This window comes from Triticum aestivum, chromosome 5B (genome assembly GCF_018294505.1).
Source record: "Triticum aestivum cultivar Chinese Spring chromosome 5B, IWGSC CS RefSeq v2.1, whole genome shotgun sequence".
Classification (NCBI taxonomy): Eukaryota; Viridiplantae; Streptophyta; class Magnoliopsida; order Poales; family Poaceae; genus Triticum; species Triticum aestivum.
Window position 1 is genome coordinate 211,624,878 of NC_057807.1, and position 72,089 is coordinate 211,696,966.

The 72,089-nt window shown below is 43.8% G+C and overlaps 3 protein-coding genes across 3 annotated transcripts; 2 read left to right on the top strand and 1 right to left on the bottom strand.

Annotated features, from left to right (window-relative positions):
* Positions 1–6,513: 6,513 nt before the first annotated feature.
* On the top strand, positions 6,514–27,300 carry LOC123111040 (chaperone protein dnaJ GFA2, mitochondrial). The gene is made up of 18 exons (XM_044531719.1): positions 6,514–6,772; positions 6,884–6,956; positions 7,039–7,089; positions 9,911–10,002; positions 16,743–16,826; positions 16,920–16,958; positions 17,174–17,284; positions 17,688–17,717; positions 17,797–17,884; positions 18,000–18,064; positions 18,153–18,227; positions 18,535–18,607; positions 25,607–25,698; positions 25,993–26,064; positions 26,420–26,476; positions 26,609–26,657; positions 26,771–26,837; positions 26,936–27,300. The coding sequence occupies exons 1-18, from the start codon at positions 6,716–6,718 to the stop codon at positions 27,024–27,026; spliced, it is 1,266 nt and encodes a 421-aa protein (XP_044387654.1). The 5' UTR covers positions 6,514–6,715; the 3' UTR covers positions 27,027–27,300.
* On the top strand, positions 10,026–13,308 carry LOC123111041 (uncharacterized). The gene is made up of 2 exons (XM_044531720.1): positions 10,026–12,528; positions 13,037–13,308. The coding sequence occupies exons 1-2, from the start codon at positions 11,445–11,447 to the stop codon at positions 13,078–13,080; spliced, it is 1,128 nt and encodes a 375-aa protein (XP_044387655.1). The 5' UTR covers positions 10,026–11,444; the 3' UTR covers positions 13,081–13,308.
* On the bottom strand, positions 22,022–25,083 carry LOC123111039 (uncharacterized). Its single transcript, XM_044531717.1, has 4 exons — positions 24,639–25,083; positions 22,913–24,496; positions 22,479–22,838; positions 22,022–22,381 (listed from the first exon to the last, which is right to left on the bottom strand). Exons 2-4 carry the CDS (start codon positions 24,487–24,489, stop codon positions 22,150–22,152), a joined length of 2,169 nt encoding a protein of 722 aa, XP_044387652.1. The 5' UTR covers positions 24,490–24,496; positions 24,639–25,083; the 3' UTR covers positions 22,022–22,149.
* Positions 27,301–72,089: the final 44,789 nt, after the last annotated feature.

A 72,089-nucleotide genomic window follows, 5' to 3' on the forward strand; every position in this document is an offset into this window, starting at 1 on the left:
CCTAAGTTGGTCTAGTACCAAGGACCGCCGCTACTCTCCCCGTTGTACTGGGAGGTGTAGTCAGGATACCACTGGCTGGTCATCTCCGGATCCCACTGGATAGATGATCACGATAAGGGTCCAGATCAGGTTCCGGCTCAGGTTCAGGTTCTGGAGTAAAAGCTTGGGCTCGATGATTGTTCACCGCTTCCGGTGTGACAAGAAAATTTTCTGCAAGCAAATCAAACAACACAGGCGCAGGCAAAATAATAATCTCAATGTGTTTCTTATTAAATCTAAGTTTATACAAGAGCATCTTCTCTTCGTTGTCAACAATAAACTTGTGTGCTACCATGCTCTTGTAATCTAAAATGCGAGGAGGCAATTTTGTCTCCTCTTTCTCATGGTGCCTAATGGGTATCTGAAAATGTCTAGCAAGACGTGCAACATAGATACCTCCAAATATGGGGCCTTTTGTACGATTCAGGGCTAGCCGTTTAGCAACGACGGCACCCATACTAAAAGTATTGTCTCCAAGCAAGGCATGTTGAAGAATGATAATATCAGGAACACTAAAGCTTCCACTATTTCCATGACCAATCAAGCATCTACTAGCAAATATGGCAAAGTAGCGTAAAACAGGAAAGTGTATGCTAGAGATTTTTGCCTCAGAACCCTTCTTTGGCTCCTCTACAGCGATAGTATTAACAAAGCCATCCACATCTTTATGATGGGGTTCCTCTAATTCTCCCTCATAAGGTATCCTACACACCGCAAAAATTACGTAAAGACATTTCTCTAAATTCATCGTATAAATGAAATGATACTGCAGGCGGTGACTTCTTAGGATAATAATAAAAGTTTTGCACGAAAGTATTAGTGAGTAAGAGACACTGACTGATTCGGTCGTTGATGAAACCGGTGAGGCCCGCAGTCTCGATCAAAGAATAAAAATCTTCATGAATTCTAGCTTCTTTCAAGAAATCATTGCATGGCCATTCACACGACACACTTCCGCTAAGCGAGGAAGATTATACTTGGCTTTTTCCTTCTCTTTGGCTTGTTTTTCCTGAGAGCCTTGGCTAGAAGAGCCCCTCAAAAATTTCTTTAACATTTTCTGATTTTTTTTGAAATTTTAGTAACTTCAAAATAAAAGTGAATAAAACTAAACAAGATTGGTAGCAACTACTCCTACAAGTGCCTAGAGCCTATATCATGCATCAGAATTATTTGGGACCTCATAAATTCAACATGCAATCTCAAGAACATGGTCACCTATGCAGCAAAATTTTGCAATGAATAAAACACTAGAACAAAAACTAATTGGACCAATAGAGGAGTCACATACCAAGCAACAATCTCCCAAAGCAGTTTTGTAAATGGAGCTTTGAGCAAGGAGATCAAAAATCGCAGCAAAATGAGCTAGAACTCGTGCTTGAGCTGGACGGGGATTTTTTTGGGTAGAAGATGAAGTGTGTGGGTGCTGGCATAAGTGGAGGAGGGCCACCAGGGGCCCACGAGACAAGGGGCGCGCCCAGGTGGGGTGGGCGCGCCCTCCACTCTCGTGGCCTGGTGCTTGCCCCTCCTGCAGTGTTTTCAGTGCCTAAAATCCTCAAATATTCCATAAAAAATCGTACTAAATTTGCAGGGCATTTGGAGCACTTTTATTTTCAGGCTATTTTTTAATGCACGGATAAATAAGAAAACAGACAGATAATACTATTTTTGCTTTATTTATTCTAAATACGGGAAGTAAAAAGGTGGGTACAGAAGGTTGTGCCTTCTAGTTTCATCCATCTCGTGATCATCAAAATGAATCCACTAATAAGGTTGATCAAGTCTTGTTAACAAACTCATTCCGAATAACATGGAACTGGAGAAATTTTGAATAACACTAAGTTACCTCAATGGGGATATGAAAATCCACAACAATAAGAATATCATACTTTTTCTTGACAGTAGGGAGAGGAAATTCAAAACCTCAAATAATAATAGTTGGGACTTTTCCAATAGAATTGATGCTATGAACTTGAGATTGTTTCCTCAGAAATTGTACCGTATGCTCATTACCATTAACATGAAAAGTGACATTGCCTTTGTTGCAATCAATAACAGCCCCTGCAGTATTCAAAAAAGGTCTACCAAGAATAATAGACATACTATCGTCCTCGAGAATATCAAGAATAACAAAGTCCGTTAAGATAGTGACATTTGCAACCACAACAGGCACATCCTCACAAATACCGACAGGTATAGCAGTTGATTTATCAGCCATTCGCAAAGATATTTCAGTAGGTGTCAACTTATTCAAATCAAGTCTACGATATAAAGAGAGAGGCATAACAGTAACACCGGCTCCAAGATCACATAAAGCAGTTCTAACATAATTTCTTTTAATGGAGCATGGTATAGTTGGTACCCTGGGATCTCTAAGTTTCTTTGGTATTCCACCCTTAAAAGTGTAATTAGCAAGCATGGTGGAAATTTCAGCTTCCGGTATCTTTCTTTTATTTGTAATGATATCCTTCATATACTTAGCATAAGGATTTACTTTGAGCATATCAGTTAAGCGCATATGTAAGAAAATAGGTCTAATCATTTCAGCAAAGCGCTCAAAATCCTCATCATCCTTTGACTTGGATGGTTTAGGAGGAAAGGGCATGGGTTTCTGAACCCATGGTTCTCTTTCTCTATCGTGCTTCCTAGCAACAAAATCTCTCTTATCATAACGTTGATTCTTTGATTGTGGGTTATCAAGATCAACAGCAGGTTCAATCCCTACATCGTTGTTTTTGCTAGGTTGAGCATCAACATGAACATTATCATTAACATTATCACTAGGTTCATGTTCATCACCTGATTGTGTTTCAGCATCAGAAATAGAAATATCATTGGAATTCTCAGGTGTGTCTACAGTAGGTTCACTAGAAGCATGCAAAGTTCTATCGTTTTTCTTTTTCTCCTTTTTAGAAGAACTAGGTGCCTCTAAATTATTTCTCTGAGAATCTTGCTCGATTCTCTTAGGGTGGCCTTCAAGATACGAAGGTTCCTGAGTCATTCTACTAGTTCTAGTAGCCACTCTAACAACAAAGTCATTTTTATTATTTAATTCATCAAGCAAATCATTTTGAGCTTTAAGTACTTGCTCAGCTTGAGTAGCAACCATAGAAGTATATTTGCTAATGAGTTTAAGTTCACCTTTAACTCTAGCCATATTATCGCTCACGTGTCCTATCTTGAAAGCATTATTCTTTAACTCTCTATCAACATAAGCATTAAAACTTTCTTGTCTAGCCATAAAGTCATCAAATTCATCTAAGCATGGGCTATGAAATTTAGTAGAGGGGATTTCAACTTTATCATATCTATAGAGAGAATTTACCTTTACTACCTGTGTCGGGTTATCAAGACAATGTGATTCTTCGGCAGGCGGTATATTAAGACCATGTATTTCTTCAATAGGAGGTAAATTCTTAACATCTTCAACTTTAATACCTTTTTCTTTCATTGATTTCTTTGCCTCTTGCATATCTTCAGGACTGAGAAATAAAACACCTCTCTTTTTCTGAGTGGGTTTAGGAATAGGATCAGGAGTTGGCTCAATTGGTTCAGGTATTGCCTCAGGAATTGGCTCGGGAAGAGTCCAATTATTTTCATTAGTCAACGTATTATTCAATAGCAATTCAGCTTCGTCGATGGTTCTTTCCCTGAAAACACAACCAGCACAACTATCCAAGTAGTCCTTAGAAGCATCGGTTAGTCCATTATAAAAGATATCAAATATTTCATTTTTCTTGAGAGGATGATCAGGCAAAGCATTGAGCAACCGGAGAAGCCTCCCCCAAGCTTGTGGGAGACTCTCTTCTTTGATTTACACGAAATTATATATTTCCCGCAAGGCAGCTTGTTTCTTATGAGCAGGGAAATATTTAGCAAAGAAGTAATAAATCATATCCCGAGGACTACACACACAACCAGGAGCAAGAGAATTATACCAAGTCTTAGCATCACCCTTTAATGAGAACGGAAATATCTTAAGGATATAATAATAGCGAGACTTCTCATCATTAGTAAACAGGATAGATATATCATTCAACTTGGTAAGATGTGCCACAACAGTTTCAGATTCAAGGCCATAAAAAGGACCAGATTCAACTAAAGTAATAATCTTAGGATCAACAGAGAATTCATAATCCTTATCAGTAACACAAATAGGTGAAGTAGCAAAAGCAGGGTCGGGTTTCATTCTAGCATTAAGAGACTGCTGCTTCCATTTAGCTAATAATTTCTTAAGATCATATCTATCATTGCAAGCAAAGATAGCTCTAACAGCTTCTTCATTCATAACATAACCCTCAGGAACAACAAGCAATTCATAATCATTGGGAGAATTTTCATCATCACTATCATCAATAATAGCATCTTCAATAATTTCATTCCCCCTAACTCTAGCAAGTTGTTCATCAAGAAATTCACCTAATGGCAAAGTAGTATCACACACAGAAGTAGTTTCATCATAAGTATCATGCATAGCAGAAGTGACATCATCAATAACATGCGACATATCAGAGTTCATAGCAGTAGTAGGTTTAGGTGTCGCAAGCTTACTCAAAACAGAAGGAGAATCTAGTGCAGAGCTAGATGGCAGTTCCTTACCTCCCCTCGTAGTTGAGGGATAGATCGTAGTTTTCGCGTCTTTCAAATTCTTCATAGTGATCAACAGATATAAATCCCAAGTGACTCAGAGAATAGAGCTATGCTCCCCGGCAACGGCGCCAGAAATTAGTCTTGATAACCCACAAGTGTAGAGGATCGCAACAGCTTTCGAGGGTAAAGTATTCAACCCAAATTTATTGATTCGACACAAGGGGAGCCAAAGAATATTCTTGAGTATTAGCAGTTGAGTTGTCAATTCAACCACACCTGGATAACTTAGTATCTGCAGCAAAGTATTTAGTAGCAAAGTGGTATGATAATAAAGGTAACGGTGGCAAAAGTAAAGATAATAGTTCTTGGGTTTTTGTAGTAGATGTAACAGTACCAACGGAGAAGTAAATAAGCGAAGAACAATATGTGAAAAGCTCGTAGAGAATGGATCAGTGATGGATAATTATGCCGGATGCGATTCCTCATGTAATAGCTATAACATAGGGTGACATAGAACTAGCTCCAGTTCATCAATGTAATGTAGGCATATATTCCGTAAATAGTCATACGTGCTTATGGAAAAGAACTTGCATGACATCTTTTGTCCTACCCTCCCGTGGCAGCGGGGTCCTAGCGGAAACTAAGGGATATTAAGGCCTCCTTTTAATAGAGAACCGGAACAAAGCATTAGCAAATAGTGAATACATGAACTCCTCAAACTATGGTCATCACCGAGAAGTATCCCGATTATTATCACTTCGGGGTTGTCGGATCATAACACATAATAGGTGACTATGGACTTGCAAGATAGGATCAAGAACACACATATATTCATGAAAACATAATAGGTTCAGATCTGAAATCATGGCACTCGGGCCCTAGTGACAAGCATTAAGCATAGCAAAGTCATAGCAACATCAATCTCAGAACATAGTGGATACTAGGGATCAAACCCTAACAAAAACTAAAGTGATTACATGGTAAATCTCATCCAACCCATCACCGTCCAGCAAGCCTACGATGGAATTACTCACGCACGGCGGTGAGCATCATGAAATTGGTGATGGAGGATGATTGATGATGACGACGGCGACGAATCCCCCTCTCCGGAGCTCCGAACGGACTCCAGATCAGCCCTCTCGAGGGAGATTAGGGCTTGGCGGCGGCTCTGTGTTGTAAAACGCGATGAAACTTTCCCTCTGATTTTTTTCTCTCCGAACGTGAATACATGGAGTTGGAGTTGAGGTCGGTGGAGGTCCAGGGGGCCCACGAGATAGAGGGACGTGCCCAGGGGGAGGGGGCACGCCCCCTGTCTCGTGGACAGGGTGTGGGCCCCCTGGTCTTGATTTTTTCGCCAATATTTTTTATATTTTCCAAAAAGTCGCTCCGTGAATTTTCAGGACATTCCGAGAACTTTTCTTTTGTACACATAAAACAACATCATGGCAGTTCTACTGAAAATAGCGTCAGTCCGGATTAGTTTCATTCAAATCATGCAAGTTAGAGTCAAAAATAAGGGCAAAAGTGTTTGGAAAAGTAGATACGTTGGAGACGTATCATGGTTTGAGTCAGTCGGCTGCCACTCTGGGCGTGGGCCTCCTGGGCGCAATGTACGCCATCTCTGGTCCCCTCACGACGGTACCTTCCCTAGGTTCGCTCAGGCCTTGCCGTTCACTTGCCGACTTCCTCTTGGCGCAAATGGGTGGCGGTACGTTGGTATGTGTTAGCCTTGGATTTTGGTCTTGTTGTATAAGTCTCGGCGATGGTTGTGACGTGACTGGGTTGCTCTGTGGCTTTGCCTTGTTGTCATTGGCATGAGGTTGGACTAGGGAAACATGTATCATAGTAGGCAGGGTGGGTGTGCGTGGTGGATGTGGAGGCTAATTCTCGTGATTAGCGTTGGCTGAAAGATCTTGTATATACCCGGCTTCTTTGCTGCTTCTTCTTTAATGCGATGATACGCATGCCTGTGGCCTGTGGGTATTTGAGAAAAGAAACCCAGCTAAAACCCTTTACGGTTTTTTTTTGACGGTTCTGCCGTGTAGTTTCCGCCTCCTGCACAACGTAGGGTTTCCTCAGCTCCGCCCCCATGGCGCGCGTCGCCGCCTCTAGGCTCGCCGCCGTCGTGACCTCCTCGAAGTCGAAGGTGAGCTCATGTCCCCCCCCCCCCCCCCCCCCCCCCCCCCCTTCTCCCTCCCGCTTCTCTTCCCATCCAACCCTGGTTCCTCACGGCTAACCCATTTTACCTCCATGCCAGCTCGAGGTGTTCTCCCGCCATCTCCCCGCCGCCTCGTCGGCGTGGGGCACCCCGTCGCGGCTTCTCGATCCAGGTCAGGCCCCTCGCTTGAAGTTTAAATTTCGAGATTTTCGCGTGGATTGTCCGAGAAAAGCTGACCCGAGATCACTGAACAGCGAGGGAGAGAAGGAGCCCGAGTTGGTGGTGTCCGAGCAGGTCGTTCCATGGTAAGCCCTCCGGTAGATTTGATGTGTTCTGCTGTGCAATACCATTTCTTAGATAGCAATTTGTCTACCTAGGCGGGCGTACTTCAGTTCTATAACCACTGTCAGAGTTGAAAGTTGGAAACCAAGTGTTGGGCATTTTGTAATTAACGCGCTTCAGTTTGCTTATTTTTAAGCTGCTCTGAGAGTAGCTGTTCTGCGGTTAGTACATCAGATTGTAGTTGCATGAGTTCTGTTAATCAATGGTTTTCCTCAGCACATTGCATCTCTGCTTGAATGGAATAACATATCCCTTCCCTAATTGATTATTGGAAAATAAAAGAGCTAGCACGTATGCATATAAAAACATCTTAACCAGACAAGATTATCGTACTTCACTGCAATAGGAAAAAGAAGCAGGGACGGAGCCACGAAATTGTGAAGGGGGGGGGGGGAGGTCATAATAGACGCAATCACATAGCATGGTAAATATTGTAACACCTAGATGCTCAAAATATGTCTGTTTTTCTGCAATATAATTTACAACCATCATCATTGACACTTGACGGTCTAGATAATTTCTTTAGAATTAAAGTTGCCTACTAGTTCCGATTGGCTTGAAAATGTTCTAAACTGAGCTCTTCCTCTTCATATCTATAAATAACCATAATTGGACAATTAAATCTTGTATATGATCTATACGCCTGTTGTCAACCTGGCAATGATGTCCTGAGAACTCAACTTATTGGATTGATAAAATTATGAATTGATTGAGCATTTGAGCTCTCTTCCTTTCCATGTACGCATAAGCACACGGAGGCAATCAGAAATTTCATAGTTAAAATTTAACGTTTGAAGTTTCTACAATTCTATTTAGGTTTAAAGGCATGAAGTAATCTAATGACGAAAGTAAACCAATCCTTTTCCTTATGTCCTTGCCGCATTGTTGTGTGGCCTGCCAAATGGCAGTGCGCCAATGGATCGCTGCCCGGCCGCCCCCAAATGATAGTGCAATAGATCGCCGCTGTGACAGTAGGCAGCTGGCGTGAGGCGTTGATTTCATCGCCGCAGCAGCCAGGAAGCGGAGAGAACTGATCTGTGTGTCCGTTCGTGCCGATGCCAAGTACTACCTGGGCCTGCACCCTATTTCAAACACGATGGGCTCTCCTTTTCTTTTGCCGGCTTTTGGGCTTTTGGTACACAATATGTTATAAGTATGTCGGCTGTTAGGAAGGGAATCACGAATAATCTTGGAGGCTTTACGTTTCCTCACACAGCGATAGGAAGCTGCGTAATTCAGGGAAAAACTAAACGCTACTAAGGGGGAGATAAAATCATTTTTTGGGGGGGGGGGGGGGGGGGGGGGCCTCGCCCTCCCTTGCCCCCCCTTGAATCCGTCCCTGCTAATAAGTATCTCAACCAAACGAGATTATCATACTCTTGTAATAGTGAACAAATCCTCTGTGTTATTATGTCAATTTTTAAATGAAGTCAACATTTCATATCTGAATCCTTTCAGTCCAGGCAACCAGCATTTCTTCTATCAGTAAAAGTATGTGTCTGTGGGTGTCAACCATCTTGGCATATTGGTAATTTCCTTTGCATTAAACACAACACATCGGTGTTATGGTCACTCATATCGATGCTAGCTTGCTATGTCCAGTGTTGAACACTTTCCCTGATTCACCAACAGAGTGATTTGATGATTCAATATCCCCAAAAGGAGTCAACCATAATATATCTCTCACTGTCCTTGCCAGGGTTATATTATTCTGTGGATTATGTTGCCACTAGACACTTTATAATCTTCCAAGTGGCGCTAGTTGTGCTAATCTTCCAAGTGGCGCTAGTTGTATACAAACCCATAACATTGTCAAATTCCTAGTAACTTGTTGCTAACGTGTCAAACGTAAATCAGGTGTTCGTTTTCTTTTGCCTGTTTTCGAACTATGAAAGTATGAATAGAGCAATATGGTACACTCATCTGACTCTTGACTCTAGCTTCCTAGTGGGCCATTGGGCGTCTTGATTCAAATGAATTTTAGTAGGTTACGATCCTTAGAAAGAAATTCTTTCTGTAGTGTTAGTTTGATTGTTGGACTTTCGATCTTGGGAAATTTTATTATGTGCCACTTTGCACTTAATTCTAACGGAACCGCTTGGAAATTGCTATGGCTCATTACTTTCTATGTTTTTCGTATGATGTAAATGAAGACACTTTCGTGCAAATTCGTATGGTTTCTGGGCATGTAAGACTCAAGAGGGCGTTTGCAATCCTGCATTTTCCCTATTTTAGTGTTCCTGAAATTCTGCAAATTGGAGTGGCCCTGAAGCTGGGTTACTGCTGCTCGTCCTTAAAAGAACACGTCACCGCTATGAAGGTTAAAAGAAGTGTTCCTAGGTGGGCATACCTAACCGAAGTAAAGCAGCAGTTTACTGGGATAAATGGGCTTTTAGAAATGGTCGGACCCCCCCCCCCCCTCGATTTCTCCTTTCCAGAGCTGCCCAGCTTGTTGCTGCTGCGCAGTCGCTTAGGCGGGCTATACGCACAAAAGCCTAGTGCCTCGTTGAACCTTTACCATGACGGCTGTATGAAGTATAAAGAGACAATGTAAATTTATGCTTGATTCTATCATTTACCAGTACCCATATTGTCGTTGCCATTTGTCAGACACAGGCACTCAGCCTTGGACCATTTGTAATGCAAAAGTCTTACTTCAAACTTGCCTTTAATTTGAATTATGAGTGTGACTCCCTTTGTTATTTTTTGTTTGGTAACTAAATTCCATGTTCCTTTTGTTTATTTCTATGGTAAGAAGTTAAGAACTTATTTTTATGATTTTAGCCACAGTGAGGGTGAATGCAAGGGATTACTATGGTGTGCTCGGAGTGAGCTCGGATGCTTCTGCATCAGACATAAAGAAGGCATATTATGGGGTCTGTATTCACTTATTCTCAATTAAAGCTTACGATATTCATTATTGATCAGTTATAACTTGATTAACTTTCTGGAGGTTCCTGTTTATTCCAAGATGTTACTATACTATACCAGAATGGTTAAAATGAAACAGGGCCTGGACCAAATAAATAAAGAAATTTGACATGTTGGACATACCATCATATTCTCTTGTTAGCTCGTTATGTGCAGAAATGCACTATAATTGATCAATAATGCCTAGCTGGATCTTTCATCAGGACTGGTTAGCCAAGATCTGTTTGGGAATTTTTAAATTTTGGCTAAAGAAGGGAAAATCTCTACTCACCTAAGATTTTCTAAGAAGTTTATGCTCGCCACGGGTGGTTCAGGTCTAATTGTACACACCGCCACAAGCTTTGACGTGCTATCTTCCAGGGCTTCTGCAGAGTGGATTAGCATGCTGCCGGTAGCCTTGGCAGAAACCAGTTATACTGCCTTTGTAAGACCTATTGTCCTCCCAGAGTGTACTTTCTGAGGAGGCAGATGCAGGAACATCTTTTGTTGTCGCACGATGTCTTTCAGAAACTAGATACATTATTTGTATTTCACCTTTTTAGCCATGCCACCTCGCACTTGCCGATCTAGAGAACATGGCAAAATTCCAGAGAAACAATTAGATAATGCCAGGCCCTGCTCACTGGCAATGTTAGCCTACAGTTTCTTGTTTAAAAGAGATAAAGTGCCCTCACTTTTGTTACATTTTGTCATGAGAGGTTTCTTGTTGAACCGGTATGGGCCCTAGCCCATCAAGATCTGTCTCTTGGGCCCAAGCCCATGAGAGGTGCTGACCTAGAAGAGGAGCCCCTCTTCCCCCTGTCCCGTGTGAGCCGCCACATCTAAGACACACACTCACGCAGGCAACAAGACAGGAGGGGAGGCGCTGTGTGAAGGTACCCACCTCCCGATTCAACATGGTATCGAGCCAGGCGACGACGGTGGCGGCGTAGTCCCTCGCCGGAGGGGGCGGCCGAGGAGGGCTGTTGCGGGCTGTGCAGGCGGCTGCGGCGGGAAGAAGAGGAGGAGGAAGAAGGCGGCAGCGGATTTGGGCTGCGTGCGAGTCTGGCTGAGGCGGGGAGCTGCTGCTGTTGGTGCTGCTGAACAGAGGAGGAACTGCAGCAGCTGCTGCTGTCTTGTGCTGTTCCTGGGAGCTTGCTGAGCTGCTGGTGCTTTTCGGCTGCTTCTTGGTGCTGCGGCAGAGGAAGAAAGAGTGGTTGCCTGCTGGACAGCTCGTTCTGGAACAGGAAGAGCCTTGGCTGGACCGCTTGTGTGCTTTACAGAGATTTTTTTTTTCTCTATGGACTTGCTGTTGTGAGCTTGGTGTTGTGGTGGTGGTGGTGGTGCTCCTTGGGAAAGAAGACTCTCCGAGGCTGAGTTTTGCTGTTGCTGCTCATCCCGCCAAACGATGGCTGAACCAACTGGTCTTGCCGAGGCTTTGGAGAAGCTCGCTAAGATCCTCGCGGAGTCCAACTCTGGGGCCATCGTTCCTCGACAGGAAGTGGCTCAAAAGCTTGAAATGTCGCCCCTGGACATGAAGCTAGAGGGGGCAACAAATTATTTGAGCTGGTCCAGGAGGGCTTTGTGGGCTGTGGAGCAGAAGGAGCTTGATGGATATTTGTTGGGCACCGTTGTAGAACCAAGGGACAAGAGTAGTGCAGAGGGCAAGAGGTGGAAGGTCATCCACTCTGTACTTATGGTGTGGTTGTTGAACTCCGTGGTGCCCTCCATTGGACGCTCTGTGGAGGGGCTATCCTCACCTGCTGAGATATGGAAGATTCTATCCACTCAGTACTCTGGCAAGGGCAATGTCATGCTCATTGCTCAGATCGAGGACAAGATTAGGTTGCTGCGCCAAGATGATGGCATGTCAGTGATGACATACGTGGCAGAACTGCAGGCTCTGTGGGCTGACCAGGATAACTGTGATCCCCTGGAACTCTATGACGCGGCTTCAATCGAGTCAGGGCATAAGTGGATGGCACGCAGGCGTGTGCTGAAATTTTTGGCTGGCCTCAAAGGTTGCTTTGATGGCAGGAAGGCTTCCCTGTTGCACCAACCTAGTCTGCCTACCATTCCTGAGGCTATTGCAGCGATGACTCAAGAGGAGGTGCGCCTATCCCTTGAGCATGCAGACATGAAGGTTGTGCCAGCTTCGACATTTGCAGTCACTGAGCGCATGGAGTGGGGAGATCCCACCAAATGTCATATCTGTGGGGAGGTAGGTCACTGGAAGAGAGAATGTCCAACTCGTGGCAGAGGCAGGGGATATAACAGAGGGGGAACAGGCAGAGGTAGAAGTGCTAGAGGCAGAGGTGGATACTCAGAGACCTCATGGGGCCAGGCTTCTAGAGGTAGAGGTGGCTACTCAGGACACTCAGGGGGTCAGAGGGCTCACATGGCCGTTGCAGGAGACACTGGGACGTCCAAAGGCAAAGATGTAGATGATGTTGTCTATGGAGACTTTGCTCACTGGGCCTCCACTGATGAAGGTAATCCGGAAAGAGCATCTCTTGCTACTAATGAGAGTGCTCCAGAGTGGGTTCTTGACTCTGGAGCATCTAAGCATGTTGCTAGTAACTCTTGTGTGTTCGAATCTTACACTAAGCATCCTCCCTCTCACACGGGCACTATACAAACGGCCGATGGCACAAAACAACCAGTCATAGGGATTGGTACAGTAAAGTGTACTCCTATGTTTTAAAGGCGTCCCTAAGGCGACGCCTAGGCGACGAAGCGCTCCCCCTCCGCTTTGGAAAATCGACCGCTTTGGGCGCCTAGGCGTCCAAAGCGCCCGCCTAGGCGTCGCCTAGGCGCCAAAGCGCCCCCCCTCCCTAAGGCGGTAAGGCGTCGCCTTAAAAACATAGGTGTACTCCGACCATTTCCCTATCGTCAGTTTTACATGTGCCAGCCTTTCCTGTCAATCTGGTCTCTTTCAGTGCACTCATTGATCAAATGGACTGTCGTGTGATCCTTGACAAGTTCGGTTGCTTGATTCAGGTGCGACAGACGAGCCAGACGGTTGGGACTGGCACCAGGCGTAGGGGGCTCTGGTACATGGACCAGGAGGTGCAGCCGGACTTGGTGTGTGCTGCGACCATGGAGGATAAGGAGAAGCATGCGATGATCCATCACTGTAGGATGGGGCATGTATCTTTTGATAAGATGAGTAGAATATTTCCGGATGTTATGTGTGGAATAGGCAAAGGCAAGCTGACATGTGATGCTTGTGAATATGCAAAACACACACGGGCCTCATATGTGAGTAAGGGGCTCAGGAGCATATCTCCTTTTATGCTTATTCATTCAGATGTATGGACTAGCCTAGTGGTGTCAATGAATGGAAAGAAGTATTTTGCTACCTTTATTGACTGCTATTCTCGCATGACTTGGATTTACTTGATGCGTCACAAGGATGAGGTGTTTAGCTGTTTTCAGAACTTCCATGCTCTTGTAAAGAACCAGTTTCAGGTACAGGTCAAGGTGCTCAGGACGGACAATGGAACGGAGTATGTGAACACCATTTTTGGGGCTTTCATGGCTGACCATGGGATTCTTCATCAAACTTCATGTCCGGACACCCCCCCTCAGAATGGAGTGGCCGAACGGAAGAATCGTCATGTTCTTGAGGTTGCTCGGTCGTTGATGTTTACCATGAATGTGCCTAAGTTCTTGTGGGATGATGCAGTTATGACAGCCACATACTTGATCAACCGAACACCTTCCAGGATACTTGGCATGAAATCTCCGTCTGAGTTGATCGTTGGAGATAATAAGTTTGTTGTTCCCCCAAAGTTGTTTGGCAGTACCTGCTTTGTTCGTGATCACCGACCATATGTTGGCAAGCTTGATCCTCGGGCAGTGAAGTGTGTCTTTCTGGGATACTCATCTAGTCAGCAGGGGTATAAATGTTGGTGTCCCTCTGAAAAACGCAGGTTTGTAAGTATGGACGTTACATTCAGGGAGTCTGAGCCATTCTATGGTGAGCCGACTGATCTCAGTCTGCTGTTTGCAGAGCTTGACCACCTACACCCTGTGCATGATGGTCAAGAGGGGGAGAAGGATGTGTCTCATACTCACGGTGATTCTGTGGACATTAACACTGATAATGATGTGCAGGCTCAGGTTCAACCAATAGTGGGTACAATTCCGGTTAGTACCATCACTGATGATGATGTGCGGGCTCATGTCGAGCCAACTGTCGATACACTTAAGATTGGTGCTCTCCAGGTTCCTGTTCGGGATCGATGGCAGACGAATACCCTGGTGTACTCTCGGCGGCAACCACAAGTGCAAGGGGAGCAGCAAGGCAGGGAGGCAAGAGTGCAGGGGGAGCAGCAAGGCAGTGAGGCAAGAGTGCAGGGGGAGCAGCAAGGCAGTGAGGCAAGCTCATCTGACACAGTGGAGCTGCCCATTGCGTTGCGAAAACCTACACGTGAAGCGGCAAGGAAGGGTGAGGTAGCAAGGAAGGCTCTGCCAAAGGATGATGCTTGTGCTGACCTTGATATTGGCAATTTTGTGTCTTACAAGGCTTTGTCACCTTCATATAAGGCGTTTGTTGCCTCTCTGCAAACTGTGTCTATCCCTAAGGATTGGAAGGCTGCAAAGCAAGATCCGAAGTGGCGTGAATCGATGATAGAGGAGTTAGAAGCATTGAAGATAAACAAGACATGGGTGCTAACCACATTGCCGGCAGGAAAGAAAGCAGTGAGTTGTAAGTGGATTTTTACTGTGAAGCAGAATCCTGAGGGCAAGGTGGAACGGTATAAGGCTAGATTGGTCGCTAGAGGATATAGTCAAACTTATGGAATTGACTATGATGAGACATTTGCTCCAGTTGCAAAGATGAACACGGTACGGGTATTGGTCTCGTGTGCTGCAAACTTTGGGTGGAAATTGCACCAGTTAGATGTCAAGAATGCCTTCTTACATGGTGACTTGAAAGAAGAAGTATACATGGAGATACCTCCAGGTTTTGGCACAGAACAGACTACGGGGAAGGTATGCAGGCTGAAGAAATCCTTGTATGGTCTGAAGCAATCGCCGAGGGCATGGTTTGATAGGTTCAGACGAGCTGTTTGGAATATGGGGTATGGCCAATGTAATGGTGATCCCACGGTGTTCTATAGACACACTAATAAGAAGATCACCATTGTTGCAGTGTATGTTGATGATATCATCATCACCGGAGATGATGATGAGGAAATAAAGAGAGTGAAGGGGTGTCTGAGCAAGGAGTTTGAGGTAAAAGACTTGGGAAATCTAAAGTACTTCCTTGGAATAGAAGTGGCTCGGACAGAGAAGGGAATATCTTTGTGCCAACGAAAATACACCCTGGATCTTTTGAGTGACATGGGCATGATGGGATGTCGTGCAGCCCCTACTCCGATTGAACAAAATCATCAAGTAACAGCACAATCAGGTGAGCTAGTGAATAAGGAAGATTATCAGAAGCTGGTTGGGAGGTTATTGTACTTGTGTCATACCAGGCCTGACATTACGTATGCCGTGGGGGTGGTGAGCAGATACATGCATGAACCAAGGAGTGGGCATCTTAATATTGTTCACAGAATCCTGAGATACTTGAAGGGGACTCCGGGTAAAGGGTTGTGGTTTGCGAAGAGTGGACATCTTGAGGTGGATGGCTATAGTGACTCTGATTGGGCTAGCTGTCAAGATGATAGACGATCAACTTCAGGCTACTATGTGTTTGTGGGAGGAAATTTGGTGTCATGGAGAAGCAAGAATCAGAATGTTGTGTCTAAATCAACAGCAGAAGCTGAATATAGAGCATTATCTCAAGGGTTGTGTGATATGCTCTGGGTGAAGCACCTACTATGCGAGTTGAAACTCTTGAGGAAGGGACCCTTAAGGGTGTGGTGTGACAATCAGTCAGCTATAGCCATTGCTAATAACCCAGTTCAACATGATAGGACGAAGCATGTGGAAATTGATCGCTTCTTCATTAAAGAGAAACTTGATGCTGGGATCATCAGCCTTACTCATGTCAGCTCTAGGCAGCAGTTTGCAGATTGCTTGACAAAGGGACTGGGAACAAAGGACTGTAACTTGGCGTGTGACAAGATGGGGATGATAGATATCTACCACCCATCTTGAGGGGGAGTGTTGAACCGGTATGGGCCCTAGCCCATCAAGATCTGTCTCTTGGGCCCAAGCCCATGAGAGGTGCTGACCTAGAAGAGGAGCCCCTCTTCCCCCTGTCCCGTGTGAGCCGCCACATCTAAGACACACTCACGCAGGCAACAAGACAGGAGGGGAGGCGCTGTGTGAAGGTACCCATCTCCCGATTCAACATTTCTAAACTGAAATTACTAGTGCTAGTTTTAGAATCCAATGAGTATAGTTGGGTCATGGTGCACACATTCTTAAGTTCCAGACAGGCGATTGTTTACTTCTGCAACAAATAGTTTTTTTCCTACATGGAGCACTTTTTGGACCAGTAGAGAAGCTATTTCTTGTCAATGATGGCTTATGAGAGAGATAGTCCTGCCCCCTTGCAGAGACTGTACGCCTAAAGGATCAACTTCTCGTGATCTACCGTTGAGGATCAACTACATTGTATTTTTTATAGCTTCGGGCTGTTTGATCAACAATTCATGATCTTCATGTACTAGATGATCTTTCTGTCTCCTTTGTAACATTTGTTAGCTCATCAAATTTTAGCTTAACTGGCATGCTTCTCCAGCTTGCAAAGAAGTTCCACCCTGATACTAATAAAGATGATTCTGGCGCAGAAAAGAAATTCCAAGAAGTTAACCGGGCCTATGAGGTATGAAGTTTTCGTAGACACAATTTATTCTGTTTGGTGAGCCATGGCACATGTTTATCTAAAAGACTGCTATTGTTTGTGATTTTCTCTTAGGTTTTGAAGGATGATGATAAGCGCGAAACATATGATCAGGTTCTTACTTTGTTTTGTATGAAAATAAAATAATATTAATATATAAACTCAATGCCATCATAAATAAGAAACAAGTTTTTAATTTCATTTCTTTCTGTGTTAACTGTTTATCTAAACTTGCTTACATAATGATAACATTGATTTTCTAATCACTAAAATTAATTCTAAGATACACGAAATCTAGTGCTTATGTATTAACTATTACATGTTGACAGCTTGGAGTTGAAGCTTATGAGCGCCTAGCATCAGGGGGTGGCCCAGATGGTTCCCCTGATAGCGGTGGGGACTTTGCTGGTGATAATCCATTTAGTGATATTTTTACCGATGTAAGAGGTCCTTTGTTTTTATTTAGTATCAGTAAATTGGCCCTTGTACATTTTTTGGTTGTCACTGTAAGCTGTTGTATCCATGAGGCTGTGCTTTACAAACTCAAAATATGTGATTGCCTTCAATGCAGGGACTTCAAAACATAAGTGGACTTTTTTTGTTTGAACCATGCAGGAGAACTGCATGTGAAATATATAGATAGAAGAAAAGGGGCAAACAGCCCATACGTGACTTTTTTTTTGTACAAAGGTGTTCATGTAAACATTGTAGTGCACTTATGGTTTTTAACCTAATGCAGTTCCTTTATTCATTAGTGTAAGGCCTAGGCTTATGTATACTTAAATAAACATATTATATGAAGTAGTTCCTTGATTTTTTTTATTTTTTTGCCATGTCAACCAGATCTTTGACAGAGGAGGCCAAGATGTCCAGGTTACTCTTCTTCATTGCAACGGTTACTTTAAACTTGATATATTGTTGCAATGCTCATTTTTCTTTTTCTCAATTGTAGGTTCCTGTTGAATTGTCATTCATGGAAGCTGTCCAAGGATGCAGAAAAACTATTACATACGAGGCTGATGTTCTCTGTGGGACCTGCAGTACGTGTTATCATCTGTCTATTATCCGTTGATGTAGGAATTTTCTGAATTGTGCGCAACCCCCACCCCCACACCTCTCGTTTGATGGCTAAAGTGTAACATTCATTGATTGCAGATGGAAGTGGCGTTCCACCTGGCACTATACCTCAAACATGTAAAGCTTGTAGAGGTGCTGGTGTGGTATGTCTCCTTTTAAATGATGTTTTGACAGAGTATTTCACTCGGAGATTACTTTCCTGACCTTAAAAGTGTCATTTTATGAGTACAGACATTCATCCAGAGGGGTATGTTGAGTTTTGAATCTACTTGTTCTCGGTGCGGTGGAAGCGGAAAAATTGTGAAGGTACATTTCTGCTTCAAAGGCTTATTTTGTATATATGTTCCTCCAAGTTTAGTCTTTATGGTATTATTGTCATGTGAGGTGAAGTTGCTGTCTGTTATGATGCTCAGTTACATCACTGTCATATGAGGTGAATTTACATTCTTTGATGCTTTAAACAATTTGGGGTAGTAATTCCTGAAATTTCTGCATTATGCCAAGTACATGATATGAATTGCTCAATGTGATTGTACAGTAAATTGTTAATTCTGAACTTTCTATTCTATGATTTTATCCTAACTTAATCTGCTTTTCCATGTTTCACTTGAAGAATTTTTGCAAGACATGTAAGGGCCAACAGCTTGTCAAGGGAAAAAAATCAGTCAAGCTTGACATAATGGCTGGTAAAAATGACTAATCATTACCATGTATACGCTTGATATCTGACTCGTAACTTGCAACTATGATTTTGGGTATACAGAGCTCTTGGGTTCTTCTGGATAAGGTTTTACTTGCCCATGCCAGTGCACTAGAGTAACAAGGGGCATGGGCATGCCAAAAAGATTGGCAACCATGTAAACTAGGTAGGGTAGATTTGGCCCGTGGCCACAAACCAAACATATTCATTTTGCATATAATTTTTGTTGATCGGGTGCTTGCTGTAAAGTGTGAACTAAGACTAACTTACCTAGGTGGACATACCACTGATACCAACCCAACTACTTGACACAATGCAGAAGTAGATCTCCCCTTCCAGACTTTATTTATTAGCACTACTAATGTAAAGATGGTACTTTTAACGGCAGTGGTGGACCTAGAATCTCAGACTTGGGGTGCCACAGTTCAAAGTTTGTGAAACTTTACACTATAGATAATTAGATAGTATAATTTGGTCTAAACATCGTCATAATCCTACACCTGTTCGGGCGCCCATCCGGACTGAAGGTGAACTTCCAGAAGAGCGCTGCGACCCTGATTCGGTGTGACACCGAAGATGCTGCCCACGTCGTCCAGCACCTGGGGTGCCCCATCGTCGATTTTCCACTCACCTATTTGGGCATCCCACTCACGCTCCATCGCCCTACTGCCACCCAGCTCCAGCCCGCCGTCGGCAAGGTGGCAGGGAAGCTGCCCTCCTGGAAGGCCTGGCTCATGAACAAGGCTGGCCGCCTGGCCTTTGTCAAGGCCGTCCTGAGCGCGATCCCCATCCACCAACTCCTCGTGCTCAACAACAACAACAACAACAACAACAACAACAACAACAAAGCCTTTAGTCCCAAACAAGCTGGGGTAGGCTAGAGGTGAAACCCATAAGATCTCGCAACCAACTCATGGCTCTGGCACATGGATAGCAAGCTTCCACGCACCCCTGTCCATAGCTAGCTCTTTGGTGATACTCCAATCCTTCAGGTCTCTCTTAACGGACTCCTCCCATGTCAAATTCGGTCTACCCCTCCCTCTCTTAACATTCTCCGCACGCTTTATCCGTCCGCTATGCACTGGAGCTTCTGGACGCATGCGCTGAATATGCCCAAACCATCTCAGACGATGTTGGACAAGCTTCTCTTCAATTGGTGCTACCCCAACTACATCCATCTCAACATATGCATCTCCGCCACACCTAACTGTTGAACATGTCGCCTTTTAGTCGGCCAACACTCTGCGCCATACAACATTGCGGGTCAAACCGCCATCCTGTAGAACTTGCCTTTTAGCTTTTGTGGCACTCTTGTCACAGAGAATGCCAGAAGCTTGGCGCCACTTCATCCATCCGGCTTTTTGATTCGATGGTTCACATCTTCATCAATACCCCCATCCTCCTGCAGCATTGACCCCAAATATCGAAAGGTGTCCTTCTGAGGTACCACTTGGCCATCAAGGCTAACCTCCTCCTCACACCTAGTAGTACTGAAACCGCACATCATGTACTCGGTTTTAGTTCTACTATAAGCCTAAACCCTTTCGATTCCAAGGTTTGTCTCCATAACTCTAACTTCCTATTTACCCCGTCCGACCATCGTCAACTAGCACCACATCATCCGCAAAGAGCATACACCATGGGATATCTCCTTGTATATCCCTTGTGACCTCATCCATCACCAATGCAAAAAGATAAGGGCTCAAAGTTAACCCCTGATGCAGTCCTATCTTAATCGGGAAGTCATCAGTGTCGACATCACTTGTTCGAACACTTGTCACAACATTATCGTACATGTCCTTGATGAGGGTAATGTACTTTGCTGGGACTTTGTGTTTCTCCAAGGCCCACCACATGACATTCCACGGTATCTTATCATAGGCCTTCTCCAAGTCAATGAACACCATATGCAAGTCCTTCTTTTGCTCCCTATATCTCTCCATAAGTTGTTGTACCAAGAAAATGGCTTCCATGGTCGGCCTCCCAGGCATGAAACCAAACTGATTTTTGGTCACGCTTGTCATTCTTCTTAAGCGGTGCTCAATGACTCTCTCCCATAGCTTCATTGTATGGCTCATCAACTTAATTCCACGGTAATTAGTACAACTCTGAACATCCCCCTTGTTCTTGAAGATTGGTACTAATATACTCCTTGTGCTCGCGCTGCCAAAAAAGACCCTCAAACTTCTGGAAAAAATCGAGAGGGGATTCCTCTGGGCAGGCCGCGCTAAAGCCAATGGGGGTAACTGCCATGTTAACTGGCGGCGCGTCTCTCGGCCAATCCCGCTTGGTGGCCTTGGCGTGCACGACCTCGAGTGCACCGGACTCGCCTGCGCACGTGCTGGTTATGGCTGAGCCGTGCCGGTGACGAGAGGGCCTGGAGCGGCCTCGACCTGCAGTTCTCGCATGAGGACGATTGGGAATGGCCTGCATGCCCTCTTTTGGGAAGATCGATGGATTAACGGCCGCGCCGCCAGTGAGATCGCACCTCTCCTATAAGCTTGCATCCCCAAACGGCGCCGCAAGTCCAGAACTGTCGCCGACGGCCTCCATGGAAACCAATGGGCTACCGACATCCATGGCATGATTGGCATCCCGGAGATAGGCGAATACCTCTGCCTTTGGCGCCTGATTGCCCAAACCACTCTCAGCAATGAGCCGGACAGCATTCACTGGAAGTGGACTACGAATGGAGAGTACTCTCCAAGTCCGCATATCTCGCCACCTTCCACGGCTCCACCTATTGTCAGGCTTGGAGGCTAACCTGGAAGTGTTGGGCGCCGCCGCGGGTGCGTTTCTTCCACTGGCTAGCCAACCTTGACCGCTGCTGGACGGCCAATCGCCTCGCGCGCCACAACCTGCCACACCCACAACGTTGTCTGCTTTGCGATCAGGCTCCGGAGACGCTGCATCACCTTCTCCTCGGATGCCCCTTTGCCCGACAGGTGTGGCACGCGATCCTCTCATGGTTGCGCCTCTCCTGCCCGCCGCCCAACAACGACACCACACTTCACGATTGGTGGCGAATGGCAAGACAGAACACGCCCAAGCCTATGCACAAGGGTCTTGCCTCCGCTACCCTGCTCGTGCCATGGATGATTTGGAAGCATCGCCTACGTTGCACGGATACTTGGATACGTATCGGATACGCGATACGGGGATACGCCCGATACGTCAATTTTCTAAAAACTAGGATACGGGGATACGTTTGTATATACATATTAATTATTAAAGATATAAAAAATAATGAGTTTTTGGTAGGAAACATACTGTTCTATTAAAAATTTGAAGTCTTCACAATTTTTTAACAAATACTGCATTTCTTCGGATGGACGATGTCAATGATTAATGACATAATAATTGCTTAACAAATAAGGTAATCACATTCACAATCCGCACATCAAATTCACACGCACATAGTCGCATAGATAGATAAATATCATAATTTAGGTTCAGGTTCTCACAAAATAAAATGAAGTTCACATCACGACCAGCTCACAAATCAATAAGGCTCTCTCATCCACCTCACTAATCCACATCCAACGCTTCAATTTCATTCAGCAAGTCCTCCAGTTCAGGCTCATCTAGTGATAGTTCAGCTTGCTGCAGGAAGTCAGCACCACCAACGAACAGCTCATATCTATCTCCTCCAATGTCCCAAAATCTGGATGGGCCAGATATATACTCTGGTGATTTCCTTGAAATAAGGCGCAAGTTTTGATGCACAAAAACTAAATCTTCAGCACGTGCAGGGTTGAGCCTACAGGAAAAGAAAAGATAGTCAATTCTCATTGAAATTTTGCTAAAATCGACGAGCGTTGCATTGAAAAATAAATAGGAGTAGAAGAGTATAAAACCTGTTCCTCAATGTATTGTGTATCATGCCATATGTACTCCAATTCCTTTCAGAACAAGAAGAGGAGGTTGGTTGCCCAAGTAATTTCAGAGCAATGGTCCTCAAAGCCGGGGCAGAATTTCCATGAATCCCCCACCACTGCTTCGGCTCTAGCAAAGATCTATCTTCAATGGAGTCGAAACCATTAAATCCAGGACCCATAAGACTGAAGTTGGCAAACTGCTGTTTCAGTTCATTCATTTCTGGGCCCCCATGAGGAAAGAATCTTCTAAAGCATGCATTTCTTTCATCTGAAATCTCTTGATCCATGTGTGGAGCTTGATGGCCTGGAACTTCACTAATCCAGGCTGTAGTGTAGTACCTTAGGAGAAAACAACAACCAGATTAGAAAACGCAACAATCAGCAAGCAATTAAATTCAATTCAATTAACTTACTTGGGATTGAGCGAGTGAGCCAAGCAATGCAGCGGAGTGCTACTCTTTGTCCAGCGAAAAATTAAGACATCATTGACCGCAGAGAAGAATGGGGATTCTTCATGGGGTTCTAGACCTTCTTTCCTGTATATTACTTCCTTCACCTTCTCAATCATCATATCCCACATCTCATAGGTCAGATGAAGGCAGGGTTTATCTGTATCAGCTGCTCTAATCATAGAATATATTGGCTCTGCAAATTCAATGAAGTACTCAACCTTATTCCACCAATCATCATCCAGTATTTTTTCTTTCACAAATCGTGCTCCTTCTACATTGTCATTTCTGTAGTCATTCCACTTTGGCCCCACCACCATCATTGTTAGAGCTTGTCTTATTTGTACCAGTCTCTTCAACATCACAACTTGAGAAGCAAATCTAGTATCAGCCACAGCAAGCAATTTCAGTTTACTACTAGCATTGAACATAGACAACCTCATGGAATGACTCATAATGAAATGTTTTATGCGAAAGCCATCTGCTGCAATCTCACTAATCCAATTGCAATGATCATAAAGAGGGTCATCCTGGCTAGTAGCTGAACCTATGCTCTTCAAGGCAAGATTTAAAGTGTGCACAACACATGGAGTCCAGAAAATGTGATTATACCTTTCTTGCACCAACAGACCTGCGCCCCTGCAGTTTGATGCATTATCTGTTATCACCTGCACAACATTTGCTGGTCCAACAGCCTCAATAATTTCACAAAGCCTGTCCCTGATGTACTCCTTTGACTTCACCTCTCCCTCGGTGTTAATTGACCTTAGAAACATGGGCCCATCTTCTGTTATAGCCATGAAATTAAGTAATGGACGCCTTTGAGGATCAGACCATCCATCTGAAACAATAGTCACACCTTTGCTGCTCCATGTTGATTTGATGGGCATCAACATTCTATCAACATGTGTCCTCTCTTGCACCAGAAGAGTGGTCCTGAGCTTATCATAACTTGGAGGGGCATAGCCAGCCAACGAATTGGCATGGCCGGCAGCAAAGATGAAAGCTGCCCTGAACCAAGGATTACGTGCAACATTGAATGGGATCCCTGCTGTGTAAAACATCCTTGCGATCAATGCATCAAGGTGGTTGCGAGCTTCCATGTCAAAGCATGCCTCAATTGGATTACCCCCCCTTTTCTTTCTTGCATTTGCTCCAAATCCTTCAGTTGGCAGTGGGATTTCTCTAGGTTTATTGCTCTCAATCAGTGCATCGGCTCTCTCTTGCTCACCTTTCAACTGAACAAGAACATCGACAGTGACCTTTTGACATGAACTCACACCCATGTTAGGAATCTTCAAAAGGTGTGCCTTTACTCTTGAGTAGCTACCATTGATAACATACTCACAAAGCCTACACATGGATCTCTTGTTGCCTCCTTTCCCTTTCCTAGTATTTTCCAACGTCTGGACGTACCTCCACAAAGGCTTCTTCTCATTATCATCTTCCGGAATCACACGAGCAGCAGCCAATACATGGACTGCATCCATGCTACCTCCACTGCCTGCTTCAGTTCTAACTGAAGAAGACCTACTAGACATGGCCGGTCTGCATGGTAAAAGGAGGAGATTAGGAAAACAGATTAGACAATCTGATCTAATCTTAAAATCTAAACCTAAAACACCTACGTACAGAATTCAGAGGAGATGGAGAAGAGAGATCAGAGAAAGAGAGGGAGATGAGAACATACCTCCTGCAGGGGAGACACGGATGTCTTCTGCCGGCGACGAGCCGACGACCGATCAGCGTCGATTGGATTGGAGTTCAGAAGTGAAAAAGGAGAGAAGAACATGTGGGGGAGGAGAGGACTGGAGCTGAGAATTTATGGAGAGTTGGAGACCTGCGGGCTGCGACTGCTCGCCTGCTCCAAGGAGTCGAGGGGACGAGCTGGGAATTGATGACGTGCGGCACCAGGAGGGGATCGAGGAGTTTTCGGTTTTTCACGTCGAACGAAGGGTTGCCGTATCCAAAACGTATCCCAGAGGTATCCCAGACGTATCAAACACTATTTTCTTTATTTTAAATCAATAAATCACAGGATACTTACGGGATACGTATCGGGCAGTATCGGGGCAGTATCCGAGTATCGGGGCAGTATCCGGCTGGATACGCGCACTTTCTGAAGTATCCGTGCAACATAGCAATGGCTGCGTCTTCGAGGGTGCTCGCCCTTCGACCACCTCTCTGATCGCTGCGATCAAAGACGAGGCTGCACTTTGGGCCAGAGCAGGGGCCCTAGGGCTATGCGCCATTCTACCACAAACCTGGGATGTTCACTAATGTGCCTGTACTTGCCTTGTAACCAGACTCCTAGGAGGATTGTACCAAATTCCTTCTTTTCAATACAATGAAACACAAAGCTTTTGCGTTTTCTCGAAAAATAATCTCGACAGGTAGTCTTAAAGTTGCATTAACTTGTAGGTATTTAGTGTTCAGTACATACTAAAAAATGTTTCACCCCCACTATATCCGGCCCTGTTTAACGACAATAGCTCATTTCACTGTTCTATTAAATATGCTTCTATTTAATTATTCTTCCTTTTCTGTTAATGTTTTAGTAGTTGTTACTACAAGTATGCAACTGTGCGAGTTCTTTTGGAGTCTAGGAAAATACTTACATTTTTATGTGTATTATACATAACTAGAACACTTCTTCAGGAATTGATGACAATGAGACTATAAAGGTTCGTGGTCAGGGTGGTGCAGATGCGGAGCGCAATAAACCTGGTGACCTTCTTTTGACTATCAAGGTTACATTTCTCTTTGGTCAAATTTCCAACTCTATCTGTCAGTTAAATTGGTACTACGTCTGTAAACTTTTATTGGACGTTTTAGGTTACTAAAGTAGTGACCTAAAATGTCTTATAGAAGTTTACAGAGGGAGTATGTTTCAAGTGAAATTATGGCTTGTTTGTGTTGCTGCACTGTGGAGTCTAGTTAGTCAGGACAATTTATTAATTTCTTCAATATTTTTCTATGAAAAAAGAATCTTCATTTGTATGTGCTTTCGTAAAGGAGCCCTAATACTCATTTTCCTATTACAGGTCAGAGAGGATCCTATCTTCCGTAGAGAAGGCAACCATGTGCATGTTGATGCTGTTCTAAGCATGGCCCAGGTGAACTCTCTTACTATTGTTGCCCTCCCCTTTGTTCTTTTCACCGATCTGAACTCTTAAGTAACTGCATTATGCAGATCACATCTTTCTTTCTGGAAAACAAATATTCAAATTACGTCTTCTGCCCTTGTGTCACCAACTCACCTCCTACTATGCACCGATACTTTGCACAATCGTCCTATCAGTATCACCAGACTTGCCCGATACTGTTAGGCCATTGATACAGCTCCGATGTGTATTAGGCTCTGTGAGTTAGTTTATTTAAAAAAGAAAGAAAGATGAAAGTACGATGCATATGTTACCGTCATGCATTGCTTCGTATATTTTTGGGTATCTAAAACTGCTTGATTTACAGGCTGTGCTAGGTGGGACTGTTACAATACCTACCCTCACCGGAAATGTTTCAGTCAAGGTAGGTATACATGGACTATTGAGTTGAGTTTTTGGGTTATGGTACATGACACAAGCTGACTATGCTGCTTGTATTTGTTGGATGATGCTGTATTTCCTAAGGCTCACGTTGCATTTGGTTTTCCCTGTCTAGGTTCGCCAAGGTACGCAACCAGGAGAGAAGGTTGTCCTACGGGGCAAAGGTTGGTCATTGTGGTCACCTAAATCCCTAAAAGAAACCCCTTTATCCGGGTCATCGGATTTCGATCCAAATGTTATTAACGCACGTGCCTTTTCCCTCTCTTTATTTTTGCAGGAATAAAGGCGAAGAATTCGTCATCGTACGGGAACCATTATGTTCACTTCAACATCAGAGTCCCAACGTATGTTTCTTTGCCTCAACTAAATTTCAGTTGACAGAAGAAAAGGAAAGAAATGAAACACCAAAATGAACATATTGTTTTGTCTGTGCCATTTGTAGGGAGCTGACACCACGGCAACGGGAGCTGATGGAGGAGTTTGATAAAGAGGAGAGCAACGACGTGGCGAGAGTTGCGGCTGCATCTGGATGAGATTTTTATGCTCCTCATCGATTGATTGATTATTGGCACACATAATAAGTCAGATAGCCTTGAAGGGCCTGGTGTACCCTATATGTCCCTATCCTTGTTTGTAGGCGTTAGATGGTGAGTTTTGCCCTGTATAATATACACGTCACCATAACTGATAAGCCTAAATTATATTGTATAAGCATCTGATTTATATATTCACCACTTCCTTGTGGTACCATTGTAACAAGAGATTAAGTTGGAACCGATGGAAGCAACGTTTTTGGATGAGAATGTATCAGCATTTTTGTTATAAACATGAAACAAATGGAACGGATGCCATTTGCTGTTGGAAAATGCACGTCTGCACCGGGCGGCACATGCCGTGCAGCAAATACACCCTGTGCTGCGCCCATGCCATCTTGTTTGGTTATGAGCAAGTTCTATTGGAGAGTGCAATTTCTGCTACTCAAGTTCTATTGGAGAGTAGAATTCTTTGGGAATATTGTTGCTGATGGACCACAGTCCAGCACGATATGCAGATACAAGATGAGAAACAAATATGTGAGGCACTTAATGCTAAATTCGATGCAATGGATGTAGACAGTGAAATCTACACCATTTTCGTGACTACAAGATGGTTATTGACTGTTTTGTAGTTGAATAAGCTCATGAAGTACAATGCATTGTAAAGGAATTAAAACTCCTTAGTCTGTCTTATCCGATAAATTTGTGGCTGGGTGCACGATTGCAAAGCTGTCTCCTTTATGGAGGAGTTTGGCCACTACTAGGAAACATAAGAAACATGAGATATCAGTTAAAAATCTGATATCATCTCTTGATGTTGAGGAGAAAGTTATTGCTAAAGACACTATTGAGAAAGGAGGTGAGGTCTAGTTTAGCATCGATATTGTGCAGAGATACCCACACAACAAGGACAAAGGGAAAAACAAGCATGTCAAAACTACTGCCTTCACGAAAAAGAAGATGAATAAGACTAAGCTGGAGTGTAATGAGTGCGGAAGCTCGGACACTTTTCCAAGTGCCCATAACATGGACGCAGAGGTAACAGGCTCCAAGAATGTCAACATTGTGACCGTTAATAATATTGATGGTATGATAATTTGCCTATTGTTCTTTCAGCATTTCAATCATCATTTTGGTGGATTGGTTCTGGTGCTAATGTTCAAGTGTGTATTGTGACGCCCCCGATTTAATCGTACACTAATCATGCACGCAAATGTGTACGATCAAGATCAGGGACTCACGGGAAGATATCACAACACAACTCTAAAACATAAATAAGTCATACAAGCATCATAATACAAGCCAGGGGCCTCGAGGGCTCGAATACAAGTGCTCGATCATAGACGAGTCAGCGGAAGCAACAATATCTGAGTACAGACATAAGTTAAACAAGTTTGCCTTAAGAAGGCTAGCACAAACTGGGATACAGATCGAAATAGGCGCAGGCCTCCTGCCTGGGATCCTCCTAAACTACTCCCGGTCGTCATCAGCGGGCAGCACGTAGTAGTAGGCACCTCCAATGTAGTAGGGGTCGTCGTCGACGGTGGCGTCTGGCTCCTGGACTCCAGCATCTGGTTGCGACAACCAGAAAGAAAGGAAAGGGGAAAAAGGGGGGAGAAAGCAACCGTGAGTACTCATCCAAAGTACTCGCAAGCAAGGAACTACACTACATATGCATGGGTATATGTGTAAGGAGGCCATATCAGTGGACTGAGCTGCAGAATGCCAGAATAAGAGGGGGATAACTAATCCTGTCGAAGACTACGCTTCTCGCAGCCACCGTCTTGCATCAAGTAGAAGAGAGTAGATTGAAGTCCTCCAAGTAGCATCTCCAAATAGCATCTCATAGCATAATCCTACCCGGCGATCCCCTCCTCATATCCCTGAGGTAGAGCGACCACCGGTTGTATCTGGCACTTGGAAGGGTGTGTTTTATTAAGTATCCGGTTCTAGTTGTCATAAGGTCAAGGTACAACTCCAAGTCGTCCTGTTACCGAAGATCACGGCTATTCGAATAGATTAACTTCCCTGCAGGGGTGCACCACATAACCCAACACGCTTGATCCCATTTGGCCGGACACACTTTCCTGGGTCATGCCCGGCCTCGGAAGATCAACACGTCGCAGCCCCACCTAGGCTCAACAGAGAGGCCAACACGCCGGTCTAAACCTAAGCGCACAGGGGTCTGGGCCCATCGCCCATAGCACACCTGCACGTTGCGTACGCGGCCGAAAGCAGACCTAGCCTAGTGGCGTTCCAGTCCAATTCGGCGCGCGCCGCTCCGTCGCTGACGTCTGAAGTGCTTCGGCTGATACCACGACGTCGGGATACCCATAACTACTCCCACGTAGATGGTTAGTGCGTATAGGCTCGTAGCCAGACTCAGATCAAATACCAAGATCTCGTTAAGCGTGTTAAGTATCCGCGAACGCCGAACAGGGCCAGGCCCACCTGTCTCCTAGGTGGTCTCAACCTGCCCTGTCGCTCCGCCACAAAGTAACAGTCGAGGGCCGTCGGGAACCCAGGCCCACCTCTACCGGGATGGAGCCACCTGTCCTTTCAGCCCCCTCGTCAGAATCACTTGCGGGTACTCAATGAGCTGACCCGACTTTAGTCACCATCTGTATAGTATGTATGTATGTATAGTATATACCCGTGATCACCTCCCAAGTGATCACGGCCCGATAGTATAGCAAGGCAGACTGACAAGAATGTAGGGCCAATGATGATAAACTAGCATCCTATACTAAGCATTTAGGATTGCAGGTAAGGTATCAACAGATGTAGCGACAATGTCAGGCTATGCATCAGAATAGGATTAACGAAAGCAGTAACATGCTACACTACTCTAATGCAAGCAGTATAGAGGAGAATAGGCGATATCTGGTGATCAAGGGGGGGGGGCTTGCCTGGTTGCTCTGGCAAGAGAGAGGGGTCGTCGGTGACGTAGTCGTCCACAGGGGCATCAGCATCGTCACGGGGGCTACCGGAGAGAAGAGGGGGGAGAAACAGTAAATACATAGCAAGCAAGTGCATAACAGGTCAACAAGCAGAGCTAGACGTGTTCTAGCGCGGTATGAGGTGGTACTGGTTAAGGGGGGAATCATCCGGGAAAGTATTCCCGGTGTTTCGTGTTTTCGGGCAGAGGAGCCGGAGGGGGAAAGTTGCGGGTTCGATAGGTTAGGGGGGTGTGGCGGACGAACGGACTGCGTATCCGGATTCGTCTCGTCGTTCTGAACAACTTTCATGTTGAAAATATTTTAATCCGAGTTACGGATTAAAAGATATGATTTTCTAAAGATTTTATTAATTTCTGGAATTTAATTAATTAATTAATTAATTCGAAAAATGGATTTATGACGTCAGCATGATGTCATGCTGACGTCAGCAGTCAACAGAGTTGACTTGGTCAACCTGACATGTGGGTCCAGTTGGACCCACCTGTCATTCTCTGTTTAGATTAATTACAGATTAGTTAATTTAATTATTATTTAATTAACCTAACTAGTTAATTAAATTAATTAAACCGGATTAATTAACTTAATTAATTCATTAGATAATTAATTAATTTAATAATTAATTTTATTAAACCATTTTTTTTATTTTTTTATTTTTATTTTTAATTCCCCCCTTTTTTTAAACGTTATGGGCATGGGGCCCATCTGTCATAGGCCCCAGGGGCCATAGCGGGTCGGGCGTTGCGGCCGAACGGGCACAGGGCGCTGGCGCGGGCACCAGCCCGAACAGGCGCAGATGGTCGCCGGCGCACGGGCGAGGCCATTCGGGGCGATGGGGCGGGCGCAGGCCACCGGGGCACAGTGGGGGGGGGGGGGGGCGGCCAGGGGGTGGCCGCGGGCGAGACAGGGCACGGCCACGGGGCAACGGCCACGGTGACGCGAGACGGGCGCTGACCGGCGCGGAGGCTATCGGGGCACCGGCTGGGGCCGGAGGTGGCGCGGGGAACGACGACCACGGGCGGGCGCTGGAGCGCGCCGGAGATGGGGGAGGGCGAGGCGCGGGCGCGTGGGTCGCGTGGCCGGGCACGCACGCTTGACGCGGCCAGCGTGGGGTGACCGCGGTCGAGGCGCGTTCAGATGGTGAGCGGCGATGGGGAGAGACGCTAAGAGAGGGCAGAGGAGAAGGGGAGGGTGGTGGCTCACTGGGCCCTGCAGGTGTGCGAGAGTGAGCTCGGGGAGGGCTCGGGGAGGTCTGACGACGAAGAGGACGACGGCGTCCGACGAGGCGTAGGAGCTCCGGTCGTGGAGGAGGGCGAAGACGGGCGGCGACGGCGGTGTGCGTCGAGGCGCCGGCGAGGTGCGACGGGGTCGGGGTCGGTGATGAGGCAGGCCGCGGCGGGGCGGCTCCGGCGGGGGTTCCAGGCGTCGGCGGGGCGCCTTTTCTCCCGATCCAGATCTAGGGGAGGGAGGGGGGCGAGCGGGGTGGGGCGAGTGGATAGGGTTAGGGTTCGGTGGGAGGGGGTTATGCAGAGGGGGGGCGCCTGGGCCGGCCTGGGGGCCCGATGGCCAGCTGGGCCACGGCCCAGCAAGGGGTCTCCTTCTTTCTTTTGTTTTTGCTTTGCCTTTTCTTTTCTTTTTTTTACTTTCTGTTTTATTTTAAGTTCCCTTTTATTACAGTTTTATAAAAACACTAGCACCTAAATTTGTATTTATAAATATACTACTGCCACCTTAATTCTCAACCGAAAATAAAATAGTTTAATATTTTATAAAATTCAATAGGCATGTATTTAACTGTTTTAACTACTGTTTTAATTATCTTAGAGCCTTTAAACACTTTATCAAAGTTTGGTTTCTCCACCATAATTACCGCTGCATTATTTAGTTCACTCCGAACATTTTAGTTTTAAAGTTTGGAAACTTTTGTTGTTTGCCTATGTTTTAAATTTGAATTTGAATCGGGTTCGAATCAACGTGAGTTTAATCACAGTAAAGGAGGTGATGTGGCATCATTAGCTTGGGATTACTGTAGTCTAATTATCCGGGCGTCACAATTCTCCTCCACTACAAGAAATCTCGTCCGGAGATTTAAGAGGGGAGTAAGGGGGGGGGGGTTCTGGTTATTCTAATGGATCTTCTTGAAGAAGTTAATCCCTTTCGTTGATGTCTTCAATTCTTTATTCCAAAGTATCATGATGATGTTGTGGTCCTTTCTTCGGGGAACTCCATCGTACTTACGAATAGGTAAGGAGCTCTACAATGATAGGATGTTATAAGGGAAATTCATCTGGGGGTATCCCAGGAATGAACATAAGAGTATCTCTCGAGTTGAACAAATTACACATATCGAGAGCAAAGTAAGACGGTGCAATAAGAAGTTTCAAGCGGATAGGCAATCGTTCATTGCCTGAAGCAGAGTGCGAAAGGGGTTCTGAGCAACGGGAATAAGTATTGTGTCCGATACCAGAATAGATGAACAGGCAAGTGGCCCGTGAATTACATACAAAGTCAAGCACAAGGAATAACTTTGACAACAGGTGGTACAGAAGAGTCAGGTTTCGATCCTGGGACCTGTGGGTTATGGGCCCACCACGTGGGTTAAAAGTAGAAAGGGGGGGGGGCTGACATCTTGTACGATCACGATAGCAAGGCATGTCAGAGTGTAGCATGTCAGTTATGTCGGCAACAATGTCGGTACCAAGGGCGAGGGACGAAGAGAACCATTTTCCTGCTCGTTGAACGAGGCGGACCAGTAGGCGAAGTTCTCGTCCATCGGTGGTTACCGGAATGTCATCAACAAAAGTAACAGGGTCTTACTGACAGAATTGTACAACGAGGTGTTTACATAAGCAGGAGAATATTACTGCTCAGATCATATAGTTCACAAGAAAGGTTAAACCAACAATGGAAGGAAAATATGATCATCAGATTAAACAGAACAGTGGAAAGGAAATTATGTTTAACCACATATTTCAAGGGTATATCCTTCCCAAGGACAAGCAGAGCATGATATCCATGTCAGGATATAATGTAGAAAACTCTTTAGGTAGGGGAGAAAATTTTTATGACATTACCCACACAGCGGTGTTTGGATAATTGATCAAGAAACATTTAGCATTGGGCTTTAAATGTTCTTGTTGAAAATCGGAGTACCACAGACATGCTTCGAGATAGCATTGTCATGGTCTTCAAGCAAAGGTCGGACTTTGGATTCACAAAGGATCCCTCAGGAACAACTTATAGAATAAGTCTTACAATTTCCTCATGGAAGAATCGATAGCCTTGCTGACAAGGAAACTATAACAATAGGTCCTCTGGCCAGGTGTACTAGGCATGACACCACCTTACCGGGTCATATAAATACCAATGTTATAACTCTTGGAAATATGTCCCAACCATCATATCTGACCAAGATTCAGATCCGATTGGTGTCATGATACCTCAGACTCAGGATGCCTGAGAAGAAAAGGGTGCGACACAAATAGACGAGAAGACATTGTAAGATTCTCGGGGAAATGAACTATGAAGTGATTTCCGTTAACAAGAGTCCATCATTAAACCAAGGAGAGGACAAGGAGGTGTCCGGTGAACTCAACGGCAATTCATCAAGATTTCCAAAAGATGGATTTCCACAATTAAGTGAACAAGGAGATAACATTTGTCAGATCAAATGATATAAGGAAGTATGCTCGAGGAAGACATACATAATTAAACATTGGTTGAAAAGTGCGCCCGAAATATGGGTTGGGTTGCACGACCAATGTCAGAATGGTGATTCAATAATCAATAGCCTAAGAATGAACTTTCGACCATTAACTTCAAAGAAATAGGGTTGCTAGAAGGAAAGAATCCAAACAACACCGTTCACTTGTTGGAATTAACACGGGGACCAAGAAAGAATGGTGATGCTGAGAAGTATTTCTATGTCAAGAATTCTCAAGAGGTGGAACAAATCTCAGAACATTCTTGACATAAGGGATGGTAATACTCCAAGGTAAAGAAGAACAATTGCTGGATAGCAAGGAACTCAAGGTATAACACCAAACATGAACAAGCTTGTGTTGGTGGGAAGGCAATAAAGTGGTCGATGATAATACAATTCATCGAGGGCAAGGATGGTATTTCTCATCATGAATTCAATTGATATCCTGGATGAGCTCAGAATGTTGATGATCACGACACCTTTGTCGCGAGAGTTCATGAAGATGTAATCGATCCGCGACGTCAACAAGTCAAAGGAATTGGCGAAGCGAAAGGTTATTGGAACCAAGGGTACGACACAAACTCGAAATCAAGTTTGTTGGTCAAGGAGAAATGGTATGACGAGGAAGATCGACGTAAGCTTAGCTCATCGTCGAAACTGGTGCTCCCAGAATAAGGACCAGGTGGCACAGTTTGAAATCATCAAGGCAATGATATAGCCAAACAGGCTAGGAATGGCGTGATCGGGTACAAACTCGTACTTAAAGAAGATTACTGAGAGTTGTTGAACCGTAGTGCGGACTCGGTTCAGTTATCGATGTCTTTGAGTGTTTAATAACTCAGAGCCCATGAAAAATTGTAATCAGTGAGAATGTAGTACTTGATGAAGAACTCATAAGGAGTTATGCAGTTCCAAGATAATCTCGAGATACCAGGGGGTAATACTCGACGATAGTCCAAAGTAGAGCTTAGACTAGGGTATTGCTCTAAAGAAGGTAAGTGCTTAAACTTGCATGAGAAATGGTATTTCAAGGAGATCATGGTCGGAACCACGATTGCAATAGGCCAAATCCCAGATATAAGAACTTATACCAAGGGAATAATTAATTTAAGAGAAGCTTTAATGATATGATCTACATCATGTCCATGGGCATGAACACAAAGTTCAAGGTCGACTCCCACTTCTTCAATGCATAACCTTTCATTCACCTCTCGTATTTCGAAAATGACATTAGTTGTTGAAAGTGTTTTTTTTACCTGGTGCAATACCAGATAAATATGACCCGTGTAATCTTTCGGGTTCACACGGATTAGGGAAGGCGTAGGTTCAACCCATCAGGGCATCTTAGGAACATATACCACAAACTTCAATAGTAAATACCACCAGCTCGAAAGCAGAGCATGGTTGGCCAAGCAGATGATACAATTTACCAAAGGCACTATGTATCAGGGGAAGAACTCACAAGGTGATTGAATATGAAGGACACTGTCGGATAGCAATCCAACAATGGATCGGGCAATCCACAACGGAGTTGAGGTGAGTATCGGTATTCCAGAAAGAATGCACGGGCATCATATTATAGAACATCGGAATAATTCGATGCTTAGATAACAAAGGAATTATGATTTCCAAAACAAAAGATCAGAAGCAGTCGCTCTGACCAAGGATGGATAAGTTGGATAAACCAGAGGCACAATTGGCGACAAATAGTTTGGTCGAGAACCAGCTCATGTTCAAAAATGATGTCTCATTCGGAAAGATAAGTTAGAAGGGTTGATAGATGATTGTGTGCATTCGCACACATGTTGAATCAATAGGATCAAAATGACGGTGTCAAAAGATACTAGTGAATATTGCCAGATATATGGGAAGCATCCATAATGCTAGTAGACAAGTATTTGCAGAGCAATAAAGCTGCTAAGGATTTTCGGAGGATTGAATAGTATTTCAAAGACTTTTGTGAAACACCTGAACAACTGGGATGAGCGGATACTCGGAAGGTGCGAGAAGTTATTCCTAGGGGTATTCAGGTGGCAAAGAACTGCAAGGCAGTAGGCACAAAATATTCTCAGGGTATCTTGTAATAAAAAGATCGACTGAGAATAAAGTAAGCACGACAGGTGTAAGTATTTATCCATAGGGATATTTCAGTGGTAGGGAATTGCAAAGGCAACGGGCACAAGGTCTCAAGAGAAAATCGGAGAGTATCTTCGAAATCTTCTGGTGCAGTCGGTGATCATCTGGACCGAAGGGCCTCTCCGGGAGAAAGTATTTTCGAGAACCTAAAGTTAGATTTTTGTAAAAATCGTTTAACCCGAATAGAGGAGAGTTCAGAATCCCAGAGTAAAGGTCGGGGAGTAAAAGATCCTAGTACCACCCAATGGCGACGTGGGCCCATGGGCCGCACAGCCATGTTAGTAAAAGTTTTGTAAAGTCTAGACTCGACTTCGGCCAAGGAGTTGGAAGGGGGATTCCTACAGGCAGTCGGCTCTGATACCAACTTGTGACGCCCCTGATTTAATCGTACACTAATCATGCACGCAAATGTGTACGATCAAGATCAGGGACTCACGGGAAGATATCACAACACAACTCTAAAACATAAATAAGTCATACAAGCATCATAATACAAGCCAGGGGCCTCGAGGGCTCGAATACAAGTGCTCGATCATAGACGAGTCAGCGGAAGCAACAATATCTGAGTACAGACATAAGTTAAACAAGTTTGCCTTAAGAAGGCTAGCACAAACTGGGATACAGATCGAAAGAGGCGCAGGCCTCCTGCCTGGGATCCTCCTAAACTACTCCGGTCGTCATCAGCGGGCAGCACGTAGTAGTAGGCACCTCCAGTGTAGTAGGGGTCGTCGTCGACGGTGGCGTCTGGCTCCTGGACTCCAGCATCTGGTTGCGACAACCAGAAAGAAAGGAAAGGGGAAAAAGGGGGGAGAAAGCAACCGTGAGTACTCATCCAAAGTACTCGCAAGCAAGGAACTACACTACATATGCATGGGTATATGTGTAAGGAGGCCATATCAGTGGACTGAACTGCAGAATGCCAGAATAAGAGGGGGATAACTAATCCTGTCGAAGACTACGCTTCTCGCAGCCACCGTCTTGCATCAAGTAGAAGAGAGTAGATTGAAGTCCTCCAAGTAGCATCTCCAAATAGCATCTCATAGCATAATCCTACCCGGCGATCCCCTCCTCATATCCCTGAGGTAGAGTGACCACCGGTTGTATCTGGCACTTGGAAGGGTGTGTTTTATTAAGTATCCGGTTCTAGTTGTCATAAGGTCAAGGTACAACTCCAAGTCGTCCTGTTACCGAAGATCACGGCTATTCGAATAGATTAACTTCCCTGCAGGGGTGCACCACATAACCCAACACGCTTGATCCCATTTGGCCGGACACACTTTCCTGGGTCATGCCCGGCCTCGGAAGATCAACACGTCGCAGCCCCACCTAGGCTCAACAGAGAGGCCAACACGCCGGTCTAAACCTAAGCGCACAGGGGTCTGGGCCCATCGCCCATAGCACACCTGCACGTTGCGTACGCGGCCGAAAGCAGACCTAGCCTAGTGGCGTTCCAGTCCAATTCGGCGCGCGCCGCTCCGTCGCTAACGTCTGAAGTGCTTCGGCTGATACCACGACGTCGGGATACCCATAACTACTCCCACGTAGATGGTTAGTGCGTATAGGCTCGTAGCCAGACTCAGATCAAATACCAAGATCTCGTTAAGCGTGTTAAGTATCCGCGAACGCCGAACAGGGCCAGACCCACCTGTCTCCTAGGTGGTCTCAACCTGCCCTGTCGCTCCACCACAAAGTAACAGTCGAGGGCCGTCGGGAACCCAGGCCCACCTCTACCGGGATGGAGCCACCTGTCCTTTCAGCCCCCTCGTCAGAATCACTTGCGGGTACTCAATGAGCTGACCCGACTTTAGTCACCATCTGTATAGTATGTATGTATGTATAGTATATACCCGTGATCACCTCCCAAGTGATCACGGCCCGATAGTATAGCAAGGCAGACTGACAAGAATGTAGGGCCAATGATGATAAACTAGCACCCTATACTAAGCATTTAGGATTGCAGGTAAGGTATCAACAGATGTAGCGACAATGTCAGGCTATGCATCAGAATAGGATTAACGAAAGCAGTAACATGCTACACTACTCTAATGCAAGCAGTATAGAGGAGAATAGGCGATATCTGGTGATCAAGGGGGGGGGGCTTGCCTGGTTGCTCTGGCAAGAGAGAGGGGTCGTCGGTGACGTAGTCGTCCACAGGGGCATCAGCATCGTCACGGGGGCTACCGGAGAGAAGAGGGGGGAGAAACAGTAAATACATAGCAAGCAAGTGCATAACAGGTCAACAAGCAGAGCTAGACGTGTTCTAGCGCGGTATGAGGTGGTACTGGTTAAGGGGGGAATCATCCGGGAAAGTATTCCCGGTGTTTCGTGTTTTCGGGCAGAGGAGCCGGAGGGGGAAAGTTGCGGGTTCGATAGGTTAGGGGGGTGTGGCGGACGAACGGACTGCGTATCCGGATTCGTCTCGTCGTTCTGAACAACTTTCATGTTGAAAATATTTTAATCCGAGTTACGGATTAAAAGATATGATTTTCTAAAGATTTTATTAATTTCTGGAATTTAATTAATTAATTAATTAATTCGAAAAATGGATTTATGACGTCAGCATGATGTCATGCTGACGTCAGCAGTCAACAGAGTTGACTTGGTCAACCTGACATGTGGGTCCAGTTGGACCCACCTGTCATTCTCTGTTTAGGTTAATTACAGATTAGTTAATTTAATTATTATTTAATTAACCTAACTAGTTAATTAAATTAATTAAACCGGATTAATTAACTTAATTAATTCATTAGATAATTAATTAATTTAATAATTAATTTTATTAAACCATTTTTTTATTTTTTTTTATTTTTATTTTTAATTCCCCCCTTTTTTAAACGTTATGGGCATGGGGCCCATCTGTCATAGGCCCAGGGGCCATAGCGGGTCGGGCGTTGCGGCCGAACGGGCACAGGGCGCTGGCGCGGGCACCAGCCCGAACGGGCGCAGATGGTCGCCGGCGCACGGGCGAGGCCATTCGGGGCGATGGGGCGGGCGCAGGCCACCGGGGCACAGTGGGGGGGGGGGGCGGCCAGGGGGTGGCCGCGGGCGAGACAGGGCACGACCACGGGGCAACGACCACGGTGACGCGAGACGGGCGCTGACCGGCGCGGAGGCTATCGGGGCACCGGCTGGGGCCGGAGGTGGCGCGGGGAACGACGACCATGGGCGGGCGCTGGAGCGCGTCGGAGATGGGGGAGGGCGAGGCGCGGGCGCGTGGGTCGCGTGGTCGGGCACGCACGCTGGGCGCGGCCAGCGTGGGGTGACCGCGGTCGAGGCGCGTTCAGATGGTGAGCGGCGATGGGGAGAGACGCTAAGAGAGGGCAGAGGAGAAGGGGAGGGTGGTGGCTCACTGGGCCCTGCAGGTGTGCGAGAGTGAGCTCGGGGAGGGCTCGGGGAGGTCTGACGACGAAGAGGACGACGGCGTCCGACGAGGCGTAGGAGCTCCGGTCGTGGAGGAGGGCGAAGACGGGCGGCGACGGCGGTGTGCGTCGAGGCGCCGGCGAGGTGCGACGGGGTCGGGGTCGGTGATGAGGCAGGCCGCGGCGGGGCGGCTCCGGCGGGGGTTCCGGGCGTCGGCGGGGCGCCTTTTCTCCCGATCCAGATCGGGGGGAGGGAGGGGGGCGAGCGGGGTGGGGCGAGTGGATAGGGTTAGGGTTCGGTGGGAGGGGGTTATGCAGAGGGGGGGCGCCTGGGCCGGCCTGGGGGCCCGATGGCCAGCTGGGCCACGGCCCAGCAAGGGGTCTCTTCTTTCTTTTGTTTTTGCTTTGCCTTTTCTTTTCTTTTTTTTACTTTCTGTTTTATTTTAAGTTCCCTTTTATTACAGTTTTATAAAAACACTAGCACCTAAATTTGTATTTATAAATATACTACTGCCACCTTAATTCTCAACCGAAAATAAAATAGTTTAATATTTTATAAAATTCAATAGGCATGTATTTAACTGTTTTAACTACTGTTTTAATTATCTTAGAGCCTTTAAACACTTTATCAAAGTTTGGTTTCTCCACCATAATTACCGCTGCATTATTTAGTTCACTCCGAACATTTTAGTTTTAAAGTTTGGAAACTTTTGTTGTTTGCCTATGTTTTAAATTTGAATTTGAATCGGGTTCGAATCAACGTGAGTTTAATCACAGTAAAGGAGGTGATGTGGCATCATTAGCTTGGGATTACTGTAGTCTAATTATCCGGGCGTCACATGTATACTGACGTTTGTATGTTCACTTCTTATCATGTCGCACAATATTTTTTTCCATCCTAATAAAGAATGGGCGGCATGCTTCAGTTCATGGTATTGGCACGGCGGATCTGAAGTCCACTTTGGGAAAAAACGTGCAACATGTTCCTGCTATGAACAAAAATCTTGTTAGCGGCTCTCTTCTATGTAGAGGGGTTTAAAGTTGTTTTAGAGTCCAATAAAGTAATTGTGTCGAGATATGAACAATTTATAGGCAAATGCTATGAGTGTGGAGGCTTGTACCGCTTTTTTGCAATAAGTCAGTGAACCAAATTTGTGCTGGTATTAATGATTATGCAAGTGTTTGACACTCTCGTTTATGTCATATTAATTTTGGTTTAATGTCTCGGCTATCCAATATGAGTTTAGTTTCAAATTTGACTACCGCCAAAAGTTCTAAGTGTCATAGTCATGTGCAATCGAAGCAACCTTGGAAGCCTCATATGACAGGCGAGGAGAGAAACTTAGCACCTCTAGAACTCATACGTTCTGATCTATGTGAGATAAATGGTGTATTGACAAAAGGTGAAAAGATATATTTCATGACGTTGATTGATGCTGCCAGTAGATTTTGCCATGTTTATTTGTTGCAAACTAAAGATGAAGCTTCATACTACTTTAAATCTATAAGGCTGAAGTTGAAAATCAATTAGAGAGAAAGATCGAGTGTTTTACGTCGGATCATGGTGGCGAGTAATTTCTCAAAATATTTGGCGATTTCTGTGAAGAACATGATATTATCTCATGAGAGGATGACTCTCTATTCTCCCCAATAAGCAATAAACAGGTTGTCGAGAGGAAAAACTGAATATTTACTGACTCGGTGAATGCCATGTTAGAAACCGCTGGTTTATCTAAGGTATGATGGGGGAAGGGCTTTGTTGACTTCATGTCAAGCCCTGAATAGAGTTTCTAAAAATAATAAAGAGAAAACCCCTTACGATTAGTGGGTTGAGAGAAAACCATCACTTTTTTTGAAAGAAAAATCAAGCTTTATTCATTAGAAATAATCATTACATCGTTTACGAGGATTTGTACAATTGCATTATGTGGTTCCTCGAGCCAAGCAGAAATGAAGGGAAATCTAGCCAACTTGGCAAGTTCATGAGCAACTTTATTTGCTTCTCTATTACAATGCTCGAATCTAGAAGTAGGAAAATCGCAAGCTAAGTGGAAACAGTCATCAAAAATTGCAGCTGCTGCCCTCGACGATCGTCCTCCTCCGTTCATGGTCTCGATCACCTCCATATTATCCGAGTTAATAATTATGCGATTACAACCTGTCCTTTGCGCAAGCGATAGGCCAAATTTTAACGCCAAGGCGTCAGCCATCAACACATTTGCACACTAGTCAATCTTACCATTTCCCCCACCGATGAACCTACCTTAGTCATCTCTTAAGACCGCTCCAATCGTACCCCTCAGAAGGTCTTGGTCAAAAGAAGCATCAACGTTAAGTTTAACAAATCCCGTCGGGGGGCTAGACCATCCTCCTCTTTTCATGGAAGCCTTCGACGAGGAGGGATTAACAAAATTGGCAGTGTGAGCGCGTATCCCCATGGATATTTGTTGTGCATTCCGAGTAGTCTCATTGTGTACCAATTTGCGCCTTTCCCACCATAAGTACTAGGCTGATATGGCAATCATGTCACGCACATTACGAGTGCCCATAATACATAGTTCCTGATCTGGTAATGAAAGTAAATATTCCAAGATTGCCTCACCCGCATAGTCTATTTTACAAGCTCCGGCAATAATATCGTCCATCCCTAGTCTTCTCCAGACTTCTTTTGCTCTGTCACAGAAACAACAGATGTTTTGTGTCTTCTTGCCCAAATGAGCAGGCGGGACACTTAGGCGAGACTTTCACATGTCTATTAGCTAAGTTAACACGACACGGAAGAGTGCCATGAAGTGTACGCCAAATAAATAGTTTAACCTTTGCTGGACAAGCAAGTTTCCAAATCCTCGCCCAAATAGGATTGATCGTGGTACGTCCCATCCTATTGGTATGTCGTAACTTGTTCCCATTCCACAAAATAAGCAGACCGAACCGAAAAAATTCCATTTTTTGTGAAATTCCAAGCTACGAAATCTGGCATATCATGTTGCGATATTGGGATCGCAAGCACCCGCTGAACATCAATAGGCCATAGAGTCTGTCTGAGGAGATCTTCATCCCAACTATTTAGGATTGGATCAATCAAATCTGCTACCTTCCGTAACAACTGGCCTCCCTTAGGGGTAACAATTTTACGGTTTGCACAATTTGGAATCCAGGCGTCCTCCCAAATGTCAATATTCTGCCCATTTCCCACTCGCCAAATATGACCACGCTTCAGGGAGCTCACACCCGCCATAATACTTTGCCAGGTGAAGGAAGAATCCTTCTTCAGGTCAGTGTTCAACAAGTCACCGTCAGGATAGTATTTGACTCTCAAAATAGTAGCACATAGAGAATCCGGATTCTCGATAAGACACTGATGTCTACTACACAACCTTCTTCTTGTAGACGTTGTTGGGCCTGCAAGTGCACAGGTTTGTAGGACAGTAGCAAATTTCCCTCAAGTGGATGACCTAAGGTTTATCAATCCGTGGGAGGCGTAGAATGAAGATGGTCTCTCTCAAACAACCCTGCAACCAAATAACAAAGAGTCTCTTGTGTCCCCAACACACCTAATACAATGGTAATTTGTATAGGTGCACTAGTTCGGCGAAGAGATGGTGATACAAGTGCAATATAGATAGTAGATAAAAGGTTTCTGTAATCTGAAAATATAAAAACAGCAAGGTAACTAAAGATAAAAGTGAGCGTAAATGGTATTGCAATGATAAGAAACAAGGAATGGGGTTCATACTTTCACTAGTGCAAGTTCTCTCACCAATAATAACATAGATAGATCATATAACAATCTATCAACATGCAACAAAGAGTCACTCCAAAGCCACTAATAGCGGAGAACAAACGAAGAGATTATGGTAGGGTACGAAACCACCTCAAAGTTATTCTTTCGGATCGATCTATTCAAGAGTTCGTACTAGAATAACACCTTAAGACACAAATCAACCAAAACCCTAATATCACCTAGATACTCCATTGTCACCTCAAGTATCCGTGGGCATGATTATACGATATGCATCACACAATCTCAGATTCATCCAACCAACACAAAGTACTTCAAAGAGTGCCCCAAAGTTTCTACCGGAGAGTCGAGACGAAAACGTCTGTGAAAGGATCGATATAGTTGCACTACTAGGGAAAACCTTATACACAGAATGTTACCAGCAGCGCTGTACAAAATCATACGCTACTGCTACTTAGTAGCAGCGCGCGTAAATAAACTGCGCTGATACGTCTCCAACGTATCTATAATTTTTGATTGCTCCGTGCTACTTTATCTACTGTTTTAGGCAATATTGGGCTTTATTATCCACTTTTATATTATTTTTGGGACTAACCTATTAACCGGAGGCCCATCCTAGATTTGCTGTTTTATGCCTATTTCAGTGTTTCGAGGAAAAGGAATATCGGACGGAGTCAAAACGGAACGAAATCAACTAGAGAAGTTAATTTTGGAAGGAAACCAACCTGATGGGCTTGGAGTGCACGTCAGGGGAGTCCCGGGCTGCCCACGAGGGTGGGGGGCGCACCCCCCTGGGCGCGCCCCTACCTCGTGAGCATCCCGGAGGTCCACCGATGTACCCCTTGCACCCATATATATCTACGTACCCTAAAACTTCCAGAACAGAAGATAGATCGGGAGTTCCGCCACCGCAAGCCTCTGTAGCCACCAAAAACCTCCCGGGAGCCCTTCCCAGCACCCTGTCGGAGGGGGATCCCATCACCGGTGGCCATCTTCATCATCCCGGCGCTATCCATGACGAGGAGGGAGTAGTTCACCCTCGGGGCTGAGGGTATGTACCAGTAGCCATGTGTTTGATCTCTCTCTCTCTCTCTCGTGTTCTCTCTCGTGTTCCTCTATGGCACGATCTTGATGTATCCCGAGCTTTGCTATTGTAGTTGAATCTTATGATGTTTCTCCCCCTCTACTCTCTTGTGATGAATTGAGTTTCCCCTTTGAAGTTATCTTATCGGATTGAGTCTTTTATGAGAACACTTGATGTATGTCTTTGATGTATGTTTTGGTGATCAACTTGCGGGTTTCGTGACATTGGGAACCTATGCATAGGGGTTGGCACACGTTCTTGACTCTCCGGTAGAAACTTTGGGGCACTCTTTGAAGTACTTTGTGTTGGTTGGATGAATCTGAGATTGTGTGATGCATATTGTATAATCATGCCCACGGATACTTGAGGTGACAATGGAGTATCTAGGTGACATTAGGGTTTTGGTTGATTTGTATCTTAAGGTGTTATTCTAGTACGAACTCTTTTATAGATTGATCCGAAAGAATAGCTTTGAGGTGGTTTCGTACCCTACCATAATCTCTACGTTTGTTCTCCGTTATTAGTGGCTTTGGAGTGACTCTTTGTTGCATGTTGAGGGCTTGTTATATTATCTATCTATGTTATTATTGTTGAGAGAACTTGCACTAGTGAAAGTATGAACCCTAGGCCTTGTTTCCTATCATTGCAATACCGTTTACGCTCACTTTTACCATTAGTTACCTTGCTGTTTCTATTATTTCAGATTACAAAACCTACATCTACTATCTATTTTGCACTTGTATCACCATCTCTTCGCGAACTAGTGCACCTATACAATTTGCCATTGTATTGGGTGTGTTGGGGACACAATAGACTCTTTGTTATTTGGTTGCAGGGTTGTTTGAGAGAGACCATCTTCATCCTACGCCTCCCACGGGTTGATAAACCTTAGGTCATCCACTTGAGGGAAATTTGCTACTGTCCTACAAACCTGTGCACTTGCAGGCCCAACAACGTCTACAAGAAGAAGGTTGTGTAGTAGACATCAAGCTCTTTTCTGGCGCCGTTGCCGGGGAGGCTAGGTAAAGGGCACTCACTCACACCCCGTCAACTAAGCTCTTTTCTGGCGCCGTTGCCGGGGAGGTTAGCGCTTGAAGGTATATCTTTAGGTCTTGCAATCGAATCTTTTTGTTTCTTATTTTAGCACTAGTTATTCTATAAAAGAAAATTACAAAAAAATGGAGTTAAGTTTGTCTCATACGCTTCACCTTTTTAATATCTTTCGTGAGTATGATGGAAAGGATAATTGTGCTCAAGTGCTAGAAGAAGAAATCTCTAAATTGTTTAGCACTAAATCTTTGAATGATGAGCATGATTGCAATGTTGTTAGTATGAATTCCTTGAATATCCGTGATGCTAATGATATGCAAAGCCACAAGCTTGGGGAAGCTATGTTTGATGAAGATGATATTTTTTGTCCCCCAAGCTTTGATGTGCAAATTTACTGTGATGAAAGCATGCCTCCTATATATGATGATTATTGTGATGACACGTATGCTATAAAGAATAATGATAACCATGAAACTCGTCATCTTGATCTTAATTTTCAATCACATGATAGTTGTTTTGTTGAGTTTGCTCCCACTACTATTGATGAGAAGAATTTTGCTTATGTGGAGAGTAGTAAATTTTCTATGCAAGTAGATCATGAAAATAATGCTTTAGGTGCTGGTTATATTGTTGAATTCATTCATGATGCTACTGAAAATTATTATGAGGGAGGAATATATGCTTGTAGGAATTGCAATAATATCAAGTTTCCTCTCTATGTGCTTCAAGTTTTGAAGCTATGCTTGTTTTACCTTCCTATGCTAGTTGATTTATCGTTCCCATAAGTTGTTTGCTCACAAAATCCCTATGCATAGGAAGAGGGTTAGACTTAAATGTGCTAGTCATGTGCTTCATGATGCTCCCGTTATGTTTCAATTCTTATCTTCTATGTGAGCATCATTGTCATCATCATGCCTAGCTAAAAGGCATTAAAGAAAAGCGCTTGTTGGGAGACAACCCAATATTTATCCTTACTGTTTTTGTGTGTCCTCATGATTATTCTACTGTAGTAATCATGTTTTATAGCTTTTGTTTCAATAAAGTGCCAAGTAAGACCTTTAGGATAGCTTACGGTGATAGTTGTGTTGATCCTGCTGAAAATCAGAAACTTTTGCACCCAGTAAATTAGTTTTGTTAATTCACAGAAACGTGCTTCTGATCTGATTCTTTTTGCTCTGGATTGGTACACGAATTTCTTAGGACTTCCTAAGTTGGTAGGATTTTGGAGTTCCAGAAGTATACGTTTGATACAGATTACTACAGACTGTTCTGTTTTTGACAGATTCTGTTTTCTATGTGTTGTTTGCTTATTTTGATGAATGTATGAGTAGTATCGGAGGGTATGAACCATAGTTATGTTGGATTACAGTAGATATTACACCAATATGAATTTAGAATGAGTTAATTACAGTACCAATGTGGTGGTTTTGTTTTCTTTCACTAACGGAGCTTACGAGTTTTCTGTTGAGTTTTGTGTTGTGGAGTTTTCAAGTTTTGGGTAAAGATTCGATGGACTATGGAATAAGGAGTGGTAAGAGCCTAAGCTTAGGGATGCCCAAGGCACCCCAAGGCAATATTCAAGGACAACCAAGAGCCTAAGCTTGGGGATGCCCCGGATGGCATCCCCTCTTTCGTCTTCGTTCATCGGTAACTTTACTTGGAGCAATATTTTTATTCACCACATGATATGTCTTTTGCTTGGAGCGTCATTTTATCTTGTTAGTATTTGCTTTATGTTATTTAGAATAATGTTTTGCATCTTTAGTTTCAATAAAAAAGTCAAGGATAGCCTTTGCCATGCTTATTTTGCTAGTATACATGTTGCTGTTTGAAAACAGAAAGTATAACGCTGTTGCGAAAATTCCCTAGAAAAGTCAGAGAGAGGTATAATGTTGAATCTTTTTGCATATTGATCTCTGATAAATTTATTACAGTGGGAATTTTAGTTCATAATTTTTGGAGTTAGGGAAGTATTGTTACTCTTGCATTCTTTACAGACTGTACTGTTTTGACAGATTGCTGTTATGTTTGCATTGTTTGCATATGTTTGCTTGTTCAATGTTTCTATTTGAGGATAGGAGTATTAAATATGCAGAGGCATTTAGTATTCAATGTTGAATAATAATGTTAGTGATTTGTTACAGTAGAAAATGATAAGGTTTTGCCTTGGTTTATACTAACCTATCTCACGAGGTCTTGTTGAGTTTGTTGTGAATGAAGCTTTTGATAAAAAGAGAAACCATGATATGAGAGGAATTAAGGAGACACAAAAGTTTAAGCTTGGGTATGCCCAACGCACCCCAAGATAATATTTCAAGAAGTCTCAAGCATCTAAGATTGGGGATGCCCCGGTAGGCATTCCACCTTTCTTCTTCAACAACTATCGGTTAGTATCGGTTGAGCCTAACTTTGTGCTTCTTCACATGAGTTGTGCTATCCTTGCAATGTAGTTTTTTTAGCTTTGCTTGCTGTTTGAATAAAGTATCAAGATCTGAAATTATTAAATGAGAGAGAGAGTCTTCGCATAGTTGCATAATTATTTAGCTACTCAATGATCTTCACTTATATCTTTCGGAGTAGTTTGTTATTTGCTCTAGTGCATCACTTATACCTTTTAGAGCATGGTGGTAGTTTTATTTTGAAGAAATAGATGAATTCTCATACTTCACTTAGATTATTTTGAGAGTCGTTAATAACATGGTAATTTGCTTAATGTTAATATACTTGGTATTCAAGATATGTGAAACTTTCTTTTGAGTGAATTGAATACTAAGATAAGTTTGATGCTCGATAATTGTTTTGAGATATGGAGGTGATAATATCAAAGTCGTGCTAGTTGGGTGATTATGAATTTGAGAAATACTTATGTTGAAGTTTGCAAGTCCCGTAGCATGCACATATGGTTAAAGTTGTGTAACAAATTTGAAACATGAAGTGTACCTGGCTTGTGCATCCTTATGAGTGGCGGTCGGGGACGAGCGATGGTCTTTTCCTACCAATCTATCCCCCTTGGAGCATGCGCGTAGTACTTGAATTTTTAATGACTTCTAAATTTTTTCAATAAGTATATGAGTTCTTTTGACTAATGTTGAGTCCATGGATTATACGCACTCTCACCTTTCCGCCTTTGCTAGCCTCTTCGGTACCGTGCATTGCCCTTTCTCACCTTGAGAGTTGGCGAAACTTCGCCGGTGCATCCAAACCCCGTGATACGATATACTCTATCACACATAAATCTCCTTATATCTTCCTCAAAACAGCCACCATACCTACCTATCATGGCATTTCCATAGCCATTCCGAGATATATTGCCATGCAACTTCCACCATCATCATCATGACATACATTACTTTTGTCATATTGCCATTCCATGATCATGTAGTTGACATCGTATTTGTGGCAAAGCCACCATGCATTATTTTTCATACATGTCACTCTTGATTCATTGCACCATCTCGGTACACCGCCGGAGGCATTCATATAGAGTCATATCTTGTTCTAAGTTTCGAGTTGTAATCCTTATGTTGTAATCAATAAGAAGTGTGATGATCATCATTATTAGAGCATTGCCCAAAAAAAAGAGAAAGGCCAAAAAAAAGAAAGGCCCAAAAAAAGGGGCAATGCTACTATCTCTTTTTCCACACTTGTGCTTCAAAGTAGCACCTTGTCCTTCATGTAGTGAGTCTCATATATTGTGCTTCAAAGTAGCACCTTATTCTTCATGTAGTGAGTCTCATAAGTTGTCTTTTTATACTAGTGGGAATTTTTCATTATAGAACTTGGCTCGTATATTCCTATGATGGGCTTCCTCAAATGCCCTAGGTCTTCATGAGCAAGCAAGTTGGATGCACACCCACTAGGTTTCTTTTGTTGAGCATTCATTGCTCTAGTGCATCCGTTGCATGGCAATCCCTACTCCTCGCATTAACATCAATCGATGGGCATCTCCATAGCTCATTGATTAGACTTGTTGATGTGAGACTTTCTCCTTTTTTGTCTTCTCCACACAATCCCCATCACCATATTCTATTCCACCCATAGTGCTATATACATGGCTCGCGCTCATGTATTGCGTGAAGGTTGAAAAAGTTTGAGATTATTTGAGTATGAAACAATTGCTTGGCTTGTCATCGGGGGTATAGAAGTTGGGAACATCTTTGTGTGATGAAAATGAAGCATAGCCTAACTATATGATTTTGTAGGGATGAACTTTCTTTTGCCATGTTATTTTGAGAAGACATGATTGCTTTGATTAGTATGCTTGAAGTATTATTATTTTTTGTGTCAATATGAACTTTTGTCTTGAATCTTTCGGATCTGAATATTCATATCACAAGTAAGAAGATTTATATTGAAATTATGCCAAAGTATCACTCCGCATCAAAAATTCTTTTTTATCATTTACCTACTCGAGGACGAGCAGGAATTAAGCTTGGGGATGCTTGATACGTCTCCAACGTATCTATAATTTTTGATTGCTCCATGCTACTTTATCTACTGTTTTAGGCAATATTGGGCTTTATTATCCACTTTTATATTATTTTTGGGACCAACCTATTAACCGGAGGCCCAACCCAGATTTGTTGTTTTATGCCTATTTCAGTGTTTCGAGGAAAAGGAATATCAGACGGAGTCAAAACGGAACGAAATCAACTTGAGAAGTTAATTTTGGAAGGAAACCAACCTGATGGGCTTGGAGTGCACGTCAGGGGAGTCCCAGGCTGCCCACGAGGGTGGGGGGGCCCTTGGGCGCGCCCCCTACCTCGTGAGCACCCCGGAGGTCCACCGACGTACCCCTTGCACCCATATATACCTACGTACCCTAAAACTTCCAGAATAGAAGATAGATCGGGAGTTCCGCCGCCGCAAGCCTCCGTAGCCACCAAAAACCTCTCGGGAGCCCTTCCCGGCACCCTGCCGGAGGGGTATCCCATCACAAGTGGCCATCTTCATCATCCCGGCGCTATCCATGACGAGGAGGGAGTAGTTCACCCTCAGGGCTGAGGGTATGTACCAGTAGCTATGTGTTTGATCTCTCTCTCTCTCTCTCTCTCTCTCTCTCTCGTGTTCTCTCTCGTGTTCCTCTATGGCACGATCTTGATGTATCCCGAGCTTTGCTATTGTAGTTGGATTTTATGATGTTTCTCCCCCTCTACTCTCTTGTGATGTATTGAGTTTCCCCTTTGAAGTTATCTTATCGGATTGATTCTTTTATGAGAACACTTGATGTATGTCTTTGATGTATGTTTTGGTGGTCAACTTGCGGGTTTCGTGACATTGGGAACCTATGCATAGGGGTTGGCACACGTTCTTGACTCTCCGGTAGAAACTTTGGGGCACTCTTTGAAGTACTTTGTGTTGGTTGGATGAATCTAAGATTGTGTGATGCATATTATATAATCATGCCCACGGATACTTGAGGTGACAATGGAGTATCTAGGTGACATTAGGGTTTTGGTTGATTTGTATCTTAAGGTGTTATTCTAGTACGAACTCTTTTATAGATTGATCCAAAAGAATAGCTTTGAGGTGGTTTCGTACCCTACCATAATCTCTACGTTTGTTCTCCGCTATTAGTGGCTTTGGAGTGACTCTTTGTTGCATGTTGAGGGCTTGTTATATTATCTATCTATGTTATTATTGTTGAGAGAACTTGCACTAGTGAAAGTATGAACCCTAGGCCTTGTTTCCTTCATTGCAATACTGTTTACGCTCACTTTTACCATTAGTTACCTTGTTGTTTTTATTATTTCAGATTACAAAAACCTATATCTACTATCTATTTTGCACTTGTATCACCATCTCTTCGCCGAACTAGTGCACCTATACAATTTGCCATTGTATTGGGTGTGTTGGGGACACAAGAGACTCTTTGTTATTTGGTTGCAGGGTTGTTTGAGAGAGACCATCTTCATCCTACGCCTCCCACGGATTGATAAACCTTAGGTCATCCACTTGAGGGAAATTTGCTACTGTCCTACAAACCTGTGCACTTGCAGGCCCAACAACGTCTACAAGAAGAAGGTTGTGTAGTAGACATCACGCGCTACTGCTATGACTTTAGCAGTAGCGCGTACTAGCAAAAAGCGCTGCTGCTTTGTTTGAACTGGGCGCACATGGCTAGCCCAACCTAGCAGTAGCGCGTATACTGGCCCAGCGCTACTGCTACTCTCCTTAGCTGTAGCGCGCTTACGTGTAAGGCGCTACTGCTAACGGAAATAAAATAAAGTGAAAAACAAGTAGAAAAATAAATGAAAATGAAAGAAATAGAAAAAGGAAAAAGGAAAAAATAAAATGTAAAGAAAAATAAAAGAAAAAGGGGAAAAAGGAGAAAGGAATAGCAGTAGCGGGTTTCAGGAAACGTGTTGTAGCTAACTTAGCTATAACGCGTTTTCGGAAACGCGCTACCGTTATGTTTCACTTAAACGGCGGTTCCCCCCCGCCCCCCGGCCACCACACTTCTTCCCCAAATCCCTCACCCTCGCCACCGTCTCCCCAATTCGCCGTCGCCCCACTTAGCCGCCGTCTCCTGCCGGCGTGGACGCCCGTAACCTCACCGTCTCCCCCCGAGGCCGCTGTCATCCTCACCGCCGCCGCCCGTGGCCGCCCTCAGCCTCACCGCCGCCGCCCGAGGCCGCCCTCGACGTCACCGTCGGCGCCCTCCACCTCACCGCCGCCCGAGCCCGCCAAGGTCCGCCGTTGCCCGTGCCCGAGCCCGCCCTCTCCGCCCCTGCCTCCGTCACCGAGCACCTCCCCGCCATCGTCTCTCCCCTCTCTGTAAGTCCCCCACCCCTCCCCCCACTCCTCTCTCTCTCTCTGCATTTTAGAGAAAAAAATAGTAGAGCAAAAGTTTGTTTATAGCAAAAAATTTAGTTTAGAGCAAAGGATGTTAAGTAGTAGATGTTAGAGCAAAAATTAGTTTAGAGCAAAAAATTTGGTTTACAACAAAAGTTAGTTAGGGCAGTAGGGTTTAATTAGGGTTGATGCTGCTTGTATAGTATATAGTGATACTAGTAGATGTTAATTAGGTTAGGGCAATAATGTTACTAGTAGATGTTAATTTGATGTTTTTCAGTTAGGGCACTAGAGTTTTGCTAGGTTAATTAGGTTAGTAGTGTTGCTAGTAGTAGTGGTACAATAGGTTAATTAGGAGCACCTGCTCCCGCACCTGCTCCTGCACCTGCTCCCGCACCGGCTCCCGCACCTGCTCCCGCACCGGCTCCCGCACCTGCTCCCGCACCGCCTCCCGCACCGGACGTGCTCGGTGGTGCCTCGTCTTTGGCTGAGCTCGACGCCCTCATGGTATCTGTCACACCATGATGTCTACTACACAACCTTCTTCTTGTAGACGTTGTTGGGCCTGCAAGTGCACAAGTTTGTAGGACAGTAGCAAATTTCCCTCAAGTGGATGACCTAAGGTTTATCAATCCTTTGGAGGCGTAGGATGAAGATGGTCTCTCTCAAGCAACCCTGCAACCAAATAACAAAGAGTCTCTTGTGTCCCCAACACACCCAATACAATGGTAAATTGTATAGGTGCACTAGTTCGGCAAAGAGATGGTGATACAAGTGCAAAATAGATAGTAGATATAGGTTTTTGTAAACTGAAAATATAAAAACAGCAAGGTAACAAGTGGTAAAAGTGAGCGTAAACGGTATTGCAATGATAGGGAAAACGGCCTAGGGTTCATACTTTCACTAGTGCAAGTTCTCTCAACAAAAATATCATAGATAGATCATATAACAAGCCCTCAACATGCAACAAAGAGTCACTCCGAAGCCACTAATAGCGGAGAACAAACGTAGAGATTATGGTAGGGTACAAAACCACCTCAAAGTTATTCTTTTGGATCAATCTATAAAAGAGTTCGTACTAGAATAACACCTTAAGATATAAATCAACCAAAACCCTAATGTCACCTAGATACTCCATTGTCACCTCAAGTATCCGTTGGCATGATTATACGATATGCATCACGCAATCTCAGATTCATGCAACCAACATAAATGTACTTCAAAGAGTGCCCCAAAGTTTCTACCGGAGAGTCAAGAACGTGTGCCAACCCCTATGCATAGGTTCCCAATGTCACGAAACCCGCAAGTTGATCACCAAAACATACATCAAGTGGCACATGATATCCCATTGTCACCACAAATAATCACGGCAAGACATACATCAAGTGTTCTCATAAAAGACTCAATCCGATAATATAACTTCAAAGGGGAAACTCAATTCATCACAAGAGAGTAGAGGGGGAGAAACATCATAAGATCCAACTACAATAGCAAAGCTCGGTATACATCCAGATCGTGCCATAGATGGAACACGAGAGAGAGAGAGATCAAACACATAGCTACTGGTACATACCCTCAGCCCCGAGGGTGAACTACTCCCTCCTCGTCATGGATAGCGCAGGGATGATGAAGATGGCCACGGGTGAAGGATCCCCCCTCCGGCAGGGTGCCGGAACGGGCTCCCGAGAGGTTTTTGGTGGCTACAGAGGCTTGCGGCGGCGGAACTCCCGGTCTATCTTCTATTCTAGAAGTTTTAGGGTACGTAGGTATATATGGGTGCAAGGGGTACGTCGGTGGACCTCCGGGATGCTCACGAGGCAGGGGGCGCGCCCAGGGGGGGTGGGCGCGCCCCCACCCTCGTGGGCAGCCCGGGACTCCCCTGACGTGCACTCCAAGTCTATCAGATTGCTTTCCTTCCAAAAATAACTTCTCCAGTTGATTTCGTTCCATTTGACTCCATCTGATATTCCTTTTCCTTGAAACACTAAAATAGGCATAAAACAGCAAATCTGGGCTGGGCCTCTGGTTAATAGGTTAGTCCCAAAAATAATATAAAAGTGGATAATAAAGCCCAATATTGCCTAAACAGTAGATAAAGTAGCATGGAGCAATCAAAAATTATAGATACGTTGGAGACGTATCAAGCATCCCCAAGCTTAATTCCTGCTCATCCTCGAGTAGGTAAAATGATAAAAAAGAATTTTTGATGCCGAGTGATACTTTGGCATAATTTCAATATAAATCTTCTTACTTGTGATATGAATATTCAGATCCGAAAGATTCAAGACAAAAGTTCATATTGACACAAAAAATAATAATACTTCAAGCATACTAATCAAAGCAATCATGTCTTCTCAAAATAACATGGCAAAAGAAAGTTCATCCCTACAAAATCATATAGTTAGGCTATGCTTCATTTTCGTCACACAAAGATGTTCCCAACTTCTATACCCCCGATGACAAGCCAAGCAATTGTTTCATACTCAAATAATCTCAAACTTTTTCAACCTTCACGCAATACATGAGCGCGAGCCATGGATATAGCACTATGGGTGGAATAGAATATGATGATGGGGATTGTGTGGAGAAGACAAAAAAGGAGAAAGTCTCACATCAACGAGGCTAATCAATGAGCTATGGAGATGCCCATCGATTGATGTTAATGAGAGGAGTAGGGATTGCCATGCAACGGATGCACTAGAGCAATGAATGCTCAACAAAAGAAAACTAGTGGGTGTGCATCCAACTTGCTTGCTCATGAAGACCTAGGGCATTTGAGGAAGCCCATCGTAGGAATATACAAGCCAAGTTCTATAATGAAAAATTCCCACTAGTATAAAAACACAACTTATGAGACTCACTACATGAAGAACAAGGTGCTACTTTGAAGCACAATATATGAGACTCACTACATGAAGGACAAGGTGCTACTTTGAAGCACAAGTGTGGAAAAAGAGATAGTAGCATTGCCCCTTTTTTTGGGCCTTTCTTTTTTTGGGCCTTTCTCTTTTTTTTGGGCAATGCTCTAATAATGATGATCATCACACTTCTTATTGATTACAACATAAGGATTACAACTCGAAACTTAGAATAAGATATGACTCTATATGAATGCCTCCGGCGGTGTACCGGGATGGTGCAATGAATCAAGAGTGAAATGTATGAAAAATAATGCATGGTGGCTTTGCCACAAATACGATGTCAACTACATGATCATGCAATGGCAATATGACAAAAGTAATGTATGTCATGAATATGATGATGGAAGTTGCATGGCAATATATCTCGGAATGGCTATGGAAATGCCATGATAGGTAGGTATGGTGGCTGTTTTGAGGAAGATAAAAGGAGGTTTATGTGTGATAGAGCGTATCGTATCACGGGGTTTGGATGCACCGGCGAAGTTTGCACCAACTCTCAAGGTGAGAAAGGGCAATGCACGGTACCGAAGAGGCTAGCAAAGGCGGAAAGGTAAAAGTGCGTATAATCCATGGACTCAACATTAGTCAAAAGAACTCATATACTTATTGCAAAAATTTAGAAGTCATCAAAAACCAAGTACTATGCGCATGCTCCTAGGGGGATAGATTGGTAGGAAAAGACCATCGCTCGTCCCCGACCGCCACTCATAAGGATGCACAAGCCAGGTACACTTCATGTTTCAAACTTGTTACACAACTTTAACCATACATGCATGCTACGGGACTTGCAAACTTAACCACAAGCATTTCTCAAATTCACAATTACTCAACTAGCACGACTTTGATATCATCACCTCCATATCTCAAAACAATTATCAAGCATCAAACTTATCTTAGTATTCAACTCACTTAAAAGAAAGTTTCACATATCCTGAATACCAAGTATATTAATATTAAGCAAATTACCATGCTATTAACGACTCTCAAAATAATCTAAGTGAAGTATGAGAGTTCATCTATTTCTTCAAAATAAAACTACCACCATGCTCTAAAAGGTATAAGTGATGCACTAGAGCAAATGACAAACTACTCCTAAAGATATAAGTGAAGGTCAATGAGTAGCTAAATAATTATGCAACTATGCGAAGACTCTCTCTCTCATTTAATAATTTCAGATCTCGATACTTTATTCAAACAGCAAGCAAATCTAAAGAAAACTACATTGCAAGGATAGCACAACTCATGTGAAGAAGCAAAAACTTAGGCTCAACCGATACTAACCGATAGTTGTTGAAGAAGAAAGGTGGGATGCCTACCGGGGCATCCCCAAGCTTAGATGCTTGAGACTTCTTGAAATATTATCTTGGGGTGCCTTGAGCTTGAACTTTTGTGTCTCCTTAATTCATCTCATATCATGATTTCTCTTTTTATCAAAAGCTTCATTCACAACAAACTCAACAAGAACTCGTGAGATAGGTTAGTATAAACCAATGCAAAACCTTGATACGTATCCGTCGTATCTATAATTTTTGATTCTTCCATGCCAATATTATTCAACTTTTATATACTTTTGGCAACTTTTTATACTATTTTTTGGGACTAACATATTGATCCAGTGCCCAGTGCCAGTTCCTGTCTATTGCATGTTTTTTGTTTTTTAGAAACCCAATATCAAACGGAGTCCAAACGGGATAAAAACGGACGGAGAATTATTTTGGAATATTTATGATTTTTGGGAAGTAAAATCAACGCGAGACGGTATCCAAGGTGGTCACGAGGTAGGGGGGCGCGCCCTACCCCCCCAGGCGCGCCCCTGACCCTCGTGGTCCACCCGTAAGGCGGTTGATGCTCTTCTTTTGGCGCAAGAAATATAATTTTATGAGAAAGATCTGGGCGAAAGATTCACCCCAATCGGAGTAACGGATCTCCAGATATAAAGGAAACGGTGAAGGGGTAGAATCAGAGAACGCAGAAATAGAGAGATAGATCCAATCTCGGAGGGGCTCTCGCCCCTCCCACGCCATGGGAGCCAAGAACCAGAGGGGAAACCCTTCTCCCATCTAGGGAGGAGGTCAAGGAAGAAGAAGAAGAAGAAGGGGGGCCCCTCTCCCCCTTGCTTCCGGTGGCGCCGGAACGCCGCCGGAGGCCATCATCATCACCGCGATCTTCACCAACACCGCCGTCATCTTCACCAACATCTCCATCACCTTCCCCCTTCTATATCCAGCAGTGCACTCTCCCGCAACCTGTTGTTCCCTCTACTTGAACATGGTGCTTTATGCTTCATATTATTTTCCAATGATGTGTTGCCATCCTATGATGCCTGAGTAGATTTTCGTTGTCCTATCGGTGATTGATGAATTGCTATGATTGGTTTGAGTTGCATGTTTTATTATTGGTGCTATCCAATGGTGCCCTCCGTGTCGCGCAAGCGTGAGGGATTCCCGCTGTAGGGTTTGCAATATGTTTATGATTTGCTTATGGTGGGTGGCATGAGTGACAGAAGCACAGACCCGAGTAAGTAGGTTGTTTGCGTATGGGATAAAAGGGGACTTGATGCTTTAATGTTATGGTTGGGTTTTACCTTAATGAATCTTTAGTAGTTGCGGATGCTTGCTAGAGTTCCAATCATAAGTGCATATAATCCAAGTAGAGAAAGTTTGTTAGCCTATGCCTCTCCCTCAAATAGAATTGCAATAGCGATTACCGGTCTAGTAACGTAGTCAATTGCCTAGGAACAATTTCACAACTCCTACCACCACTTTCCCACACTCGCTATATTTACTTTATTGCATCTTTATCTAAACATCCCCTAGTTTTATTTTCGTGCTCTTTACTTTCTTGCAAGCTTACCCAAAAACACCTACAAAGTACTTCTAGTTTCATACTTGTTCTAGGTAAAGCGAACGTCAAGCGTGCGTAGAGTTGTATCGGTGGTCGATAGAACTTGAGGGAATATTTGTTCTACCTTTAGCTCCTCGCTGGGTTCGACACTCTTACTTATCGAAAGAGGCTACAACTATCCCGTATACTTGCGGGTCATCAAGACCTTTTTCTGGCGCCGTTGCCGGGGAGTCATAGCGTGGGGTGAATATTCTCGTGTGTGCTTGTTTGCTTTATCACTAAGTAATTTTTATTTGCTGTTCTTAGTTGTTTTCTATCTTTAGTTATGGGTAGGAAATGCAAAATACCAAAAAAATTAGTTGTACCTGCTGAACCAATGGTTGAAGAACCACTCAAAATCTATCACACTGCTGAAGCTTATTACTTGGATCATCTTCGATCCCTATGTGCTCGTGTTGAAACCCCAACTAGCTTAGTTGAGGGCAAATCTTTAGATGGGCATGCTTGTTATGTGCGACACCGTATATCTGAAAAAGGGAAACTATTATGGGATCAAATTCAACGTTTACAATGCTATGCTTGGAATTTATGTTGGGAATATGATTTTACTTGTTGTTCTGAAAACCCTAAAAAACACCTTCCCTACCAATGTGAGTTTATTGATAATGGGATCTTATCTTCGTATGCTAAAGGTGTTTATAGTTACTACAATGTTCAACAAATTGAAGAATTTGTTGCTTTTAAGGGTGCTTTTGAAATTGCTATTTTGATTGAAAAGTATGATACTACTCTTTACAAATCTGAAAATTTTGCCATACTTGAATATTGTTATGAGAATTATGCTTCTAATGCCTATGTTAAACAATTTATTGAGGAAGTCTCCGCTGTCCAAGAAGAGACTAATATTTTGCAGGAAGCTATCGAAGAAGAAATTGATGAAATTGTGAGCTCATTGGATGAAAAAGATGAGGAGGAGAGCGAAGAACAAAAGGAGGAAGAGCGGATTGATCACCCGTGCCCACCTTCTAATGAGAGTAACTCTTCAACTCATACATTGTTTAATTCCCCTTCGTGCTTACCGAAGGATGACTGCTATGATGATTGCTATGATCCCATTGATTCTCTTGAAATATCCCTTTTTGATGATGCTTGCTATGCTTGTGGCCAAGATGCCAATTTGAATTATGCTTATGGAGATGAACTTGCTATAGTTCCTTATGTTAAACATGAAATTGTTGCTATTGCACCCACGCATGATAGTCCTATTATCTTTTTGAATTCTCCAAACTACACTATATCGGAGAAGTTTGTGCTTATTAAGGATTGCATTGATGGGTTGCCTTTTACCATTGCACATGATGATTTTGATTAATGTTATATGCATGTGCTTGTTGCTCCTACTTTCAATTATTATGAGAGAGGAACTACATCTCCGCCTCTTTATGTTTCCAACACGATGAAATTGCAAGAAACTGCTTATACTATGCATTGGCCTTTACTATGTGTGCATGAATTGTTCTTTTATGACATGCCGATGCATAGGAAGAGAGTTAGACTTTGTTGTTGCATGATATATGTTACTTTGTGCTCACTACTAAATTACAAAGCATTGTTAATTAAAATTGGCTTTGATATACCTTGGGATCCGGGTGGATTCGTTACTTGAGCACTAAATGCCTAGCTTAATGGCTTTAAAGAAAGCGCTGCCAGGGAGACAACCCGGAAGTTCTAGAGAGTCATTTATTTCTGTTGAGTGCTTTAATATAGTTTTAAAACAAAAAAATAAAGAGGGGAACCTAAAACTTTTCAAAAAGGAAAGTGAAAGTGAGAGAGACAAGCATTGTTGAAGTGGGAGAGCTCCTTGAACTTTGTTCATGCTCACGGAAACTTTGTGAATCTTGATTACAGAAACTTCTCAACAAAAATAATTATCCCCTTGTACAATTCCATTGTATTATAAAAATAATGTGCCAAGGTTTGCCTTTAGGATGTTTACAATGCTTGTTGGTTTGTACGGTGCAGGACAGAAACTTTGGCTGTAGTGCGCGATTTTACATTTTTAACTGGAACGTCAATTGGTTCTGATTCCTTTTGCACTGTCTTGATATACAACTATTTTTTGCTAATTTTGGGAGAATTTTTGGGGTACCATAAGTATGGTGGATGTTCAGATTGCTACAGACTGTTCTGTTTTTAACAGATTCTGTTTTTGATGCATAGTTTGCTTGTTTTGATGAAAAACTATCAATTTATATCAGTGGATTAAGCCATGAAAAAGTTATATTACAGTAGACACAATGCAACAACAAAATATGAATTGGTTTGAAACAGTACTTAGAGTGGTGATTTGCTTTATTATACTAACGGATCTTACCGAGTTTTCTGTTGAAGTTTTGTGTGGATGTAGTGTCTAATCGAGGATGTTTTGATGTGAGAAGAAGGAAGAGAGGCAAGAGCTCAAGCTTGGGGATTCCCGAGGCACCCCAAGTAAATATTCAAGGAGACTCAAGCATCTAAGCTTGGGGATGCTGGGGAGGCATCCCCTCTTTCTTCAACATGTATCGGTATGTTTTGGATTCGTTTCGTTCATGCATTATGTGCAAGTCTTGGAGCGTCTTTTGCAATTAGGTTTTTATTTTTCTTTTATGCACCATGCTGGTATGAGATAGTCCTTGATTTATTTATAGAATGCTCATTGCACTTCACTTAAATCTTTTGAGTGTGGCTTTATAGAATGCTTCATGTGCTTCACTTATATCATTTGAAGTTGGATTGCCTGTTTCTCTTTACATAGAAAACCGCCATTTGTAGAATGCTCTTTAGCTTCAATTATATTTGTTAGAGCGTGGGCATATCTTTTGTAGAAAGAACTAAACTCTCTTGCTTCACTTATATCTTTTTAGAGAGATGACAGGAATTGGTCATTCACATGGTTAGTCATAAAATCCTACATAAACTTGTAGATCGTTGAATATGATATGTTTGATTCCTTGCAATAGTTTTGCGATATAAAGATGGTGATATTAGAGTTATGCTAGTGGGTGGTTGTGGATTGTAGAGACACTTGTGTTGAGGTTTGCAAGTCCCGTAGCATGCACGTATGGTAACCGTTGTGTGACAAATTTGAAGCATGAGGTGTTTCCTTGATTGTCTTCCTTATGAGTGGTGGTCGGGGACGAGCGATGGTCTTTTCCTACCAATCTATCCCCCTAGGGGCACGCGTAGTAGTACTTTGCTTCGAGGGCTAATAAATTTTTGTAATAAGTATATGAGTTCTTTATGACTAATGTGAGTCCATGGATTATACGCACTTTTACCTTTTCATCATTGCTAGCCTCTTTGGTACCGTGCATTGCCCTTTCTCACCTCGAGAGTTGGTGCAAACTTCACCGGTGCATCCAAACCCCGTGATACGATATGCTCTATCACACATAAGCCTTATTATATCTTCCTCAAAACAGCCACCATACCTACCTATCATGGCATTTCCATAGCCATTCCGAGATATATTGCCATGCAACTTCCATCATCATCATATTCATGACTTGAGCATTCATTGTCATATTGCTTTGCATGATCATAAGATAGCTAGCATGATGTTTTCATGGCTTGTCCGTTTTTTGATGTCATTGCTATGCTAGATCATTGCACATCCTGGTACACCACCGGAAGCATTCATATAGAGTCATATCTTTGTTCCAATATCGAGTTGTAAGTAAATAAAAGTGTGATGATCATCATTATTAGAGCATTGTCCCCAAAAAGAAAAAAAAGGCCAAAGGAAAAAAAGAAAAAGAAAAAAAGGAAAAAGGAAAAAGAAAGAAAAAGAAAGAAAAAGAAAATAAATAAAAAGGGGCAATGTTACTATCTCTTTTTCCACACTTGTGCTTCAAAGTAGCACCATGTTCTTCATGTAGTGAGTCTCATATCTCGTGCTTCAAAGTAGCACCATGTTCTTCATATAGATTTTCTCCTATGTTGTCACTTTCATATACTAGTGGGTTTTCATTATAGAACTTGGCTTGTATATTCCAACGATGGGCTTCCTCAAATGCCCTAGGTCTTCATGAGCAAGCAAGTTGGATGCACACCCACTTAGTTTATTTTGTTGAGCTTTCATACACTTATAGCTCTTAGTGCATCCGTTGCATGGCAACCCCTACTCCTCGCATTGACATCAATTGATGGGCATCTCCATAGCCCGTTGATTAGCCGCGTCGATGTGAGATTTTCTCCTTTTTTGTCTTCTCCACATAACCTCCATCATTATATTCTATTCCACCTATAGTGCTATATCCATGGCTTGCGCTCATGTATTGCGTGAGGGTTGAACAAGCTGAAGCGCGTTAAAAAGTATGAACCAATTGCTCGGCTTGTCATCGGGGTTGTACATGATGGGGGCATTTTTGTGTGACAAAAATGAAGCATGGCCAAACTGTATGATTTTGTAGGGATAAGCTTGCTTTGGCCTTGTTGTTTTGAAAAGACATGATTGCTTTATTGGTATGCTCGAAGTATTATTGTTTTATGTCAAATGATAGACTATTGCTTTGAATCACTCGTGTCTTAATATTCATGCCATGATTAGACATATGATCAAGATTTTATGCTAGGTAGCATTCCACATCAAAAATTATTTCTTTTTATCATTTACCTACTTGAGGACGAGCATGAATTAAGCTTGGGGATGCTGATACGTCTCCGTCGTATCTATAATTTTTGATTGTTCCATGCCAATATTATTCAACTTTTATATACTTTTGGCAACTTTTTATACTATTTTTTCGGACTAACATATTGATCCAGTGCCCAGTGCCAGTTCCTCTCTGTTGCATGTTTTTTGTTTCGCAGAAACCCAATATCAAACGGAGTCCAAACGGGATAAAAACGGATGGAGAATTATTTTGGAATATTTATGATTTTTGGGAAGTAAAATCAACGCGAGACGGTGCCCGAGGTGGTCACGAGGTAGGGGGCGCGCCCTACCCCCCAGGAGCGCCCCTGACCCTCGTGGTCCACCCGTAAGGCGGTTGACGCTCTTCTTTTGGCGCAAGAAAGATAATTTTATGAGAAATATCTAGGCGAAAGATTCACCCCAATCGGAGTTACAGATCTCCAGATATAAAGGAAACGGTGAAGGGGTAGAATCAGAGAACGCAGAAACAGAGAGATAGATCCAATCTTGGAGGGGCTCTCGCCCCTCCCATGCCATGGGAGCCAAGGACCAGAGGGGAAACCCTTCTCCCATATAGGGAGGAGGTCAAGGAAGAAGAAGAAGAAGAAGGGGGGCCCTCTCCCCCTTGCTTCCGGTGGCGTCGGAACGCTGCCGGAGGCCATCATCATCACCGCGATCTTCACCAACACCGCTGTCATCTTCACCAACATCTCCATCACCTTCCCCCTTCTATATCCAGTGGTCCACTCTCCCGCAACCCGTTGTTCCCTCTACTTGAACATGGTGCTTTATGCTTCATATTATTTTCCAATGATGTGTTGCCATCCTATGATGCCTGAGTAGATTTTCATTGTCCTATCGGTGATTGATGAATTGCTATGATTGGTTTGAGTTGCATGTTTTATTATTGGTGCTATCCAATGGTGCCCTCCGTGTCGCGCAAGCGTGAGGGATTCCCGCTGTAGGGTTTGCAATATGTTTATGATTTGCTTATGGTGGGTGGCGTGAGTGACAGAAGCACAGAACCGAGTAAGTAGGTTGTTTGCGTATGGGATAAAAGGGGACTTGATGCTTTAATGTTATGGTTGGGTTTTACCTTAATGAATCTTTAGTAGTTGCGGATGCTTGCTAGAGTTCCAATCATAAGTGCATATAATCCAAGTAGAGAAAGTTTGTTAGCTTATGCCTCTCCCTCAAATAGAATTGCAATAGCGATTACCGGTCTAGTAACGTAGTCAATTGCCTAGGGACAATTTCACAACTCCTACCACCACTTTTCCACACTCTCTATATTTATTTTATTGCATCTTTATCTAAACAGCCCCTAATTTTACTTCCGTGCTCTTTACTTTCTTGCAAGCTTACCCAAAAACACCTACAAAGTACTTCTAGTTTCATACTTGTTCTAGGTAAAGCGAACGTCAAGCGTGCGTAGAGTTGTATCGGTGGTCGATAGAACTTGAGGGAATATTTGTTCTACCTTTAGCTCCTCGTTGTGTTCGACACTCTTACTTATTGAAAGAGGCTACAACTATCCTGTATACTTGCGGGTCATCAAACCTTATCATTTTCTACTGTAACAAATCACTAAAATTATTATTCAACATTGCATACTAAATTCCTCTGCATATTTAATACTCCTATCCTCAAATAGAATCATTAAACAAACAAACATATGCAAACAATGCAAACATAACAGCAATCTGCCAGAACAGTATAGTCTGTAAAGAGTCCAAGAGTATCAATACTTCCCTAACTCCAAAAATTATGAACTAAAATTCCCACTGTAATAAATTTATCATAGCTCATTATGCAAAAAGATTCAACATTATACCATGCTCTGACTTTCCTAGGGAATTTTTGCAACAGCGGTAAACATTCTGTTTTCAAACAGCAACATGTATACTAGCAAAATAAGCATGGTAAAGGCTATCCTTGACATTGTTTTGAAACTAAAGATGCAAAACATTATTCTAACTAACAGCAAGCAAAAACTACAAAAGGAAATGACGCTCCAAGCAAAACACATATCATGTGGTGAATAAAAATATAGCTCCAAGTAAAGTTACGATGAACGAAGACGAAAGAGGGGATGCCTTCCGGGGCATCCCCAAGCTTAGGCTCTTGGTTGTCCTTGAATACCTTGGGGTGCCATGGGCATCCTCAAGCTTAGGCTCTTTGCCACTCCTTATTCCATAGTCCATCGAATCTTTACCCAAAACTTGAAAACTTCACAACACAAAACTCAACAGAAAACTCGTAAGCTCCGTTAGTATAAGAAAATAAAACCACCACTTAAGGTACTGTAATGAACTCATTATTTATTCATATTGGTGTAATATATACTGTACTCCAACTTATCTATGGTTCATACCCTCCGATACTACTCATAGATTCATCAAAATAAGCAAACAACACATAGAAAACAGAACCTATCAAAAACAGAACAGTCTGTAGAAATCTGCATCAAATGTATACTTCTGGAACTCCAAAAATCCTACCAAATTAGGAAGTCCTAAGCAATTCATGTACCAATCCAGAGCAAAAAAATCAGATCAGAAGCATGTTTCTGTGAATTAATAAAGCTAAATTACTGGGTGCAAAAGTTTCTGATTTTCAGCAGGATCAACACAACTATCACCGTAAGCTATCCTAAAGGTCTTACTTGGCACTTTATTGAATCAAAAGCTATAAAACATGATTACTACAGTAGCATAATCATGTGGACACACAAAAACAGTAAGGATAAATATTGGGTTGTCTCCCAACAAGCGCTTTTCTTTAATGCCTTTCTAGCTAGGCATGATGATGACAATGATGCTCACATAAAAGATAAGAATTGAAACATAACGGGAGCATCATGAAGCATATGACTAACACTTTTAAGTCTAACTCACTTCCTATGCATAGGGATTTTGTGAGCAAACAACTTATGGGAACAATAATCAACAAGCATAGGAAGGTAAAACAAGCATAACTTCAAGATTTTAAGCACATAGAGACGAAACTTGACATTATTGCAACTCCTACAAGCATATGTTCCTCCCTCATAATAATTTTCAGTAGCATCATGAATGAATTCAACAATGTAACCAGCACCTAAAGCATTCTTTTCATGATCTACAAACATAGAAAATTTACTACTCTCCTCATAAGCAAAATTCTTCTCATGGATAGTAGCAGGAGCAAACTCAACAAAATAACTATCATATGATTTAAAATTAGGATCAAGATGACAAGTTTAATGGTTATCATTATTCTTTAGAGCGTACATGTCATCACAATAATCATCATAGATAGGAGGCATGCTTTCATCATAGTAAATTTGCTCATCAAAGCTTGGGGGACAAAAAATATCATCTTCATCAAACATAGCTTCCCCAAGCTTGTAGCTTTGCATATCATTAGCATCATGGATATTCAAGGAATTCATACTAACAAAATTGCAATCATGCTCATCATTCACATATTTTAAGCCAAGAATTCTATGTAATTCTTCTTCTAGCACTTGAGCACAATTTTCCTTCCCATCATACTCACGAAAGATATTAACAAGGTGAAGCGTATGAGACAAACTTAACTTCATTTTTTTGTAATTTTCTTTTATAGACTAACTAGTGCTAAAACAAGAAACAAAAAGATTCGATTGCAAGATCTAAAGATATACCTTCAAGCGCTAACCTCCCCGGCAACGGCGCCAGAAAAGAGCTTGATGTCTACTACACAACCTTCTTCTTGTAGACGTTGTTGGGCCTGCAAGTGCACGGGTTTGTAGGACAGTAGCAAATTTCCCTCAAGTGGATGACCTAAGGTTTATCAATCCGTAGGAGGCGTAGGATGAAGATGGTCTCTCTCAAGCAACCCGGCAACCAAATAACAAAGAGTCTCTTGTGTCCCCAACACACCCAATACAATGGTAAATTGTATAGGTGCACTAGTTCGGCGAAGGGATGGTGATACAAGTGCAAAATAGATAGTAGATATAGGTTTTTGTAAACTGAAAATATAAAAACAGCAAGGTAATAGGTGGTAAAAGTGAGCGTAAACGGTATTGCAATGATAGGAAATAAGGCCTATGGTTCATACTTTCACTAGTGCAAGTTCTCTCAACAAAAATAACATAGATAGATCATATAACAAGCCCTCAACATGCAACAAAGAGTCACTCCGAAGCCACTAATAGCGGAGAACAAACGTAGAGATTATGGTAGGGTACGAAACCACCTCAAAGTTATTCTTTCGGATCAATCTATAAAAGAGTTCGTACTAGAATAACACCTTAAGATACAAATCAACCAAAACCCTAATGTCACCTAGATACTCCATTGTCACCTCAAGTATCCGTGGGCATGATTATACGATATGCATCACACAATCTCAGATTCATGCAACCAACATAAATGTACTTCAAAGAGTGCCCCAAAGTTTCTACCGGAGAGTCAAGAACGTGTGCCAACCCCTATGCATAGGTTTCCAATGTCAAGAAACCCGCAAGTTGATCACCAAAACATACATCAAGTGGCACATGATATCCCATTGTCACCACAGATAATCACGGCAAGACATACATCAAGTGTTCTCATAAAAGACTCAATCCGATAAGATAACTTCAAAGGGGAAACTCAATTCATCACAAGAGAGTAGAGGGGGAGAAACATCATAAGATCCAACTACAATAGCAAAGCTCGGGATACATCAAGATCGTGCCATAGATGGAACACGAGAGAGAACACGAGAGAGAGAGAGAGAGAGAGAGAGAGATCAAACACATAGCTACTGGTACATACCCTCAGCCCCGAGGGTGAACTACTCCCTCCTCGTCATGGATAGCGCTGGGATGATGAAGATGGCCACCGGTGAAGGATCCCCCCTCCGGTAGGGTGCCGGAACGGGCTCCCGAGAGGTTTTTGGTGGCTACAGAGGCTTGCAGCGGCGGAACTCCCGATCTATCTTCTATTCTGGAAGTTTTAGGGTACGTAGGTATATATGGGTGCAAGGGGTACATCGGTGGACCTCCGGGATGCTCACGAGGCAGGGGGCGCGCCCGGGGGGGTGGGCGCGCCCCCCACCCTCGTGGGCAGCCCGGGACTCCCCTGACGTGCACTCCAAGTCTATCAGGTTGCTTTCCTTCCAAAAATAACTTCTCCAGTTGATTTCGTTCCGTTTTGACTGCGTCTGATATTCCTTTTCCTCGAAACACTGAAATAGGCATAAAACAGCAAATCTGGGCTGGGCCTCCGGTTAATAGGTTAGTCCAAAAAATAATATAAAAGTGGATAATAAAGCCCAATATTGCCTAAAAGAGTAGATAAAGTAGCATGGAGCAATCAAAAATTATAGATACGTTGGAGACGTATCACACCGGCCCCCTTTAATATAAATGTATAATCTCCCGTTTTCGTTGCCTTTCGGATGTCTCACGTCGCAGACTTTTCTTTGCAGGCTGACGAAACCCCGTGCACCATTTTGTACACCATCGGCGACCAGAAGGTGGACGTGGGGAAGGCGACGATAATGGAGCCGAAGGAACCATTGTTCCATAGCCGGCCGATCCCCCCGAACGTCTTCAAGGTTTCTATGGCCAGTGTCAAACCGGGCCACGAGAATTTGCCTCCTCTAATACTGGTGGGGGATGACGACGAGACTCCACGGCGGCTTGGTGATTGTTGCAATGGGTGGGTCCTGTTGTGGCCAAAGAGTCTGCTTCGTCTGGAGGCGGCCGGGAGCACACCCACGAGCACGCAGCCTCAGCAAGGTATGAATATCAACACCCCACCTACCCAATTAGCGTCGGGTGTCGGGTTGGGTGATAGCGGACGGGGTAAGGAGGAGGCTCCATTAGTCGCAGATGACGTCGCCATGGATGAGGATGAGGATGACGATGGCGCTGAACAGTATGTCTATATTGGCGCCTCCTCAGGGTTTGAGTGTCATGACTCGGTGCCTGAATTACCGTCTCAATGTATTATGGACGAACTTCCGGTAGTAAAGAAGTCTAGGAAGAGAGCAAGGAAAGGCAAAAAAGCTGATTCTATGATCCAGCCGCCTCAGCAGCCTCGGCTTCAGGACGGTATAGATATCCCCGATGCGGATAAATGGCATATCCCCGGTCAACCAATCCTACCCGCAACAGCGCTACGGGCCAGATTCGGCGATCTAAGGAGACTTCATGACGATGTGCTGTGGGTAGAGAAAGGCCTCATCGCCTCGAAAGATCCAGGATACCCACTCTACGTGGTTAACGTTCCGCGGCAAATGTCGTATGTCGACAGCTTCCCCGCGGATAAGTTCTTCCTCCGATTTGATTACATATTCGACATGTTTCACGTGAAGAAGCTGGATTTTACGTTTGTCCGCCTTTATGCCTTGCACATGAACTACATCATCGGGGTTGAGAAGATATCTCATATCTGTGTCGCTGATCCGTACTACATGCACGAGGGCTTCTTGGGAGTCTGCGCAAAGCACGGTGAATACGCGAGGGATTACATCTTCAGTTTCATGCTCGCCAATAAGGACAAGGAGACGATTCTCGTGCCTTATCATCCCGTGTAAGTCATCCGCGCTGCTATCCTTCCTTCGATTTCAATAATTCATTTGCACGGTGGAGACTAATTAATTTGAGGTGTACTTATTTTGCGCAGCGGCGGGCACGCCGTCCTCATCATCCTCTACCCCCGATTCTCCCACGCTCTTTACTTGGACTCGTCGAAGAACATTCACAAAAAGGATTACACCCACATCAAAGATGTTCTCGACAGTGCTATGTTTTACTACCAAGCAAGGGGTGGAGAGGTTAGGAACAAGAAGAGAAGGGGCGGCAGGGTCGCCTTCAGCCATAAGACCGACTTCTGCTGCATCCAGCAACCGAACGATTCTCTTAATGATGGATTCTATGTCCTACACCACATGCTGGAGTACAGACGGGATCACCAGAACCTTCGCATGTCACCTAGATCTGGCGATGCCCATATTCTGCAATGGACAAAGGACATAGGAGATATCGAGGATCATCGACTTCGAGCTGAGTTCTATAACATCCAGCGCGAACTTGCCCAAATCATCATGAAGGAGGTCGTCAGAAAAACAGGGATGTTCTATGAAGAAGGACAAATGTCGCGGGAAGACGTCCGAACATGGATAGCCTCTCAGCGTCTCGACATGAAGCCTTTCACTAAGCTCGAGGACTATCTCCCTGACATGGATGGATGGCACGACATGGTGGAGTGATTGTCGATATATGACAATGTGTCTGTTTAGTCCATACATTCTGTATGACAAAACTTTGAGTTATGCACGGTGAAACTTTATTTGTGATGTAATTAAACCGTCCTCCTCCTCGACTAGCGAAAATCACTCTAGTTAGGGCATTTTGGGTACGATGAACTTTGTTATTTATGCTTATGATATGTTGTTTCTATTTTTGCCAAGTCTGTCTCTTTCTGTTGCTCAACTATATATGTTGCATATCATCGACTCATGTGACGATGCAGGTGCATAGATCATAGATGGCGAAGAAGTGCTACGCCAGGAGTATATATACGACAAGTGGCCGGAGTGTCAGGCCCAGGTGTACCAGTTTCCGGTTTCCGAGCGACAGGCGGTAGTTAGTTTAGGTTCACGCTAATGCGAGAGAGGGATACGAACTCATGTACTAAAAGTGATAGCTCTTCTCGTGTATACCATTGTTTAGATGGATGACGATGTATTTGCAAGTAATCGAGACTTGTATCGCTATTTTCGAGATTGATGACGAGAGACCACTTTGTGTTGGATGATGATTATGATGATGACATGATTTGATGAGACTAATTGTATGTATATACTATGATTACATTTGTATGTGTATGATATGCTAAAGATTATTGTATAAAGCCTATTCAAATACAAAACAAATACAAAACAAATATGCAGGAAAAAACTAATAAAACTAGTAGTAGCGAGGGGGGGGGGAATTTAGCAGTAGCGCCGCCTTACCAGTAGCGCTTCCCTGTAAACAGCGTTGCAGATAATATCAGCAGCGCCCTTTTCTAAAGAGCGCTACAGCTATTCATGTATAGCAGTAGCGTGGGACAACATGCGCTACTGCTATACATTAGTTGTAGCGCCTTGTTAGTAGCGCCGGTCCCCGCGCTACTGAGAGGCCCAAAACCCGCGCTGCTGCTAGGCTTTTCCCTAGTAGTGTTGACTAGAGGGGGGGTGAATAGGCAACTAACAATTTTTAACTTTTCTTTACCAAAATAAACTTTGCATCAAAGTAGGTTGTCTAGATATGCAACTAGGTGAACAACCTATATGATGCAACAACAACAAGCACACAAGCAAGCAAGGGATACAACACAAGTAAGCTTGCAAAAGTAAAGGTGCGAGATAACCAAGAGTGGAGCTGGTGGAGATGAGGATGTGTTACCGAAGTTCCTTCCTTTTGAGTGGAAGTACGTCTCTGTTAGAGCGGTGTGGAGGCACAATGCTCCCCAAGAAGCCACTAGGGCCACCGTATTCTCCTCACGCCCTCACACAATGCGAGATGCCGTGATTCCACTATTGGTGCCCTTGAAGGCAGCGACCGAACCTTTACAAACAAGGTTGGGGCAATCTCCACAACTTAATTGGAGGCTCCCAACGACACCACGAAGCTTCACCACAATGGACTATGCCTCCAAGGTGAGATCAACCGTCTAGGGTGCTCAAACACCCAAGAGTAACAAGATCCACTAGGGATTAGTGGGGGGAATCAAATTTCTCTTGGTAGAAGTGCAGATCGGGGCCTTCTCAACCAATCCCGAGAAAATCAACAAGTTTGATTGGCTAGGGAGAGAGATCGGGCGAAAATGGAGCTTGGAGCAACAATGGAGCTTAGGGATGGAAGAGGTAATCAACTAGAGGAAGAAGACACCCCTTATATAGTAGAGAGAAGGATCCAACCGTTATCCACTTACTCAGCCCGCGACCTGCGGTACTACCGCTCTAGACAAGCGGTACTACCGCAGGGGCTTATGGTACTACCATGAAGAGCCGCGGTACTACCGCTGCAGTGGCAGTGCCTAGTCCAGGCCAGAGCCGCCAAGGCTGAGAGCGGTACTGCCGCAAACGCGGTACTGCCGCTCCCTATTGCGGTACTACCGCAAGGCCAGGATGGACTAGGCAGGGAAGGGCATGGATGAATAAAATTACATCCGTGTCTACTTCCGCTGAAAATCGAATGGTGCAAAAATCTGACATGGTACTACCGCGCCTGGCTTGCGGTACTACCGCGCAGGGAGCGAATGTAAAAAATTACATCCGCCCCTACTTCCGCTCGTGATACTGAGCCGGAACAGGACTCATGGTACTACCGCGCACCTGGGGCAGTACTATCGCGTAGGGCGCGGATGTAAAAAATTACATCCGCCCCTACAGCCACAAGAGAGGTTGAGCCTGGCCAAAGGCCACGGTACTGCCGCTCCATAGGAGCGGTACTACCGTGGACGCCTACGGTACTACCGCGAGGGCTTGCCGTACTACCGCGGGGTCCTGCTGTACTACCGCTCCTAGAAGCAGTACTACCGTAGGCCTCAACTAGCAGCACTAATGGAATCCTTCTTTTTGCACAGAAGAGGAGATAACGGAGGATGCTCCAAAGCGCAAAGGGAAAGGCGGGGTAAAGGAAGAAGCGTGTACATGATGATTCCACCCAAACCTTTCCACAGCGGACCCCCTCTTAATAGAACGGCTATCCTACGACTCAAATCCACAAAAAGAGATGTAGAACACCACTGTCTTCAATAGTCTTCGAGGGGTAACAAACCATCTTG

What these genes read in the sequence shown, in the direction of transcription:
- LOC123111040 (XM_044531719.1), top strand. Translation starts at nt 6,716, where the DNA reads ATGGCGCGCGTCGCCGCCTCTAGGCTCGCCGCCGTCGTGACCTCCTCG. An exon ending in CTTGTAGAGGTGCTGGTGTG is followed by an intron (nt 18,065 to 18,152) that starts GTATGTCTCCTT and finishes TTATGAGTACAG; the next exon opens with ACATTCATCCAGAGGGGTAT. An exon ending in CAAGCTTGACATAATGGCTG is followed by an intron (nt 18,608 to 25,606) that starts GTAAAAATGACT and finishes ACACTTCTTCAG; the next exon opens with GAATTGATGACAATGAGACT.
- LOC123111041 (XM_044531720.1), top strand. Translation starts at nt 11,445, where the DNA reads ATGGCTGAACCAACTGGTCTTGCCGAGGCTTTGGAGAAGCTCGCTAAG. An exon ending in CTGGGCCTCCACTGATGAAG is followed by an intron (nt 12,529 to 13,036) that starts GTAATCCGGAAA and finishes TGCTTGATTCAG; the next exon opens with GTGCGACAGACGAGCCAGAC.
- LOC123111039 (XM_044531717.1), bottom strand. Translation starts at nt 24,489, where the DNA reads ATGTCTAGTAGGTCTTCTTCAGTTAGAACTGAAGCAGGCAGTGGAGGT. An exon ending in GCTCACTCGCTCAATCCCAA is followed by an intron (nt 22,839 to 22,912) that starts GTAAGTTAATTG and finishes TTTTCTCCTAAG; the next exon opens with GTACTACACTACAGCCTGGA. An exon ending in CACAATACATTGAGGAACAG is followed by an intron (nt 22,382 to 22,478) that starts GTTTTATACTCT and finishes CTTTTCCTGTAG; the next exon opens with GCTCAACCCTGCACGTGCTG.